Source organism: Schistocerca americana, unplaced genomic scaffold, assembly GCF_021461395.2.
Source record: "Schistocerca americana isolate TAMUIC-IGC-003095 unplaced genomic scaffold, iqSchAmer2.1 HiC_scaffold_17, whole genome shotgun sequence".
NCBI classification, from domain to species: Eukaryota; Metazoa; Arthropoda; class Insecta; order Orthoptera; family Acrididae; genus Schistocerca; species Schistocerca americana.
The window spans coordinates 3,902,725-3,974,813 of NW_025725790.1; positions in this window are offsets into that span (position 1 = coordinate 3,902,725).

Below are 72,089 nucleotides of genomic sequence, written 5' to 3' on the forward strand. Positions count from 1 at the left end.
CCGATGCAATTTCTGTGTTTCATCGTCACAAAGAAAGTCAAAGGGATACAGTAAACCTGAAGTGAAGCATCGTAATCTATAACTAGTGGCACAGGATTGGTCCAAAACATGGACAGTAGGAAGGGTCAGTCTTCTTGAACTTGAGTCGGGATTGTGCCTTCTGTATTTAATTCCGATGCAATTTCTGTGTTTCATTGTCAATAAGAAGGTCTGATGGATACAGTAAACCTGAAGTGAAGCTTCGGAATCTATAACTAGTGTCACAGGAATGGTTCAAAACATAGACAGTAGGAAGAGTCAGTCTTCTTGTACTTGAGTCGGCATTGCGCCTTTTGTATTTAATTCCGATGCAATTTCTGTGTTTCATCGTCAATAAAAAAGTCAGAGGGTTACAGTAAACCTGAAGAGAAGCATCGGAATCTATAACTAGTGTCACAGGAATGGTTCAAAACATAGCCAGTAAGAGGAGTCAGTGTTCTTGTACTTTAATCGGCTTTGTGCCTTTTCTATCTAATTCCGATGCAATTTCTGTGTTTTATCGTCAATAAGAAGGTCAGAGGGATACACTAAACGTGAAGGGAAGCATCGGAATCTATAACTAGTGTCACAGGAATGGTTCAATGCATAGACAGTGTTAAGAGTCATACTTCTTGTACTTAGGTCGGCATTGTGCCTTTTCTATTTAATTCCGATGCAATTTCTGTGTTTCATCGTCAATAAGAAGGTCAGAGGGATACAGTAAACCTGAAGTGAAGCATCGGAATCTACAACTAGTGTAACAGGAATGGTTCAAAACATAGACAGTAGGAAGAGTCAGTCTTCTTGTACTTAAGTCAGCATTGTGCCTTTTCTATTCATTTCCGATGCAATTTCTGTGTTTCATCATCAATAAGAAGGTCAGAGGGATACAGTAAACCTAAAGTGAAGCATCGGAGTCTATAACTAGTGTCACAGGAATGGTTCAATACATAGTCAGTAAGAAGAGTCAGTCTTCTTGTACTTAAGTCGGCATTGTGCCATTTCTATTTAATTCCGATGCAATATCTGTGTTTCATCGTCAATAAGAATGTCCAAGGGATACAGTAAATTTATAGTGAAGCATCGGAATCTGAAACTGGGCTCACAGGAAAGGTTCGAAACATAGAGAGTAAGAAGAGCCAGTCATCTTGTATTTGAGTCGGCATGTACCTTTTGTATTTAATTCCGATGCAAGTTCTGTGTTTCATCGTCAATAAGAAGGTCAGAGGGATACAGTAAACCTGAAGTGAAGCATCGGAATCTATAACTAGTGTCACAGGAATGGTTAAAACGTAGACAGTAAGAAGAGTTAGTCTTCTTGTACTTAAGTCGGCATTGTGCATTATGTATTTAATTCCGATGCAATTTCTGTGTTTCATCGTCAATAAGGAGGTCCAAGGGATACAGTAAACCTAAAGTGATGCATCGGAATCTGTAACTAGTGTCACAGGAATGCTTCAAATCATAGTGAATAAGAAGAGTCAGTCTTCTTGTACTTAAGTCGGCATTGTGCTTTTTTCTATTTAATTCCGATGCAATTTCTGTGTTTTATCGTCAATAAGAAGGTCAGAGGGATACAGTAAACCTGAAGTGAAGCATCGGAATCTATAACTAGTGTCACAGGGATGGTTCAAAACATAGACAGTAGGAAGAGTCAGCATTCTTGTACTGAAGTCGGCATTGTGCCTTTTGTATTTAATTCCGATGCAGTTTCTGTGTTACATCGTCAATAAGAAGGTCAGAGCGATACAGTAAACATGAAGTGAAGTATCAGAATCTATAACTAGTGTCACAGAATTGGTTCAAAACATAGACAGTAAGAAGAGTCAGTCTACTTGTACTTAAGTCGGCATTGTGCCTTTTGCATTTAATTCCGATGCAATTTTTGTGTTTCATCGTCAATAAGAAGGTCAGAGGGATATAGTAAACATGAAGTGAAGTATCAGAATCTATAACTAGTGTCACAGTAACGGTTCAAAACATACACAGTAAGAAGAGTCAGTCTACTTGTGCTTGAGTCGGCATTGAGCCTTATGCATTTAATTCCGATGCAATTTTTGTGTTTCATCGTCAATAAGAAGGTCCAAGGGATACAGTACACCCGACGTGAAGCATCGGAATCTATAACTAGTGTCACTGGAATGGTTCAAAACATAGACAGTAGGAAGAGTCAGTCTTCTGGTACTTAAGTCGGCATTGTGCCTTTTCTATTGAATTCCGATGCAATTTCTGTGTTTTATCGTCAATAAGAAAGTCAGAGGGATACAGTAAACCTGAAGTGAAGCATCGGAATCTGTAACTAGTGTCACAGGAATGCTTCAAATCACAGTCAATAAGAAGAGTCAGGCTTCTTGTACTTAAGTCAACATTGTGCCTTTTGTATTTAATTCCGATGCAATTTCTGTGTTTTATAGTCAATATGAAGGTCAGAGGGATACAGACAACCTGATGTGAAGCATCGGAATCTATAACTAGTGTCACAGCGATGGTTCAAAACATAGACAGTAGGAAGAGTCCGTCTTCTTCTACTTAAGTCGGCATTGTGCCTTTTGTATTTATTTCCGAGGCAATTTCTGTGTTTCATCGTCAATAAGAAGGTCAGAGGCATACAGTAAACATGAAGTGAAGTATCAGAATCTATAACTAGTGTCACAGGTATGGTTCAAAGCATAGACAGTGAGAAGAGTCAGTCTACTTGTACTTAAGTCGGCATTGTGCCTTTTGCATTTAATTCCGATGCGATTTCTGTGTTTCATCGTCAATAAGAGGGTCCAAGGGATACAGTACACCTGAAGTGAAGCATCGGAATCTATAACTAGTGACACAGAATGGTTCAAATCATAGACAGTAAGAGGAGTCAGTCTTCTTGTACTTAACTCCGCGTTGTGCCTTTTCTATTTAATTCCGATGCAATTTCTGTGTTTCATTGTCAATACGAAGGTCAGAGGTATACAGTAAACCTGAAGTGAAGCATCGGAATCTATAAGTAGTGTCACAGGAATGGTTCAAATCATAGACATTAGGAAGAGTCAGTCTTCCTGTACTTGAGTCGGCATTGTGCCTTTTGTATTTAATTCCGATGCAGATTCTGTGTTTCATCGTCAATAAGAAGGTCAGAGGGTTACAGTAAACTTGAGGAGAAGCATCGGAATCTATAACTTGTGTCACAGGAATGGCTCAAAGTATAGACAGTAAGAGGAGTCAGTCTTCTTGTACTTAAGTCGGCATTGTGCCTTTTCTATTTTATTCCGATGCAATTTCTGTGTTTCATTGCCAATAAAAAGGTCAGAGGGATACAGTAAACCTGAAGTGAAGCATCGTAATCTATAACTAGTGTCACAGGATTGGTTCAAAACATGGACAGTAGGAAGAGTCAGTCTTCTTGAACTTGAGTCGGGATTGTGCCTTTTGTATTTAATTCCGATGCAATTTCTGTGTTTCATTGTCAATGAGAAGGTCTGATGGAAACAGTAAACCTGAAGTGAAGCTTCGGAATCTATAACTAGTGTCACAGGAATGGTTCAAAACATAGACAGTAGGAAGAGTCAGTCTTCTTGTACTTGAGTCGGCATTGCGCCTTTTGTATTTAAATCCGATGCAATTTCTGTGTTTCATCGTCAATAAGAAAGTCAGAGGGTTACAGTAAACCTGAAGAGAAGCATCGGAATCTATAACTAGTGTCACAGGAATGGTTCAAAACATAGACAATAGGAAGAGTCTGTCTGCTTGTACTTAAGTCGGCATTGTGCCTTTCCTATTTAATTCCGATGCAATTTCTGTGTTTCATCGTCAATAAGAAGGTACAAGGGATACAGTACACCTAAAGTGAAGCATCGGAATCTATAACTAGTGTCACAGGAATGGTTCAAAACATAGAGAGTAGGAAGAGTCTGTCTCCTTGTACTTGAGTCGGCATTGTGCCTTTTATATTTAATTCCGTTGCGAATTCTGTGTTTCGTCGTCAATAAGAAGGTCAGAGGGTTACAGTAAACCTGATGAGAAGCATCGGAATCTATAACTAGTGTCACAGGAATGGTTCAAAACGTAGTCAGTAAGAAGAATCAGTCTTCTTGTACTTAAGTCGCCATTGTGCCTTTCGTATTTAATTCCGATGCAATTTCTGTGTTTCATCGTCAATGAGAAGGTCCAAGGGATACAGTACACCTAAAGTGAAGCATCGGAATCTATAACTCGTGTCACAGGAATGGTTCAAATCTTAGACAGTAAGAAGAGTCAGTCTTCTTGTACTTAAGTCGGCTTTGTGCCTTTTCTATTTAATTCCGATGCAATTTCTGTGTTTCATTGTCAATAAGATGGTCAGAGGGACACAGTAAACCTGAAGGTAAGCATCGGAATCTATAACTAGTGTCACAGGAATGGTTGAAAACATGGTTAGTAGGAAGAGTCAGTCTTCTTGTACTTGAGCCGGCATTGTGCCTTTTGTGTTTAATTCCGATGCAATATCTGTGTTTCATCGTCAATAAGAAGGTCAGAGGGTTACAGTAAACCTGAAGAGAAGCATCGGAATCTATAACTAGTGTCACTGGAATAATTCAAAACATAGACAGTAGGAAGTGTCAGTCTTCTGGTACTTAAGTCGGCATAGTGCCTTTTCTATTTAATTCCGATGCAATTTCTGTGTTTTATCGTCAATAAGAAGGTCAGAGGGATACAGTAAACCTGAAGTGAAGCATCGGAATCTATAACTAGTGTCACAATGATGGTTCAAAACATAGACAGTGGGAAGAGTCAGTCTTCTTGTACTCAAGTCGGCATTGTGCCTATTGTATTTAATTCCGATGCAATTTCTGTGTTTCATCGTCACAAAGAAAGTCAAAGGGATACAGTACACCTAAAGTAAAGCATCGAAATCTATAATTAGTGTCACAGGAATGGTTCAAAACATAGAGAGTAGGAAGAGTCAGTCTTCTTGTACTTAAGTCGGCATTGTGCCTTTTGTATTTAATTCCGATGCAATTCCTGTGTTTCATCGTCAATAAGAAGGTCAGAGGGATACAGTAAACATGAAGTGAAGTATCAGAATTTATAACTAGTGTCACAGTAACGGTTCAAAACACACACAGTAAGAAGAGTCAGTCTACTTGTGCTTAAGTCGGCATTGTGCCTTTTGCATTTAATTCCGATGCAATTTTTGTGTTTCATCGTCAATAAGAAGGTCCAAGGGATACAGTAAACCTGAAGTGAAGCATCGGAATCTATAACTAGTGTCATAGGAATGGTTCAAAACATAGACATTAGGGAGAGTCAGTCTTCTTGTACTTGAGTCGGCATTGTGCCTCTTGTATTTAATTCCGATGCAATTTCCGTGTTTCATCGTCAATAAGAAGGTCAGAGTGTTACAGTAAACCTGAAGAGAAGCATCGAAATCTAAAACTAGTGTCACAGGAATCGTTCAAAACATAGACAGTAGGAAGAGTCAGTCTTCTTGTACTGAAGTCGGCATTGTGCCTTTTGTATTCATTTCCGATGCAATTTCTGTGTTTCATCGTCAATAAGAAGGTCAGAGGGATACAGTAAACCTGAAGTGAAGCATCGGAATCTATAACTAGTGTCACAGGTTCAGTTCAAAACATAGACAGTAAGAAGAGTCAGTCTTCTTCTACTTAAGTTGGCATTGTGACTTTTCTACTCATTTCCGATGCATTTTCTGTGTTTCATCATCAATAAGAATGTCAGAGGGATACTGTAAACCTGAAGTGAGGCATCGGAGTCTATAACTAGTGTCACAGGAATGGTTCAAACATAGTCAGTAAGAAGAGTCAGTCTTCTTGTACTTAAGTCGGCATTGTGCCTTTTCTATTTAATTCCGATGCAATATCTGTGTATCATCGTCAATAAGAAGGTCCAACGGATACAGTAAAAATATAGTGAAGCATCGGAATCTAAATCTGGTCTCACAGGAAAGGTTCAAAACATAGAGAGTAAGAAGAGCCAGTCTTCTTGTACTTGAGCCGGCATTGTGCCTTTTGTATTTAATTCCGATGCAATATCTGTGTTTCATCGTCAATAAGAAGGTCAGAGGGTTACAGTAAACCTGAAGAGAAGCATCGGAATCTATAACTAGTGTCACTGGAATGGTTCAAAACATAGGCAGTAGGAAGAGTCAGTCTTCTGGTACTTAAGTCGGCATTGTGCCTTTTCTATTTAATTCCTATGCAATTTCTGTGTTTTATCGTCAATAAGAAGGTCAGAGGGATACAGTTAACCTGAAGTGAAGCATCGGAATCTGTAACTAGTGTCACAGGAATGCTTCAAATCACAGTCAATAAGAAGAGTCAGTCTTCTTGTACTTAAGTCAACATTGTGCCTTTTGTATTTAATTCCGATGCAATTTCTGTGTTTTATAGTCAATTTGAAGGTCAGAGGGATACAGACAACCTTATGTGAAGCATGGGAATCTATAACTAGTGTCACAGGAATGGTCCAAAACATAGACAGTAGGAAGAGTCCGTCTTCTTGTACTTAAGTCGGCATTGTGCCTTTTGTATTTATTTCCGAGGCAATTTCTGTGTTTCATCGTCAATAAGAAGGTCAGAGGCATACAGTAAACATGAAGTGAAGTATCAGAATCTATAACTAGTGTCACAGGTATGGTTCAAAGGATAGAGAGTAAGAAGAGTCAGTCTACTTGTACTTAAGTCGGCATTGTGCCTTTTGCATTTAATTCCGATGCGATTTCTGTGTTTCATCGTCAATAAGAAGGTCCAAGGGATACAGTACACCTGAAGTGAAGCATCGGAATCTATAACTAGTGTCACAGAATGGTTCAAATCATAGACAGTGAGAGGATTCAGTCTTCTTGTACTTAACTCCACGTTGTGCCTTTTGTATTGAATTCCGATGCAATTTCTGTGTTTCATTGTCAATACGAAGGTCAGAGGTATACAGTAAACCTGATGTGTAGCATCGGAATCTATAACTAGTGTCACAGGAATGGTTCAAATCATAGACATTAGGAAGAGTCAGTCTTCTTGTACTTGAGTCGGCATTGTGCCTTTTGTATTAAATTCCGATGCAATTTCTGTGTTTCATCGTCAATAAGAAGGTCAGAGGGTTACAGTAAACTTGAAGAGAAGCATCGGAATCTATAACTTGTGTCACAGGAATGGTTCAAAGCATAGACAGTAAGAGGAGTCAGTCTTCTTGTACTTAAGTCGGCATTGTGCATTTTCTATTTTATTCCGATGCAATTTCTGTGTTTCATTGTCAATATAAAGGTCAGTGAGATACAGTAAACCTGAAGTGAAGCATCGTAAACTTTAACTAGTGTCACAGGATTGGTTCAAAACATGGACAGTAGGAAGAGTCAGTCTTCTTGAACTTGAGTCGGGATTGTGCCTTTTGTATTTAATTCCGATGCAATTTCTGTGTTTCATTGTCAATAAGAAGGTCCGATGGATACAGTAAACCTGAAGTGAAGCATCGGAATCTATAACTAGTGTCACAGGAATGGTTCAAAACATAGACAGTTGGAAGAGTCAGTCTTCTTGTACTTGAGTCGGCATTGTGCCTTTTGTATTTAATTCCGATGCAATTACTGTGTTTCATCGTCAATAAGAAAGTCAGAGGGTTACAGTAAACCTGAAGAGAAGCATCGGAATCTATAACTAGTGTCCCAGGAATGGTTCAAAACATAGACAATAGGAAGAGTCAGTCTGCTTGTACTTAAGTCGGCATTGTGCCTTTCCTATTTAATTCCGATGCAATTTCTGTGTTTCATCGTCAATAAGAAGGTCCAAGGGATACAGTACACCTAAAGTGAAGCATCGGAATCTATAACTAGTGTCACAGGAATGGTTAAAAACATAGAGAGTAGGAAGAGTCTGTTTCCTTGTACTTGAGTCCGCATTGTGCCTTTTATATTTAATTCCGATGCGATTTCTGTGTTTCATCGTCAATAAGAAGGTCAGAGGGTTACAGTAAACCTGATGAGTAGCATCGGAATCTATAACTAGTGTCACAGGAATGGTTGAAATCATAGTCAGTAAGAAGAATCAGTCTTCTTGTACTTAAGTCGGCATTGTGCCTTTCGTATTTAATTCCGATGCAATTTCTGTGTTTCATCGTCAATAAGAAGGTCCAAGGGACACAGTACACCTAAAGTGAAGCATCGGAATCTATAACTCGTGTCACAGGAATGGTTCAAATCATAGACAGTAAGAAGAGTCAGTCTTCTTGTACTTAAGTCGGCTTTGTGCCTTTTCTATTTAATTCCGATGCAATTTCTGTGTTTCATTGTCAGTAAGATGGTCAGAGGGACACAGTAAACCTGAAGTGAAGCATCGGAATCTATAACTAGTGTCACAGGAATGGTTGAAAACATAGACAGTAGGAAGAGTCAGTCTTCTTGTACTTGAGCCGGCATTGTGCCTTTTGTATTTAATTCCGATGCAATATCTGTGTTTCATCGTCAATAAGAAGGTCAGAGGGTTACAGTAAACCTGAAGAGAAGCATCGGAATCTATAACTAGTGTCACTGGAATAGTTCAAAACATAGACAGTAGGAAGAGGTAGTCTTCTGGTACTTAAGACGGCATAGTGCCTTTTCTATTTAATTACGATGCAATTTCTGTGTTTTATCGTCAATAAGATGGTCAGAGGGATACAGTAAACCTGAAGTGAAGCATCGGAATCTATAGATAGTGTCACAATGGTGGTTCAAAACATAGACAGTGGGAAGAGTCAGTCTTCTTGTACTCAAGTCAGCATTGTGCCTATTGTATTTAATTCCGATGCAATTTCTGTGTTTCATCGTCACAAAGAAGGTCAAAGGGATACAGTACACCTAAAGTAAAGCATCGGAATCTATGATTAGTGTCACAGGAATGGTTCAAAACATAGTCAATAAGAAGAGTCAGTCCTCTTGTACTTAAGTCGGCATCGTGCTTTTTGTATTTAATTCCGATTCAAATTCTGTGTTTTATCGTCAATAAGAAGGTCAGAGGGATACAGTAAACCTGAAGAGAAGCATCGGAATCTATAACTAGTGTCACAGGGATGGTTCAAAACATAGACAGTAGGAAGAGTCCGTCCTCTTGTACTTAAGTCGGCATTGTGCCTTTTCTATTTAATTCCAATGCAATTTCTGTTTTTCATTGTCAATAAGAAGGTCAGAGGGATACAGTAAACCTGAAGTGAAGCATCGGAATCTATAACTAGTGTCACAGGAATGGTTCAAAACATCGACATTAGGCAGAGACAGTCTTCTTGTACTTGAGTCGGCATTGTGCCTTTTGTATTTAATTCCGATGCAATTTCCGTGTTTCATCGTCAATGAGAAGGTCGGAGTGTTACAGTAAACCTGAAGAGAAGCATCGGAATCTATAACTAGTGTCACAGGAATGGTTCAAAACATAGACAGTAGGAAGAGTCAGTCTTCTTGTACTTAAGTCGGCATTGTGCATTTTGTATTTAATTCCGATGCAATTTCTGTGTTTCTACGTCAGTAAGAAGGTCCAAGGTATACAGTAAACCTGACTTGAAGTACCGGAATCTGTGAGTAGTGTCACAGGAATGGTTCAAAACATAGTCAATAAGAAGAGTCAGTCTTCTTGTACTTAAGTCGGCTTTCTGCCTTTTCTATTTAATTCCGATGCAACTTCTGTGTTTCATCGTCAATAAGAAGGTGAGAGGGATACAGTAAACCTTAAGTGAAGCATCGGAATCTATAACTAGTGTCACAGGTTCAGTTCAAAACATAGACTGTAAGAAGAGTCCGCCTTCTTGTACTTAAGTCGGCATTGTGCCTTTTGTATTCATTTCCGATGCAATTTCTGTGTTTCATCGTCTAAAAGAAGGTCAGAGGGGTACAGTAAACCTGAAGTGAAGCATCGGAGTCTATATCTAGTGTCACAGGAATGGTTCAAACATAGTCAGTAAGAAGAGTCAGTGTTCTTGTACTTAAGTCGGCATTGTGCCTTTTCTATTTAATTCCGATGCAATATCTGTGTATCTTCGTCAGTAAGAAGGTCCAAGGAATACAGTAAACATATAGTGAAGCATCGGAATTTAAAACTGGTCTCACAGGAAAGGTTCAAGACATAGGGAGTAAGAAGAGCCAGTCTTCTAGTACTTGAGCCGGCATTGTGCCTTTTGTATTTAATTCCGATGCAATATCTGTGTTTCATCGACAATAAGAAGGTCAGAGGTTTACAGTAAACCTGAAGAGAAGCATCGGAATCTATAACTAGTGTCACTGGAATGGTTCAAAACATAGACAGTAGGAAGAGTCAGTCTTCTGGTACTTAAGTCGGCATTGTGCCTTTTCTATTTAATTCCGATGCAATTTCTGTGTTTTATCGTCAATAATAAGGTCAGAGGGATACAGAAAACCTGATGTGAAGCATCGGAATCTATAACTAGTGTCACTGGAATGGTTCAAAACATAGGCAGTAGGAAGAGTCCGTCTTCTTGTACTTAAGTCGGCATTGTGCCTTTTGTATTTAATTCCGAGGCAATATCTGTGTTTCATCGTCAATAAGAAGGTCAGAGGGATACAGTAAACATGAAGTGAAGTATCAGAATCTATAACTAGTGTCACATGTGTGGGTCAAAGCATAGACAGTATGAAGAGTCAGTCTACTTGTACTTAAACGGGATTGTGGCTTTTGCATTCAATTCCGATGCGATTTCTGTGTTTCATCGTCAATAAGAAGGTCCAAGGGATACTGTACACCTGAAGTGAAGCATCGGAATCTATAACTAGTGTCACAGAGTGGTTCAAATCATAGACAGTAAGAGGAGTCAGTTTTCTTGTACTTAACTCCTGGGTTGTGCTTTTTCTATTTAATTCCGATGCAATATCTGTGTTTCATTGTCAATAAGATGATCAGAGGGATACAGTAAACCTGAAGTGAAGCATCGGAATCTATAACTAGTGTCACAGGAATGGTTGAAAACATAGACAGTAGGAAGAGTCAGTCTTCTTGTACTTGAGCCGGCATTGTGCCTTTTGTATTTAATTCCGATGCAATATCTGTGTTTCATCGTCAATAAGAAGGTCAGAGGGTTACAGTAAACCTCAAGAGAAGCATCGGAATATATAACTAGTGTCACTGGAATGGTTCAAAACATAGACAGTAGGAAGAGTCAGTCTTCTGGTACTTAAAGCGTCATAGTGCCTTTTCAATTTAATTCCGATGCAATTTCTGTGTTTTATCGTCAGTAAGAAGGTCAGAGGGATACAGTAAACCTGAAGTGAAGCATCGGAATCTATAACTAGTGTCACAATGATGGTTCAAAACATAGACAGTGGGAAGAGTCAGTCTTCTTGTACTCAAGTCGGCATTGTGCTTATTGTATTTAATTCCGATGCAATTTCTGTGTTTCATCGTCAATAAGAGGGTCAGAGGTATACAGTAAACCTGAAGTGAAGTATCAGAATCTATAACTACTGTCACAGGAATGGTTCAAAACATATACAGTAAGAAGAGTCAGTCTTCTTGTACTTAAGTCGGCATTGTGCCTTTTCTATTTAATTCCGATGCAATTTCTGTGTTTCATCGTCACAAAGAAGGTCAAAGGGATACAGTACACCTAAAGTGAAGCATCGGAATCTATAATTAGTGTCACAGGAATGGTTCAAAACATAGAGAGTAGGAAGAGTCTGTCTCCTTGTACTTGAGTCGGCATTGTGCCTTTTGTATTTAATTCCGATGCAATTTCTGTGTTTCATCGTCAATAAGAAGGTCAGAGGGTTACAGTAAACCTGAAGAGAAGCATCGGAATCTATAACTAGTGTCACAGGAATGGTTCAAAACATAGACAGTAGGAAGAGTCAGTCTTCTTGTACTTAAGTCGGCATTGTGCCTTTTCTATTTAATTCCGATGCAATTTCTGTGTTTCATCATCAATAAGAAGGTCAGAGGGATACAGTATACCTGAAGTGAAGCATCGGAGTCTATAACTAGTGTCACATGAATGGTTCAAAACATAGTCAGTAAGAAGAGTCAGTCTTCTTGTACTTAAGTCGGCATTGTGCCTTTTCTATTTAATTCCGATGCAATATCTGTGTATCTTCGTCAATAAGAAGGTCCAAGGGATACAGTAAACATATAGTGAAGCATCGGAATTTAAAACTGGTCTCACAGGAAAGGTTCAAGACATAGAGAGTGTGAAGAGCCAGTCTTCTAGTGCTTGAGCCGGCATTGTGCCTTTTGTATTTAATTCCGATGCAATATCTGTGTTTCATCGACAATAAGAAGGTCAGAGGGTTACAGTAAACCTGAAGAGAAGCATCGGAATCTATAACTAGTGTCACTGGAATGGTTCAAAACATAGACAGTAGGAAGAGTCAGTCTTCTGGTACTTAAGCCGGCATTGTGCCTTTTCTATTTAATTCCGATGCAATTTCTGTGTTTTATCGTCAATAAGAAGGTCAGAGGGATACAGAAAACCTGATGTGAAGCATCGGAATCTATAACTAGTGTCACTGGAATGGTTCAAAACATCGGCAGTAGGAAGAGTCCGTCTTCTTGTACTTAAGTCGGCATTGTGCCTTTTGTATTTAATTCCGAGGCAATATCTGTGTTTCATCGTCAATAAGAAGGTCAGAGGAATACAGTAAACATGAAGCGAAGTATCAGAATCTATAACTAGTGTCACATGTGTGGTTCAAAGCATAGACAGTAAGAAGAGTCAGTCTACTTGTACTTAATCGGGATTGTGCCTTTTGCATTCAATTCCTATGCGATTTCTGTGTTTCATCGTCAATAAGAAGGTCCAAGGGATACTGTACACCTGAAGTGAAGCATCGGAATCTATAACTAGTGTCACAGAATGGTTCAAATCATAGACAGTAAGAGGAGTGAGTCTTCTTGTACTTAACTCCTGGGTTGTGCTTTTTCTATTTAATTCCGATGCAATTTCTGTGTTTCATTGTCAATAAGATGATCAGAGGGATACAGTAAACCTGAAGTGAACCATCGGAATCTATAACTAGTGTCACAGGAATGGTTGCAAACATAGACAGTAGGAAGAGTCAGTCTTCTTGTACTTGAGCCGGCATTGTGCCTTTTGTATTTAATTCCGATGCAATATCTGTGTTTCATCGTCAATAAGAAGGTCAGAGGGTTACAGTAAACCTGAAGAGAAGCATCGGAATCTATAACTAGTGTCACTGGAAAGGTTCAAAACATAGACAGTAGGAAGAGTCAGTCTTCTGGTACTTAAAGCGGCATAGTGCCTTTTCAATTTAATTCCGATGCAATTTCTGTGTTTTATCGTCAATAAGAAGGTCAGAGGGATACAGTAAACCTGAAGTGAAGCATCGGAATCTATAACTAGTGTCACAATGATGGTTCAAAACATAGACAGTGGGAAGAGTCAGTCTTCTTGTACTCAAGTCGGCATTGTGCCTATTGTATTTAATTCCGATGCAATTTCTGTGTTTCATCGTCAATAAGAGGGTCAGAGGTATACAGTAAACCTGAAGTGAAGTATCAGAATCTATAACTACTGTCACAGGAATGGTTCAAAACATAGACAGTAAGAAGAGTCAGTCTTCTTGTACTTAAGTCGGCATTGTGCCTTTTCTATTTAATTCCGATGCAATTTCTGTGTTTCATCGTCACAAAGAAGGTCAAAGGGATACAGTACACCTAAAGAGAAGCATCGGAATCAATAATTAGTGTCACAGGAATGGTTCAAAACATAGAGAGTAGGAAGAGTCTGTCTCCTTGTACTTGAGTCGGCATTGTGCCTTTTGTATTTAATTCCGATGCAATTTCTGTGTTTCATCGTCAATAAGAAGGTCAGAGGGTTACAGTAAACCTGAAGAGAAGCATCGGAATCTATAACTAGTGTCACAGGAATGGTTCAAAACATAGACAGTAGGAAGAGTCAGTCTTCTTGTACTTAAGTCGGCATTGTGCCTTTTCTATTTTATTCCGATGCAATTTCTGTGTTTCATCATCAATAAGAAGGTCAGAGGGATACAGTATACCTGAAGTGAAGCATCGGAGTCTATAACTAGTGTCACATGAATGGTTCAAAACATAGTCAGTAAGAAGAGTCAGTCTTCTTGTACTTAAGTCGGCATTGTGCCTTTTGTATTTAATTCCGATGCAATTTCTGTGTTTCATCGTCAATAAGAAGGTCAGAGGGATACAGTAAACATGAAGTGAAGTATCAGAACCTATAACTACTGTCACGGGAATGGTTCAAAACATATGCAGTAAGAAGAGTCAGTCATCTTGTACTTAAGTCGGCATTGTGCCTTTTCTATTTAATTCCGATGCAATTTCTACGTATCATCATCAATAAGGTCAGAGGGATACAATATACCTGAGGTGAAGCATCGGAGTCTATAACTAGTGTCACAGGAATGGTTCAAAACATAGTCAGTAAGAAGAGTCAGTATTCTTGTAGTTAAGTCGGCATTGTGCCTTTTTTATTTAATTCCGATGCAATATCTGTGTTTCATCGTCAATAAGAAGGTCAGAGGGATACAGTATACCTGAAGTGAGCATCGGAGTCTATAACTAGTGTCACAGGAATGGTTAAAAGCATAGACAGTAAGAAGAGTCAGTCTTCTTGTACTTAAGTCAGCATTGTGCCTTTTGTATTTAATTCCGATGCAATTTCTGTGTTTCATCGTCAATGTGAAGGTCCAAGGGAGACAGTAAACCTAAAGTGAAGCATCGGAATCTGTAAGTAGTGTCACAGGAATGGTTCAAAACATAGTCAATAAGAAGAGTCAGTCTTCTTGTGCTTAAGACGGCATTGTGCCTTTTCTATTTAATTCCGATGCAATTTCTGTGTTTTATCGTCCATAAGAAGGTCAGAGGGATACAGTAAACCTGAAGTGAAGCATCGGAATCTATAACTAGTGTCACAGGGTTGGTTCAAATCATAGACAGTAGGAAGAGGCCGTCTTCTTGTACTTAAGTCGGCATCGTGCCTTTTGTATTTAATTCCGACGCAATTTCTGTGTTTCATCGTCAATAAGAAGGTCAGAGGGATACAGTAAACATGGAGTGAAATATCAGAATCTATAACTAGTGTCACGGGAATGGTTCAAAACATAGACAGTAAGAAGAGTCAGTCTACTTGTACTTAAGTCGGCATTGTGCCTTTTGCATTCAATTCCGATGCAATTTCTGTGTTTCATTGTCAATAAGAAGGTCAGAGGGATACAGTAAACCTGAAGTGAAGCATCGGAATCTATAACCAGTGTCACAGGAATGGTTCAAATCATAGACATTAGGAAGAATCAGTCTTCTTGTACTTGAGTCGGCATTGTGCCTTCTGTATTTAATTCCGATGCAATTTCTGTGTTTCATTGTCAATAAGAAGATCAGAGGGATACAGTAAACCTGAAGTGATGCATCGGAATCTATAACTAGTGTCACAGGATTGGTTCAAAACATGGACAGTAGGAAGAGTCAGTCTTCTTGAACTTGAGTCGGGATTGTGCCTTTTGTCGTTAATTCCGATGCAATTTCTGTGTTTCATTGTCAATAAGAAAGTCAGAGGGATACAGTAAACCTGAAGTGAAGCATCGGAATCTATAACTAGTGTCACAGGAATGGTTCAAAACATAGACAGTAGGAAGAGTCAGTCTTCTTGTACTTGATTCGGCATTGTGCCTTTTGTATTTAATTCCGATGCAATTTCTGTGTTTCATCGTCAATAAGAAAGTCAGAGGGTTACAGTAAACCTGAAGAGAAGCATCGGAATCTATAACTAGTGTCACAGGAATGGTTCAAAACATATACAATAGGAAGAGTCAGTCTCCTTGTACTTAAGTCGGCATTGTGCCTTTTCTATTTAATTCCGATGCAATTTCTGTGTTTCATCGTCAATAAGAAGGTCCAAGGGATACAGTACACCTAAAGTGAAGCATCGGAATCTATAACTCGTATCACAGGAATGGTTCAAATCATAGACAGTAAGAAGAGTCAGTCTTCTTGTACTTAAGTCGGCTTTGTGCCTTTTCTATTTAATTCCGATGCAATTTCTGTGTTTCATTGTCAATAAGATGGTCAGAGGGATACAGTAAACCTGAAGTGAAGCATCGGAATCTATAACTAGTGTCACAGGAATGGTTGTAAACATAGACAGTAGGAAGAGTCGGTCTTCTTGTATTGAGCCGGCATTGTGCCTTTTGTATTTAATTCCGATGCAATATCTGTGTTTCATCGTCAATAAGAAGGTCAGAGGGTTACAGTAAACCTGAAGAGAAGCATCGGAATCTATAACTAGTGTCACTGGAATGGTTCAAATCATAGACAGTAGGAAGAGTCAGTCTTCTGGTACTTAAAGCGGCATAGTGCCTTTTCTATTTAATTCCGATGCAATTTCTGTGTTTTATCGTCAATTAGAAGGTCAGAGGGATACAGTATACCTGAAGTGAAGCATCGGAATCTATAACTAGTGTCACAATGATGGTTCAAAACATAGACAGTGGGAAGAGTCAGTCTTCTTGTACTCAAGTCGGCATTGTGATTATTGTATTTAATTCCGATGCAATTTCTGTGTTTCATTGTCAATAAGATGGTCAGAGGGATACAGTGAACCTGAAGTGAAGCATCAGAATCTATAACTAGTGTCACAGAAATGGTTCAAAACATTGAGAGTAGGAAGAGTCTGTCTCCTTGTACTTGAGTCGGCATTGTGCCTTTTGTATATAATTCCAATGCAATTTCTGTGTTTCATCGTCAATAAGAAGGTCAGAGGGTTACAGTAAACCCGAAGAGAAGCATCGGAATCTATAACAAGTGTCACAGGAATGGTTCAAAACATAGACAGTAGGAAGAGTCAGTCTTCTTGTACTTAAGTCGGCATTGTGCCTTTTCTATTTAATTCCGATGCAATTTCTGTGTTTCATCATCAATAAGAAGGTCAGAGGGATACAGTATACCTGAAGTGAAGCATCGGAGTCTATAACTAGTGTCACATGAATGGTTCAAAACATAGTCAGTAAGAAGAGTCAGTCTTCTTGTACTTAAGTCGGCATTGTGCCTTTTGTATTTAATTCCGATGCAATTTCTGTGTTTCATCGTCAATAAGAAGGTCAGAGGGATACAGTAAACATGAAGTGAAGTATCAGAATCTATAACTACTGTCACAGGAATGGTTCAAAACATATACAGTAAGAAGAGTCAGTCTTCTTGTACTTAAGTCGGCATTGTGCCTTTTCTATTTAATTCCGATGCAATTTCTACGTTTCATCATCAATAAGAAGGTCAGAGGGGTACAGTATACCTGAAGTGAAGCATCGGAGTCTATAACTAGTGTCACAGGAATGGTTCAAAACATAGTCAGTAAGAAGAGTCAGTCTTCTTGTAGTTAAGTCGGCATTGTGCCTTTTTTATTTAATTCCGATGCAATATCTGTGTTTCATCGTCAATAAGAAGGTCGGAGGGATACAGTATACCTGAAGTGAAGCATCGGAGTCTATAACTAGTGTTACAGGAATGGTTACAAGCATAGACAGTAAGAAGAGTCAGTCTTCTTGTACTTAAGTCGGCATTGTGCCTTTTGTATTTAATTCCGATGCAATTTCTGTGTTTCATCGTCAATGTGAAGGTCCAAGGGATACAGTAAACCTAAAGTGTAGCATCGGAATCTGTAAGTAGTGTCACAGGAATGGTTCAAAACATAGTCAATAAGAAGAGTCAGTCTTCTTGTGCTTAAGACGGCATTGTGCCTTTTCTATTTAATTCCGATGCAATTTCTGTGTTTTATCGTCCATAAGAAGGTCAGAGGGATACAGTAACCGTGAAGTGAAATATCAGAATCTATAACTAGTGTCACAGGAATGGTTCAAAACATAGACAGTAAGAAGAGTCAGTCCACTTGTACTTAAGTCGGCATTGTGCCTTTTGTATTTAATTTCGATGCAATTTCTGTGTTTCATTGTCAACAAGATGGTCCAAGGCCTACAGTACACCTGAAGTGAAGCATCGGAATCTATAACTAGTGACACAGGAATGGTTCTAATCATAGGCAGTAAGAAGAGTCAGTCTTCTTGTACTCAAGTCGGCATTGTGATTATTGTATTTAATTCCGATGCAATTTCTGTGTTTCATTGTCAATAAGATGGTCAGAGGGTTACAGTAAACCTGAAGTGAAGCATCGGAATCTATAACTAGTGTCACAGGAATGGTTCAAAACATAGACAGTAGTAAGAGTCAGTCTTCTTGTACTTTAGTCGGCATTGTGCCTTTTGTATTTAATTCCGATGCAATTTCTGTGTTTCATCGTCAATAAGAAGATCAGAGGATTACAGTAAACCAGAAGAGGAGCATCGGAATCTATAACTAGTGTCACAGGAATGGTTCAAATCGTAGACAGTAGGAAGAGTCAGTCTTCTTGTACTTTAGTCGGCATTGTGCCTTTTCTATTTAATTCCGATGCAATATCTGTGTTACATCGTCAATAAGAAGGTCAGAGGGATACAGTAAACCTGAAGTGAAGCATCGGAATATATAACTAGTGTCACAGGAATTGTTGAAAACATAGACATTAGGAAGAGTCAATCTTCTTGTACTTGAGTCGGCATTGTGCCTTTTGTATTTAATTCCGATGCAGATTCTGTGTTTCATCGTCAATAAGAAGGTCAGAGGGTTACAGTAAACTTGAAGAGAAGCATCAGAATCTATAACTTGTGTCACAGGAATGGTTCAAAGCATAGACAGTAAGAGGAGTCAGTCTTCTTGTACTTGAGTCGGCATTGTGCCTTTTCTATTTTATTCCGATGCAATTTCTGTGTTTCATTGTCAATAAGAAGGTCAGAGGGATACGGAAAACCTGAAGTGAAGCATCGGAATCTATAACTAGTGTCACAGGATTGGTTCAAAACATGGACAGTAGGAAGAGTCAGACTTCTTGAACTTGAGTCGGGATTGTGCCTTTTGTATTTAATTCCGGTGCATTTTCTGTGTTTCATCGTCAATAAGAGGGTCCAAGGGATACAGTACACCTAAAGTGAAGCATCGGAATCTATAACTAGTGTCACAGGAATTTTTCAAAACATAGAGAGTAGGAAGAGTCTGTCTCCTTGTACTTGAGTCGGCATTGTGCCTTTTATATTTAATTCCGATGCAATTTCTGTGTTTCATCGTCAATACGAAGGTCAGAGGGTTACAGTAAACCTGATGAGAAGCATCGGAATCTATAACTAGTGTCACAGGAATGGTTCAAACATAGACAGTAGGAAGAGTCAGTCTTCTTGTACTTAAGTCGGCATTGTGCAATTTCTATTTAATTCCGATGCAATTTCTGTGTATCATCGTCAATAAGCAGATGAGAGGGATACAGTATACCTGAAGTGAAGCATCGGAGTCTATAAGTAGTGTCACATGAATGGTTCAAAGCATAGTCAGTAAGAAGAATCAGTCTTCTTGTACTTAAGTCGGCATTGTGCCTTTTGTATTTAATTCCGATGCAATTTCTGTGTTTCATCGTCAATAAGAAGGTCCAAGGAATACAGTACACCTAAAGTGAAGCATCGGGATCTATAACTCGTGTCACACGAATGGTTCAAATCATAGACAGTAAGAAAGGTCAGTCTTCTTGTACTTAAGTCGGCTTTGTGCCTTTTCTATTTATTTCCGATGCAATTTCTGTGTTTCATTGTCAATAAGATGGTCAGAAGGATACAGTAAACCTGAAGTGAAGCATCGGAATCTATAACTAGTGTCACAGAAATGGTAGAAAACATAGACAGTAGGAAGAGTCAGTCTTCTTGTACTTGAGCCGGCATTGTGCCATTTGTATTTAATTCCGATGCAATATCTGTGTTTCATAGTCAATAAGAAGGTCAGAGGGTTACAGTTAACCAGAAGAGAAGCATCGGAATCTATAACTAGTGTCACTGAAATGGTTCAAAACATAGAGAGTAGGAAGAGTCAGTCTTCTGGTATATAAGTCGGCATAGTGCCTTTTCTATTTAATTCCGATGCAATTTCTGTGTTTTATCGTCACTAAGAAGGTCAGAGGGATACAGTAAACCTGAAGTGAAGCATCGGAGTCTATAACTAGTGTCACAGGAATGGTTCAAAACATAGTCAGTAAGAAGAGTCAGTCTTCTTGTAGTTAAGTCGGCATTGTGCCTTTTTTATTTTATTCCGATGCAATATCTGCGTTTCATCGTCAATAAGAAGGTCAGAGGGATACAGTATACCCGAAGTGAAGCATCGGAGTCTATAACTAGTGTCACAGGAATGGTTAATAGCATAGACAGTAAGAAGAGTCAGTCTTCTTGTACTTATGTCGGCATTGTGCCTTTTGTATTTAATTCCGATGCAATTTCTGTGTTTCATCGTCAATGTGAAGGTCCAAGGGATACAGTAAACCTAAAGTGAAGCATCGAAATCTGTAAGTAGTGTCACAGGAATGGTTCAAATCATAGGCAGTAAGAAGAGTCAGGCTTCTTGTACTTAAGTCGGCTTTGTGCATTTTCTATTTATTTCCGATGCAATTTCTGTGTTTCATTGTCAATAAGATGGTCAGAGGGATACAGTAAACCTGAAGTGAAGCATCGGAATCTATAACTAGTCTCACAGGAATGGTTCAAAACATAGACAGTTGGAGGAGTCAGCCTTCTTGTACTTGGGTCGGCATTGTGCCTTTTGTATTTAATTCCGTTGCAATTTCTGTGTTTCATCGTCAATAAGAAGGTCAGAGGGTTACAGTAAACCTGAAGAGAAGCATCGGAATCTATAACTAGTGTCACAGGAATGGTTCAAAACATAGACAGTAGTAAGAGTCAGTCTTCTTGTACTTAAGTCGGCATTGTGCCTTTTCTATTTAATTCCGATGCAATTTCTTTGTTTTATCGTCAATAAGAAGGCCAGAGGGATACAGTAAACCTGAAGTGAAGCATCGGAATCTATAACTAGTGTCACAGGAATGGTTCAAATCGTAGACAGTAGGAAGAGTCAGTCTTCTTGTACTTAAGTCGGCATTGTGCCTTTTCTATTTAATTCCGATGCAATATCTGTGTTTCATCGTCAATAAGAAGGTCAGAGGGATACAGTAAACCTGAAGTGAAGCATCGGAATATATAACTAGTGTCACAGGAATGGTTGAAAACATAGACATTAGGAAGAGTCAGTCTTCTTGTACTTGAGTCGGCATTGTGCCTTTTGTATTTAATTCCGATTCAGATTCTGTGTTTCATCGTCAATAAGAAGGTCAGAGGGTTACAGTAAACTTGAAGAGAAGCATCAGAATCTATAACTTGTGTCACAGGAATGGTTCAAAGCATAGACAGTAAGAGGAGTCAGTCTTCTTGTACTTAAGTCGGCATTGTGCCTTTTCTATTTTATTCCGATGCAATTTCTGTGTTTCATTGTCAATAAGAAGGTCAGAGGGATACGGTAAACCTGAAGTGAAGCATCGGAAACTATAACTAGTGTCACAGGATTGGTTCAAAACATGGACAGTAGGAAGAGTCAGTCTTCTTGAACTTGAGTCGGGATTGTGCCTTTTGTATTTAATTCCGATGCAATTTCTGTGTTTCATTGTCAATAAGAAGGTCAGAGGGATACAGTAAACCTAAAGTGGAGCATCGGAATCTATAACTAGTGTCACAGGAATGGTTCAAAGCATAGACAGTAGGAAGAGTCAGTCTTCTTGTACTTCAGTCGGCATTGTGCCTTTTGTATTTAATTCCGATGCAATTTCTGTGTTTCATCGTCAATAAGAAAGTCAGAGGGTTACAGTAAACCTGAAGAGAAGCATCGGAATCCATAACTAGTGTCACAGGAATGGTTCAAAACATAGACCATAGGATGAGTCAGGCTTCTTGTACTTAAGTCGGCATTGTGCCTTTTCTATTTAAGTCCGGAGCATTTTCTGTGTTTCATCGTCAATAAGAAGGTCCAAGGGATACAGTACACCTAAAGTGAAGCATCGGAATCTATAACTAGTGTCACAGGAATGGTTCAAAACATAGAGAGTAGGAAGAGTCTGTCTCCTTGTACTTGAGTCGGCATTGTGCCTTTTATATTTAATTCCGATGCAATTTCTGTGTTTCATCGTCAATAAGAAGGTCAGAGGGTTACAGTAAACCTGATGAGAAGCATCGGAATCTATAACTAGTGTCACAGGAATGGTTCAAACATAGACAGTAGGAAGAGTCAGTCTTCTTGTACTTAAGTCGGCATTGTGCAATTTCTATTTAATTCCGATGCTATTTCTGTGTTTCATCGTCAATAAGCAGATCAGAGGTATACAGTATACCTGAAGTGAAGCATCGGAGTCTATAAGTAGTGTCACATGAATGGTTCAAAACATAGTCAGTAAGAAGAATCAGTCTTCTTGTACTTAAGTCCGCATTGTGCCTTTTGTATTTAATTCCGATGCAATTTCTGTGTTTCATCGTCATTAAGAAGGTCCAAGGTATACAGTACACCTAAAGTGAAGCATCGGGATCTACAACTCGTGTCACAGGAATGGTTCAAATCATAGACAGTAAGAAGAGTCAGTCTTCTTGTACTTAAGTCGGCTTTGTGCCTTTTCTATTTAATTCCGATGCAATTTCTGTGTTTCATTGTCAAAAAGATGGTCAGAGGGATACAGTAAACCTGAAGTGAAGCATCGGAATCTATAACTAGTGTCACAGAAATGGTAGAAAACATAGACAGTAGGAAGAGTCAGTCTTCTTGTACTTGAGCCGGCATTGTGCCTTTTGTATTTAATTCCGATGCAATGTCTGTGTTTCACCGTAAATAAGAAGGTCAGAGGGTTACAGTAAACCAGAAGAGAAGCATCGGAATCTATAACTAGTGTCACTGGAATGGTTCAAAACATAGACAGTAGGAAGAGTCAGTCTTCTGGTACTTAAGTCGGCATAGTGCCTTTTCTATTTAATTCCGATGCAATTTCTGTGTTTTATCGTCAATAAGAAGGTCAGAGGGATACAGTAAACCTGAAGTGAAGCATCGGAATCTATAACTAGTGTCACAATGATGGTTCAAAACATAGACAGTGGGAAGAGTCAGTCTTCTTGTACTCAAGTCGGCATTGTGCCTATTGTATTTATTTCTGTTGCAATTTCTGTGTTTCATCGTCAATAAGAGGGGCAGAGGGATACATTAAACCTGAAGTGAAGTATCAGAATCTATAACTAGTGTCACAGGAATGGTTCAAAACATAGACAGTGAGAAGCGTCAGTCTACTTGTATTTAAGTCGGCATTGTGCCTTTTGTATTTAATTCCGATGCAATTTCTGTGTTTCATCGTCACAAAGAAAGTCAAAGGGATACAGTACACCTAAAGTGAAGCATCGGAATCTATAATTAGTGTCACAGGAATGGTTCAAATCATAGAGAGTAGGAAGAGTCTGTCTCCTTGTACTTGAGTCGGCGTTGTGCCTTTTGTATTTAAATTCCGATGCAATTTCTGTGTTTCATCGTCAATAAGAAGGTCAGAGGGTTACAATAAACCTGAAGAGAAGCATCGGAATCTATAACTAGTGTCACAGGAATGGTTCAAAACATAGACAGTAGGAAGAGTCAGTCTTCCTGTACTTAAGTCGGCATTGTGCCTTTTCTATTTAATTCCGATGCAATTTCTGTGTTTCATCATCAATAAGAAGGTCAGAGGGATACAGTATACCTGAAGTGAAGCATCGGAGTCTATAACTAGTGTCACATGAATGGTTCAATTCATAGTCAGTAAGAAAAGTCAGTCTTCTTGTACTTAAGTCGGCATTGTGCCTTTTGTATTTAATTCCGATGCAATTTCTGTGTTTCATCATCAATAAGAAGGTCAGAGGGTTACAGTAACCATGAAGTGAAGTATCAGAATCTATAACTACTGTCACAGGAATGGTTCAAACATATACAGTAAGAAGAGTCAGTCTTCTTGTACTTAAGTCGGCATTGTGCCTTTTCTATTTCATTCCGATGCATTTTCTACGTTTCATCATCAATAAGAAGGTCAGAGGGATACAGTATACCTGAAGTGAAGCATCGGAGTCTGTAACTAGTGTCACAGGAATGGTTCAAAACATAGTCAGTAAAAAGAGTCAGTCTTCTTGTAGTTAAGTCAGCATTGTGCCTTTTTTATTTAATTCCGATGCAATATCTGTGTTTCATCGTCAATAAGAAGGTCAGAGCTATACAGTATACCTGAAGTGAAGCATCGGAGTCTATAACTAGTGTCACAGGAATGGTTAAAAGCATAGACAGTAAGAAGAGTCAGTCTTCTTGTACTTAAGTCGGCATTGTGCCTTTTGTATTTAATTCCGATGCAATTTCTGTGTTTCATCGTCAATGTGAAGGTCCAAGGGATACAGTAAACCTAAAGTGAAGCATCGGAATCTGTAAGTAGTGTCACAGGAATGGTTCAAATCATAGGCAGTAAGAAGAGTCAGGCTTCTTGTACTTAAGTCGGCTTTGTGCATTTTCTATTTAATTCCGATGCAATTTCTGTGTTTCATTGTCAATAAGATGGTCAGAGGGATACAGTAAACCTGAAGTGAAGCATCGGAATCTATAACTAGTGTCACAGGAATGGTTCAAAACATAGACAGTAGGAGGAGTCAGCCTTCTTGTACTTGGGACGGCATTGTGCCTTTTGTATTTAATTCCGTTGCAATTTCTGTGTTTCATCGTCAATAAGAAGGTCAGAGGGTTACAGTAAACCTGAAGGGAAGCATCGGAATCTATAACTAGTGTCACAGGAATGGTTCAAAACATAGACAGTAGTAAGAGTCAGTCTTCTTGTACTTAAGTCGGCATTGTGCCTTTTCTATTTAATTCCGATGCAATTTCTTTGTTTTATCGTCAATAAGAAGGTCAGAGGGATACAGTAAACCTGAAGTGAAGCATCGGAATATATAACTAGTGTCACAGGGATGGTTCAAAACATAGACAGCAGGAAGAGTCAGTCTTGTTGTACTTAGGTCGGCATTTTGCCTTTTGTATTTAATTCCGATGCAATTTCTGTGTTTCATCATCAATAAGAGGGTCAGAGGTATACAGTAAACCTGAAGTGAAGCATCGGAATCTGTTACTAGTGTCACAGGAATGGTTCAAAAACATAGAGAGTTGGAAGAGTCAGTCTTCTTGTACTTGAGTCGGCATTGTGCCTTTTGTATTTAATTCCGATGCAATTTCTGTGTTTCATCGTCAATAAGAATGTCAGAGGATTACAGTAAACCAGAAGAGAAGCATCGGAATCTATAACTAGTGTCACAGGAATGGTTCAAATCGTAGACAGTAGGAAGAGTCAGTCTTCTTGTACTTAAGTCGGCATTGTGCCGTTTCTATTTAATTCCGATGCAATATCTGTGTTTCATCGTCAATAAGAAGGTCAGAGGGATACAGTAAACCTGAAGTGAAGCATCGGAATGTATAACTAGTGTCACAGGAATGGTTCAAAACATAGACAGTAGGAAGAGTGAGGCTTCTTGTACTTAAGTCGGCATTGTGAATTTTCTATTTAATTCCGCAGCAATTTCTGTGTTTCATCATCAATAAGTAGGTCCAAGGGTTACAGTAAACCTGAAAAGAGGCATCGGAATCTATAAGTAGTCTCACAGGAATGGTTCAAAACATAGTCAGTAAAAAGAGTCAGTCTTCTTGTACTTAAGTCGGCATTGTGCCTTTTGTATTTAATTCCGACGCAATTTCAGTGTTTCATCGTCAATAAGAAGGTCAGAGGTATACAGTAAACCTGAAGTGAAGCGTCGGAATCTATTACTAGTGTCACAGGAATGGTTAAAAACATAGACAGTAAGAAGAGTCAGTCTTCATGTTCTTAAGTCGGCATTGTGCCTTTCGTATTCGATTCCGACGCAATTTCGGTGTTTCGTCGTCAATAAGAAGGTCCAAGGGATACGGTAATCCTGAAGTGAAGCATCGGAATCTATAACTAATATCACAGGATCGGTTCAATACATATACAGTAAGAAGAGTCAGTCTTCTTGTACTTAAGTCGGCATTGTGCCTTTTCTATTTAATTCCGATGCAATTTCTGTGTTTCATTATCAATAAGAAGTCGGCATTGTGCCTTTTCTATTTAATTCCGATGCAATTTCTGTGTTTCATTATCAATAAGAAACCTAAAGAGAATCATCGGAATCTGTAAGTAGTGTCACAGGAATGGTTCAAAACATAGACAGTAGGAAGAGTCAGTCTTCTTGTACTTCAGGCGGCATTGTGCCTTTTGTATTTAATTCCACCGCAATTTCTGTGTTTCATCGTCAATAAGAAGGTCAGAGGGATACAGTAAACATGAAGTGCAATATCAGAATCTATAACTAGTGTCACAGGAATGGTTCAATACATAGACAGTAAGAAGAGTCAGTCTACTTGTAATTAAGTCGGCATTGTGCCTTTCGTATTTAATTCCGATGCAATTTCTGTGATTATTCGTCAATAAGATGGTCCAAGGCCTACAGTACACCTGAAGTGAGGCATCGGAATCTATAACTAGTGTCACAGGAATGGTTTAAATCATAGGCAGTAAGAAGAGTCAGTCTTCCTGTACTTAAGTCTGCTTTTTGCATTTTCTACTTAATTCCGATGCAATATCTGTGTTTCATTGACAATAAGATGGTCAGAGGGATACAGTAAAACTGAAGTGAAGCATCGGAATCTATAACTAGTGTCACAGGGATGGTTCAAAACATAGACAGTAGGTAGATTCGGTCTTCTTGTACTTAAGTCGGCTTTGTGCCTTTTGTATTTAATTCCGATGCAATTTCTGTGTTTCATCGTCAATAAGAAGGTCCAAGTGATACAGTAAACCTGAAGTGGGACATCGGAATCCATAACTAGTGTCACAGGAATGGTTCAAAACATAGACAGTAAGAAGAGTCAGTCTTCTTGTACTTAAGTCGGCATTGTTCCTTTTCTATTTAATTACAATGCAATTTCTGTGTTTAATCGTCAATAAGAGCGTCAGAGGGATACAGTAAAACCGAAGTGAAGCATTGGATTCAATATGTGGTGTCACAGGAATGGTTAAAAACATAGTCAGTAAGTAGAGTCAGTCTTCTGGTACTTAAGTCGGCATTGTGCCTTTTCTATTTAATTCCGATGCAATCTCTGTGTTTTATCGTCCATAAGAAGGTCAGAGGGATACAGTAAACCTGAAGTGAAGCATCGAAATCAATAACTAGTGTCACAGGGATGGTTCAAATCATAGACCGTTGGAAGAGTCCGTGTTCTTGTACTTAAGTCGACATCGTGCCTTTTATATTTAATTCCGACGCAATTTCTGTGTTTCATCGTCAATAAGAAGGTCAGAGGGATACAGTAAACATGAAGAGAAATATCAGATTCTATAACTAGTGTCACAGGAATGGTTCAAAACATAGACAGTAAGAAGAGTCAGTCAACTTGTACATAAGTCGGCATTGTGCCTTTTGTATTTAATTCCGATGCAATTTCTGTGTTTCATCGTCAATATGAAGGTCCAATTGATACAGTACACTTGAAGTGAAGCATCGGAATCTATAACTAGCGTCACAGGAATGGTTCAAAACATAAACAGTAGGAAGGGTTAGCCCTCTTGTACTTAAGTCGGCGTTGTGCCATTTCTATTTAATTCCGATGCAATTTTCGTCAATAAGGAGGTCAGAAGGATACAGTAAACCTGAAGTGAAGCATCGGAGTCTATAATTAGTGTCACAGGAACGGTTCAAAACATAGTCAGTAAGGAGAGTCAGTCCTCTTGTACTTAAGTCGTCATTGTGCCTTTTCTGTTTAATTCCTATGCAATATCTGTGTTTCATCGTCAATAAGAAGGTCAGAGGGATACAGTAAACCTGCAGTGAAGCATCGGAATCTATAACTAGTTTCACAGGAATGGTCCAAAAGACAGACAGTGGGAAGAGTCAGTCTTCTTGTACTTAAGTCGGTATTGTGCATTTTGTATTTAATTCCGATGCAATATCTGTGTTTCATCGTCAATAAGAAGGTCCAAGGGATACAGTAAACTTAAAGTGAAGTATCGGAATCTGTAAGTAGTGTCACAGGAATGGTTCAAAACATAGTCAATACGAAGAGTCGGTCTCCTTGTACTTAAGTCGGCATTGTGCCTTTTCTATTTAATTCCGATGCAATTTCTGTGTTTTATCGTCAATAAGAAAGTCAGAGGGATACAGTAAACCTGAAGTGAAGCATCGGAATCTATAACTAGTGTCACAGGGATGGTTCAAATCATAGACAGTAGGAAGAGTCCGTCTTCTTGTACTTAAGTCAGCATCGTGCCTTTTGTATTTAATTCCGATGCAATTTCTGTGTTTCATCGTCAATAAGAAGGTCAGAGGGATACAGTAAACATGAAGAGAAATATCAGATTCTATAACTAGTGTAACAGGAATGGTTCAAAACATAGACAGTAAGAAGAGTCAGTCAACTTGTACTTAAGTCGGCATTGTGCCTTTTGTATTTAATTCCGATGCAATTTCTGTGTTTCATCGTCAATATGAAGGTCCAATTGATACAGTACACTTGAAGTGAAGCATCGGAATCTATAACTAGTGTCACAGGAATGGTTCAAATCATAGACAGAAAGAAGAGTCAGTCTTCTTGTACTTAAGTCGGCTTTGTGCATTTTCTATTTAATTCCGATGCAGTTTCTGTGTTTCATTGTCAATAAGATGGTCAGAGGGATACAGTAAACCTGGAGGGAAGCATCGGAATCTATAACTAGTGTCACAGGAATGGTTCACAACATAGGCAGTAGGAAGTGTCAGTCTTCTTGTACTTGAGTCAGCATTGTGCCTTTTGTATTTAATTCCGTTGCAATTTCTGTGTTTCATCGTCAATAAGAAGGTCAGAGGGTTACAGTAAACCTGAAGAGAAGCATCTGAATCTATAACTAGTGTCACAGGAATGGTTCAAAACATAGACAGTAGGAGGAGTCAGTGTTCTGGTACTTATGTCGGCATTGTGCCTTTTCTATTTTATTCCGATGCAATTTCTTTGTTTTATCGTCAATAAGAAGGTCAGAGGGATACAGTACACCTGAAGTGAAGCATCGGAATCTATAACTAGTGTCACAGGAATGGTTCACATCATAGACGGTAAGAAGAGACAGTCTTCTTGTACTTAAATCGACATTGTGCCTTTTCTATATAATTCCGATGCAATTTCTGTGTTTCATCGTCAATAAGAAGGTCAGAGGGATACAGTAAACCTGAAGTGAATAATCGGAATCTATAACTAGTGTCACAGGAATGGTTCAAAACATAGACAGTAGGAAGAGTCAGTCTACTTGTACTTGAGTCGACATTGTGCCTTTTCTATTTAATTCCGATGCAATTTCTGTGTTTTATCGTCAATAAGAAGGTCAGAGAGATACAGTACACCTGAAGTGAAGCATCGTAATCTATAACTAGTGTCACAGGTTCGGTTCAAAACTTAGACAGTAGAAAGAGTCAGTCTTCTTGTACTTAAGTCGGCATTGTGCCTTTTATATTTAATTCCGATGCAATTTCTGTGTTTCATAGTGAATAAGAAGGTCAGAGGGATACAGTACACCTGAAGTGAAGCATCGGAATCAATATCTAGTGTCACAGGAATGGTTCAAATCATAGACAGTAAGAAGAGTCAGTCTTCTTGACTTAAGTCGGCATTGTGCCTTTTCTATATAATCCGATGCAATTTCTGTGTTTCATCGTCAATAAGAAGGTCAGAGGGATACAGTAAACCTGAAGTGAAGCATCGGAATCTATAACTAGTGTCACAGGAACGGTTCAAAGCATAGACAGCAGGAAGAGTCAGTCTTCTTGTACTTGAGTCGGCATTGTGCCTTTTGTATTTAACTCCGATGAAATTGCTGTGTTTTATCGTCAATAAGAAGGTTAGAGGGATACAGAAAACCTGAAGTGAAGCATCTGAATCTATAACTAGTGTCACAGGAATGCTTCAAAACATAGCCAGTAGGAAGAGTCGGTCTTCTTGTACTTAAGTCGGCATTGAGCTTTTTGTATTTAATTCCGATGCAATTTCTGTGTTTCATCGTCAATAAGAAGATCCAAGTGATACAGTAAACCTGAAGTGAGACATCGGAATCCATAACTAGTGTCACAGGAATGGTTCAATACTTAGACAGTAAGAAGAGTCAGTCTTCTTGTACTTAAGTCGGCATTGTGCCTTTTCTATTTAATTTCGATGCAATTTCTGTGTTTCATCATCAATAAGAAGGTCAGAGGGATACAGTATACTTGAAGTGAAGCTTCGGAGTCTATAACTAGTTTCACAGGAATGGTTCAAAACGTAGTCAGTAAGAAGAGTCTGTCCTCTTGTACTTAAGACGTCATTGTGCTTTTTCTATTTAATTCCTATGCTATATCTGTGTTTCATGGTCAATAAGAAGGTCAGAGGGATACAGTATACCTGAAGTGAAGCATCGGAATCTATAACTAGTGTCACAGGAATGGTTCAAAACATAGACAGTAGGAAGAGTCAGTCTTCTTGTACTTAAGTCGGCATTGTGCCTTTTGTATTTAATTCCGATGCAATTTCTGTGTTTCATCGTCAATAAGAAGGTCCAAGGGATACAGTAAACCTAAAGTGAAGTATCGGAATCTGTAAGTAGTGTCACAGGAATGGTTCAAAACATAGTCAATAAGAAGAGTCAGTCTCCTTGTACTTAAGTCGCCATTGTGCCTTTTCTATTTAATTCCGATGCAATTTCCGTGTTTTTTCGTCAATAAGAAAGTCAGAGGGATACAGTAAACCTGAAGTGAAGCATCTGAATCTATAACTAGTGTCACAGGGATGGTTCAAATCATAGATAGTGGGAATAGTCCGTCTTCTTGTACTTAAGTCAGCATCGTGCCTTTTGTATTTAATTCCGATGCAATTTCTGTGTTTCATCGTCAATAAGAAGGTCAGAGGGATACAGTAAACATGAAGAGAAGTATCAGAATCTATAACTAGTTTCACAGGAATGGTTCAAAACATAGACAGTAAGAAGAGTCAGTCAACTTGTTCTTAAGTCGGCATTGTGCTTTCTGTATTTAATTCCGATGCAATTTCTGTGTTTCATCGTCAATAAGAAGGTCCAAGGGATACAGTACACTTGAAGTGAAGCATCGGAATCTATATCTAGTGTCACAGGAATGGTTCAAATCATAGGCAGAAAGAAGAGTCAGTCTTCTTGTACCTAAGTCGGCTTTGTGCAGTTTCTATTTAATTCCGATGCATTTTCTGTGTTTCATTGTCAATATGATGGTCAGAGGGATACAGTAAACCTGAAGGGAAGCATCGGAATCTATAACTAGTGTCACAGGAATGGTTCACAACATAGACAGTAGGAAGTGTCAGTCTTCTTGTACTTGAGTCGGCATTGTGCCTTTTGTATGTAATTCCGTTGCAATTTCCGTGTTTCATCGTCAATAAGAAGGTCAGAGGTTTACAGTAAACCTGAAGAGAAGCATCGGAATATATAACTAGTGTCACAGGAATGGTTCAAAACATAGACAGTAGGAAGAGTCAGTCTTCTGGTACTTAAGTCGGCATTGTGCCTTTTCTATTTAATTCCGATGCAATTTCTTTGTTTTATCGTCAATAAGGAGGTCAGAGGGATACAGTAAACCTGAAGTGAAGCTTCGGAATCTATAACTAGTGTCACAGGGATGGTTCAAAACATAGACAGTAGGAAGAGTCAGTTTTCTTGTACTTATGTCGGCATTGTGCCTTTTGTATTTAATTCCGATGCAATTTCTGTGTTTCATCGTCAATACGAGGGTCAGAGCGATACAGTAAACATGAAGTGAAGTATCAGAATCTATAACTAGTGTCACAGGAATGGTTCACAACATAGACAGTAGGAAGTGTCAGTCTTCTTGTACTTGAGTCGGCATTGTGCCTTTTGCACTTCATTCCGATGCAATTTCTGTGTTTCACCGTCAATAAAAAGGTCCAAGGGATACAGTAAACCTAAAGTGAAGCATCGGAATCTATAACTAGTGTCACAGGAATGGTTCAAAACATAGTCAGTAAGAAGCGTCAGTCTTCTTGTACTTAAGTCGGCATTGTTCCTTTTCTATTTAATTCCGATGCAATTTCTGTGTTTTAACGTCAATAAGAAGGTCAGAGAGATACAGTACACCTGAAGTGAAGTATCGTAATCTATAACTAGTGTCACACGTTCGGTTCAAAACTTAGACAGTAGAAAGAGTCAGTCTTCTTGTACTTAAGTCGGCTTTGTGCCTTTTATATTTAATTCCGATGCAATTTCTGTGTTTCATAGTCAATAAGAAGGTTAGAGGGATACAGTAAACCTGAAGTGAAGCATCGGAATCTATAACTAGTGTCACAGGAATGGTTCAAACATAGTCAGTAAGAAGCGTCAGTCTTCTTGTACTTAAGTCGGCATTGTGCCTTTTCTATTTAATTCCGATGCAATTTCTGTGTTTTAACGTCAATAAGAAGGTCAGAGAGATACAGTACACCTGAAGTGAAGTATCGTTATCTATAACTAGTGTCACAGGTTCGGTTCAAAACTTAGACAGTAGAAAGAGTCAGTCTTCTTGTACTTAAGTCGGCTTTGTGCCTTTTATATTTAATTCCGATGCAATTTCTGTGTTTCATCGTGAATAAGAAGGTCAGAGGGATACAGTACACCTGAAGTGAAGCATCGGAATCAATAACTAGTGTCACAGGAATGGTTCAAATCATAGACAGTAAGAAGAGTCAGTCTTCTTGCACTTAAGTCGGCATTGTGCCTTTTCTATATAATCCGATGCAATTTCTGTGTTTCATCGACAATAAGAAGGTCAGAGGGATACAGTAAACCTGAAGTGAAGCATCGGAATCTATAACTAGTGTCACAGGAATGGTTCAAATCATAGACAGTAGGAAGAGTCAGTCTTCTTGTACTTGAGTCGGCATTGTGCCTTTTGTATTTAATTCCGATGCAATTTCTGTGTTTCATCGCCAATAAGAAAGTCAGAAGGTTACAGTAAACCTGAAGAGAAGCATCGGAATCTATATCTAGTGTCACAGGAATGGTTCAAAACATAGCCAGTAGGAAGAGTCAGTCTCCTTGTACTTAAGTCGGCTTTGTGCCTTTTGTATTTAATTCCGATGTAATTTCTGTGTGTCATCGTCAATAAGAAGGTCAAAGGTATACAGTAAACTTGAAGTGAAGCATCGGAATCTATAACTAGTGTCACAGGGATGGTTCAAAACATAGACAGTAGGAAGAGTCGGTCTTCTTGTACTTAAGTCGGCATTGTGCCTTTTGTATTTAATTCCGATGCAATTTCTGTGTTTCATCGTCAATAAGAAGGTCCAAGTGATACAGTGAACCTGAAGTTAGACATCGGGATCCGTAACTAGTGTCACATTAACGGTTCAAAACATAGACAGTCAGAAGAGTCAGTCTTCTTGTACTTAAGTCGGCATTGTGCCTTTTCTATTTAATTACAATGCTATTTCTGTGTTTCATCGTCAATAAGAGCGTCAGAGGGATACAGTAAAACCGAAGTGAAGCATTGGAATCAATAAGTGGTGTCACAGGAATGGTTCAAAACATAGTCAGTAAGAAGAGTCAGTCTTCTTGTACTTAATCGGCATTGTGCCTTTCGTATTCAATTCCGATGCAATTATGGTGTTTCATCGTCAATAAGAAGGTCCAAGGGATACAGTAATCCTGAAGTGAAGCATCGGAATCTATAACTAGTGTCACAGGAATGGTTCAAATCATAGAAAGAAAGAAGAGTCAGTCTTCTTGTACTTAAGTCGGCTTTGTGCATTTTCTATTTAATTCCGATGCAGTTTCTGTGTTTCATTGTCAATAAGATGGTCAGAGGGTTACAGTAAACCTGAAGAGAAGAATCGGAATCTATAACTAGTGTCACAGGAATGGTTCACAACATAGACAGTGGGAAGTGTCAGTCTTCTTGTACTTCAGTCGGCTTTGTGCCTTTTGTATTTAATTCCGTTGCAATTTCTGTGTTTCATCGTCAATAAGAAGGTCAGAGGGTGACAGTAAACCTGAATAGAAGCATCGGAATCTATAACTAGTGTCACAGGAATGGTTCAAAACATAGACAGTAGGAAGAGTCAGTCTTCTGGTACTTAAGTCGGCATTGTGCCTTTTGTATTTAATTCCGATTAAATTGCTGTGTTTCATCGTCAATAAGAATGATAGAGGGATACAGTATACCTGAAGTGAAGCAACTGAAACTATAACTAGTGTCACAGGAATGGTTCAAAACATAGCCAGTAGGAAGAGTCAGTCTCCTTGTACTTAAGTCGGCTTTGTGCCTTTTGTATTTAATTCCGATGTAATTTCTGTGTTTTATCGTCAATAAGAAGGTCAAAGGGATACAGTAAACTTGAAGTGAAGCATCGGAATCTATAACTAGTGTCACAGGGATGGTTCAAAACATAGACAGTAGGAAGAGTCGGTCTTCTTGTACTTAAGTCGGCATTGTGCATTTTGTATTTAATTCCGATGTAATTTCTGTGTTTCATCGGTAATACGAGGGTCAGAGGGATACAGTAAACATGAAGTGAAGTATCAGAATCTATAACTAGTGTCACAGGAATGGTTCACAACATAGACAGTAGGAAGTGTCAGTCTTCTTGTACTTGAGTCGGCATTGTGCCTTTTGTACTTAATTCCGATGCAATTTCTGTGTTTCATCGTCAATAAGAAGGTCCAAGGGATACAGTAAACCTAAAGTGAAGCATCGGAATCTATAACTAGTGTCAAAGGAATGGTTCAAAACATAGTCAGTAAGAAGCGTCAGTCTTCTTGTACTGAAGTCGGCATTGTGCCTTTTCTATTTTAATTCCGATGCAATTTCTGTGTTTTAACGTCAATAAGAAGGTCAGAGAGACACAGTAAACCTGAAGTGAAGCATCGGAATCTATAACTAGTGTCACAGGTTCGGTTCAAAACATAGACAGTAGGAAGAGTCAGTCTTTTTGTACTTAAGTCGGCATTGTGCCTTTTATATTTAATTCCGATGCAATTTCTTTGTTTCAAAGTCAATAAGAAGGTTAGAGGGATACAGTAAACCTGAAGTGAAGCATCGGAATCCATAACTAGTGTCACAGGAATGGTTCAAACATAGTCAGTAAGAATCGTCATTCTTCTTGTACTTAAGTCGGCATTGTGCCTTTTCTATTTAATTCCGATGCACTTTCTGTGTTTTAACGTCAATAAGAAGGTCAGAGAGATACAGTACACCTGAAGTGAAGCATCGTAATCTATAACTAGTGTCACAGGTTCGGTTCAAGACTTAGACAGTAGAAAGAGTCAGTCTTCTTGTACTTAAGTCGGCATTGTGCCTTTTGTATTTAATTCCGATGAAATTGCTGTGTTTCATCGTCAATAAGAATGTTAGAGGGATACAGTATACCTGAAGTGAAGCAACTGAAACTATAACTAGTGTCACAGGAATGGTTCAAAACATAGCCAGTAGGAAGAGTCAGTCTCCTTGTACTTAAGTCGTCTTTGTGCATTTTGTATTTAATTCCGATGTAATTTCTGTGTTTTATCGTCAATAAGAAGGTCAGAGGGATACAGTACACCTGAAGTGAAACATCGGAATCAATAACTAGTGTCACAGGAATGGTTCAAATCATAGACAGTAAGAAGAGTCAGTCTTCTTGGACTTAAGTCGGCATTGTGCCTTTTCTATATAATCCGATGCAATTTCTGTGTTTCATCGACAATAAGAAGGTCAGAGGGATACAGTAAACCTGAAGTGAAGCATCGGAATCTATAACTAGTGTCACAGGAATGGTTCAAAACATAGACAGTAGGAAGAGTCAGTCTTCTTGTACTTGAGTCGGCATTGTGCCTTTTGTATTTAATTCCGATGCAATTTCTGTGTTTCATCGTCAATAAGAAAGTCAGAGGGTTACAGTAAACCTGAAGAGAAGCATCGGAATCTATATCTAGTGTCACAGGAATGGTTCAAAACATAGCCAGTAGAAAGAGTCAGTCTCCTTGTACTTAGGTCGGCTTTGTGCCTTTTGTATTTAATTCCGATGTAATTTCTGTGTTTTATCGTCAATAAGAAGGTCAAAGGGATACAGTAAACCTGAAGTGAAGCATCGGAATCTATAACTAGTGTCACAGGGATGGTTCAAAACATAGACAGTAGGAAGAGTCGATCTTCTTGTACTTAAGTCGGCATTGTGCCTTTTGTATTTAATTCCGATGCAATTTCAGTGTTTCATCGTCAATAAGGAGGTCCAAGGGATACAGTAAACCTAAAGTGAAGCATCGGAATCTATAACCAGTGTCAAAGGAATGGTTCAAAACATAGTCAGTAAGAGGCGTCAGTCTTCTTGTACTGAAGTCGGCATTGTGCCTTTTCTATTTTAATTCCGATGCAATTTCTATGTTTTAACGTCAATAAGAAGGTCAGAGAGACACAGTAAACCTGAAGTGAAGCATCGGAATCTATAACTAGTGTCACAGGTTCGGTTCAAAACATAGACAGTAGGAAGAGTCAGTCTTTTTGTACTTAAGTCGGCATTGTGCCTTTTATATTTAATTCCGATGCAATTTCTTTGTTTCATAGTCAATAAGAAGGTTAGAGGGATACAGTAAACCTGAAGTGAAGCATCGGAATCCATAACTAGTGTCACAGGAATGGTTCAAACATAGTCAGTAAGAATCGTCAGTCTTCTTGTACTTAAGTCGGCATTGTTCCTTTTCTATTTAATTCCGATGCAATTTCTGTGTTTTAACGTCAATAAGAAGGTCAGAGAGATGCAGTACACCTGAAGTGAAGCATCGTAATCTATAACTAGTGTCACAGGGATGGTTCAAATCATAGACAGTAGGAAGAGTCCGTCTTCTTGTACTTAAGTCACCATCGTGCCTTTTGTATTTAATTCCGATGGAATTTCTGTGTTTCATCGTCAGTAAGAAGGTCAGAGGGATACAGTAAACATGAAGAGAAATATCAGAATCTATAACTAGTGTCACAGGAATGGTTCAAAACATAGACAGTAAGAAGAGTCAGTCAACTTGTACTTAAGTCGGCATTGTGCTTTTTGTATTTAATTCCGATGCAATTTCTGTGTTTCATCGTCAATAAGAATGTCCAAAGGATACAGTACACTTGAAGTGAAGCATCGGAATCTATAACTAGTGTCACAGGAATGGTTCAAATCATAGAAAGAAAGAAGAGTCAGTCTTCTTGTACTTAAGTCGGCTTTGTGCATTTTCTATTTAATTCCGATGCAGTTTCTGTGTTTCATTGTCAATAAGATGGTCAGACGGTTACAGAAAACCTGAAGAGAAGCATCGGAATCTATAACTAGTGTCACAGGAATGGTTCACAACGTAGACAGTAGGAAGTGTCAGTCTTCTTGTACTTGAGTCGGCATTGTGCCTTTTGTATTTAATTCCGTTGCAATTTCTGTGTTTCATCGTCAATAAGAAGGTCAGAGGGTTACAGTAAACCTGAAGAGAAGCATCGGAATCTATAACTAGTGTCACAGGAATGGTTCAAAACATAGACAGTAGGTAGAGTCAGTCTTCTGGTACTTAAGTCGGCATTGTGCCTTTTCTATTTAAATCCGATGCAATATCTTTGTTTTATCGTCAATAAGAAGGTCAGAGGGATACAGTAAACCTGAAGTGAAGCATCGGAATCTATAACTAGTGTCACAGGAATGGTTCAAATCATAGACAGTAAGAAGAGTCAGTCTTCTTGGACTTAAGTCGGCATTGTGCCTTTTCTATATAATCCGATGCAATTTCTGTGTTTCATCGACAATAAGAAGGTCAGAGGGATACAGTAAACCTGAAGTGAAGCATCGGAATCTATAACTAGTGTCACAGGAATGGTTCAAAACATAGACAGTAGGAAGAGTCAGTCTTCTTGTACTTGAGTCGGCATTGTGCCTTTTGTATTTAATTCCGATGCAATTTCTGTGTTTCATCGTCAATAAGAAAGTCAGAGGGTTACAGTAAACCTGAAGAGAAGCATCGGAATCTATATCTAGTGTCACAGGAATGGTTCAAAACATAGCCAGTAGAAAGAGTCAGTCTCCTTGTACTTAGGTCGGCTTTGTGCCTTTTGTATTTAATTCCGATGTAATTTCTGTGTTTTATCGTCAATAAGAAGGTCAAAGGGATACAGTAAACCTGAAGTGAAGCATCGGAATCTATAACTAGTGTCACAGGGATGGTTCAAAACATAGACAGTAGGAAGAGTCGATCTTCTTGTACTTAAGTCGGCATTGTGCCTTTTGTATTTAATTCCGATGCAATTTCAGTGTTTCATCGTCAATAAGGAGGTCCAAGGGATACAGTAAACCTAAAGTGAAGCATCGGAATCTATAACTAGTGTCAAAGGAATGGTTCAAAACATAGTCATTATGAGGCGTCAGTCTTCTTGTACTGAAGTCGGCATTGTGCCTTTTCTATTTTAATTCCGATGCAATTTCTATGTTTTAACGTCAATAAGAAGGTCAGAGAGACACAGTAAACCTGAAGTGAAGCATCGGAATCTATAACTAGTGTCACAGGTTCGGTTCAAAACATAGACAGTAGGAAGAGTCAGTCTTTTTTTACTTAAGTCGGCATTGTGCCTTTTATATTTAATTCCGATGCAATTTCTTTGTTTCATAGTCAATAAGAAGGTTAGAGGGATACAGTAAACCTGAAGTGAAGCATCGGAATCCATAACTAGTGTCACAGGAATGGTTCAAACATAGTCAGTAAGAATCGTCAGTCTTCTTGTACTTAAGTCGGCATTGTGCCTTTTCTATTTAATTCCGATGCAATTTCTGTGTTTTAACGTCAATAAGAAGGTCAGAGAGATGCAGTACACCTGAAGTGAAGCATCGTAATCTGTAAATAGTGTCACAGGTTCGGTTCAAGACTTAGACAGTGGAAAGAGTCAGTCTTCTTGTACTTAAGTCGGCATTGTGCCTTTTGTATTTAATTCCGATGAAATTGCTGTGTTTCATCGTCAATAAGAATGTTAGAGGGATACAGTATACCTGAAGTGAAGCAACTGAAACTATAACTAGTGTCACAGGAATGGTTCAAAACATAGCCAGTAGGAAGAGTCAGACTCCTTGTACTTAAGTCGGCTTTGTGCCTTTTGTATTTAATTCCAATGTAATTTCTGTGTTTTATTGTCAATAAGAAGGTCAAAGGGATACAGTAAACCTGAAGTGAAGCAGCGGAATCTATAACTAGTGTCACAGGGATGGTTCAAAACATAGACAGTAGGAAGAGTCGGTCTTCTTGTATTTAAGTCGGCATTGTGCCTTTTGTATTTAATTCCGATGCAATTTCTGTGTTTCATCGTCAATACGAGGGTCAGAGGGATACAGTAAACATGAAGTGAAGTATCAGAATCTATAACTAGTGTCACAGGAATGGTTCACAACATAGACAGTAGGAAGTGTCAGTCTTCTTGTACTTGAGTCGGCATTGTGCCTTTTGTACTTAATTCCGATGCTATTTCTGTGTTGCATCGTCAATAAAAAGGTCCAAGGGATACAGTAAACCTAAAGTGAGTCATCGGAATCTATAACTAGTGTCACAGGATTGGTTCAAAACATAGTCAGTAAGAAGCGTCAGTCAACTTGTACTTAAGTCGGCATTGTGCTTTTTGTATTTAATTCCGATGCAATTTCTGTGTTTCATCGTCAATAAGAATGTCCAAAGGACACAGTACACTTGAAGTGAAGCATCGGAATCTATAACTAGTGTCACAGGAATGGTTCAAATCATAGAAAGGAAGAAGAGTCAGTCTTCTTGTACTTAAGTCGGCTTTGTGCATTTTCTATTTAATTCCGATGCAGTTTCTGTGTTTCATTGTCAATAAGAAGGTCAGAGGGTTACAGTAAACCTGAAGAGAAGCATCGGAATCTATAACTAGTGTCACAGGAATGGTTCAAAACATAGACAGTAGGTAGAGTCAGTCTTCTGGTACTTAAGTCGGCATTGTGCCTTTTCTATTTAAATCCGATGCAATTTCTTTGTTTTATCGTCAATAAGAAGGTCAGAGGGATACAGTAAACCTGAAGTGAAGCTTCGGAATCTATAACTAGTGTCACAGGGATGGTTCAAAACATAGACAGTAGGAAGAGTCAGTTTTCTTGTACTTAAGTCGGCATTGTGCCTTTTGTATTTCATTCCGATGCAATTTCTGTGTTTCATCGTCAATAAGAAGGTCCAAGGGATACAGTAAACCTAAAGTGAAGCATCGCAATCTATAACTAGTGTCAAAGGAATGGTTCAAAACATAGTCAGTAAGAAGCGTCAGTCTTCTTGTACTTAAGTCGGCATTGTGCCTTTTCTATTTTAATTCCGATGCAAATTCTGTGTTTTAACGTCAATAAGAAGGTCAGAGAGACACGGTAAACCTGAAGTGAAGCATCGTACTCTAAAACTAGTGTCACAGATTCGGTTCAAAACATAGACAGTAGGAAGAGTCAGTCTTTTTGTACTTAATTCGGCATTGTGCCTTTTATATTTAATTCCGATGCAATTTCTTTGTTTCATAGTCAATAAGAAGGTTAGAGGGATACAGTAAACCTGAAGTGAAGCATCGGAATCTATAACTAGTGTCACAGGAATGGTTCAAACATAGTCAGTAAGAAGCGTCAGTCTTCTTGTACTTAAGTCGGCATTGTGCCTTTTCTATTTAATTCCGATGCAATTTCTGTGTTTTAACGTCAATAAGAAGGTCAGAGAGATACAGTACACCTGAAGTGAAGCATCGTAATCTATAACTAGTGTCACAGGTTCGGTTCAAAACTTAGACAGTAGAAAGAGTCAGTCTTCTTGTACTTAAGTCGGCATTGTGCCTTTTGTATTTAATTCCGATGAAATTGCTGTGTTTCATCGTCAATAAAAATGTTAGAGGGATACAGTATACCTGAAGTGAAGCAACTGAAACTATAACTAGTGTCACAGGAACGGTTCAAAACATAGCCAGTAGGAAGAGTCAGTCTCCTTGTACTTAAGTCGGCTTTGTGCCTTTTGTATTTAATTCCGATGTAATTTCTGTGTTTTATCGTCAATAAGAAGGTCAAAGGGATACAGTGAACCTGAAGTGAAGCATCGGAATCTATAACTAGTGTCACAGGGATGGTTCAAAACATAGACAGTAAGAAGTGTCGGTCTTCTTGTACTTAAGTCGGCATTGTGCCTATTGTATTTATTTCCGATGCAATTTCTTTGTTTCATCGTCAATAAGAAATTCCAAGTGATACAGTAAACCTGAAGTGAGACATCGGAATCCATAACTAGTGTCACAGGAATGGTTCAAAACATAGACAGTAAGAAGAGTCAGTCTTCTGGTACTTAAGTCGGCATTGTGCCTTTTCTACTTAATTACAATGCAATTTCTGTGTTTCATCGTCAATAAGAGCGTCAGAGGGATACAGTAAAACCGAAGTGAAGCATTGGAATCAATAAGTGGTGTCACAGGAATGGTTCAAAACATAGTCAGTAAGAAGAGTCAGTCTTCTTGTACTTAAGTCGGCATTGTGCCTTTCGTATTCAATTCCGACGCAATTTCGGAGTTTCATCGTCAATAAGAAGGTCCAAGGGATACAGTAATCCTGTAGTGAAGCATCGGAATCTATAACTAGTGTCACAGCATCGGTTCAATACTTAGACAGTAAGAAGAGTCAGTCTTCTTGTACTTATGTCGGCTTTGTGCCTTTTCTATTTAATTCCGATGCAATTTCTGTGTTTCATCATCAATAAGAAGGTCAGAGGGATACAGTAAACCAGAAGTGAAGCATCGGAGTGTATTACTAGTGTGACAGGAATGGATCAAACATAGTCAGTAAGGAGAGTCAGTCTTCTTGTACTTAAATCGGCATTGTGATTTTTCTATTTAATTCCGATGCAATATCTGTGTTTCGTCGTCAATAAGAAGGTACAAGTAATACAGTAAACCTGAAGTGAGGCATCGGAATCTAAAACCGGTCTCACAGGAAAGGTTCAAAGCATAGAGAGTAGGAAGAGTCAGTCTTCTTGTACTTGAGTCGGCATTGTGCCTTTTGTATTTAATTCCGATGCAATTTCTGTGTTTCATCGTCAATAAGAAGGTCAGAGGGTTACAGTAAACCTGAAGAGAAGCATCGGAATCCATAACTAGTGTCACAGGAATGGTTCAAAACATAGACAGTAGGAAGAGTCAGTCCTCTTGTACTTAAGTCGGCATTGTGCCTTTTCTATTCAATTCCGATGCAATTTCTGTGTTTCATCATCAATAAGTAGGTCAGAGGGATACAGTATACCTGAAGTGAAGCATCGGAGTCTATAACTAGTATCACATTAATGGTTCAAAACATAGTCAGTAAGAAGAGTCAGTCTTCTTGTACTTCAGTCGGCATTGTGCCTTTTGTATTTAATTCCGATGCAATTTCTGTGCTCCATCGTCAATTCGAAGGTCAGAGGGTTACAGTAAACCTGAAGAGAAGCATCGGAATCTGTAACTAGTGTCACAGGAATGGTTCAAAACATAAACACTAGGAAGAGTCAGTCTTCTTGTACTTAAGTCGGCATTGTGCCATTTCTGTTTAATTCCGATGCAATTTCTGTGTTTTATCGTCAATAAGAACGACAGAAGGATACAGTAAACTTGAAGTGAAGCATCGGAATCTATAACTAGTGTCACAGGAATGGTTCAAAACGTAAAAATTGGGAAGAGTCAGTCTTATTGTACTTGAGTAAGCATTGTGCCTTTTGCATTTAATTCCGATGCAATTTCTGTGTTTCATCGTCAATAAGAAGGTCAGAGGGTAACAGTAAACCTGAAGAGAAGCATCGGAATCCATAACTAGTGTCACAGGAATGGTTCAAAACATAGACAGTACGAAGAGTCAGTCTTCTTTTACTTAAGTCGGCATTGTGCCTTTTCTATTCAATTCCGATGCAATATCTGTGTTTCATCATCAATAAGTAGGTCAGAGGGATACAGTATACCTGAAGTGAAGCATCGGAGTCTATAACTAGTGTCACATGAATGGTTCAGAACATAGTCAGTAAGAAGAGTCAGTCTTGTTGTACTTAAGTCGGCATTGTACCTTTTGTATTTAATTCCGATGCAATATCTGTGCTCACTCGTCAATTCGAAGGCCAGAGGGTTACAGTAAACCTGAAGAGAGGCGTCGGAATCTATAACTAGTGTCAAAGGACTGGTTCAAAACATAGACAGTGGGAAGAGTCAGTCATCTTGTACTTAAGTCGGCATTGTGCCTTTTCTATTTAATTCCGATGCAATTTCTACGTTTCATCATCAATAAGAAGGTCAGAGGGATACAGTATACCTGAAGTGAAGCTTCGGAGTCCATAACTAGTGTCACAGGAGTGGTACAAAACATAGTCAGTAAGAAGAGTCAGTCCTCTTGTACTTAAGTCGGCATTGTGCCTTTTGTATTTAATTCTGATGCAATTTCTGTGTTTCGTCGTCAATAAGAAGATCCAAGGGATACAGTAAACCTAAAGTGAAGCATCGGAATCTGTAAGTAGTGTCACAGGAATGGTTCAAAACAGTCAATAAGAAGAGTCAGTCTCCTTGTACTTATGTCGGCATAGTGCCTTTTCTATTTAATTCCGATGCAATTTCTGTGTTTTATCGTCAATAAGAAAGTCAGAGGGTTACAGTAAACCTGAAGTGAAGCATCGGTATCTATAACTAGTGACACAGGGATGGTTCAAATCATAGACAGTAAGAAAAGTCTGTCTTCTTGCACTTAAGTCGGCATTGTGCCTTTTCTATACAATCCGATGCAATTTCTGTGTTTCATCGTCAATAAGAAGGTCAGAGGGATACAGTAAACCTGAAGTGAAGCATCGGAATCTATAACTAGTGTCACAGGAATGGTTCAAAGCATAGACAGTAGGAAGAGTCAGTCTTCTTGTACTTGAGTCGGCATTGTGCCTTTTGTATTTAATTCCGATGAAATTGCTGTGTTTCATCGTCAATAAGAATGTTACAGGGATACAGTATACCTGAAGTGAAGCATCTGAAACTATAAGTAGTGTCACAGGAATGGTTCAAAACATAGCCAGTGGGAAGAGTCAGTCTCCTTGTACTTAAGTCGGCTTTGTGCCTTTTGTATTTAATTCCGATGTAATTTCTGTGTTTATCGTCAATAAGAAGGTCAAAGGGATACAGTAAACCTGAAGTGAAGCATCGGAATCTATAACTAGTGTCACAGGGATGGTTCAAAACATAGACAGTAGGAAGAGTCGGTCTTCTTGTACTTATGTCGGCACTGTGCCTTTTGTATTTAATTCCGATGCAATTTCTGTGTTTCATCGTCAATAAGAAGGTCCAAGTGGTACAGTATACCTGAAGTGAGTCATCGGAATCCATAACTAGTGTCACAGGAATGGTTCAAAGCATAGACAGTAAGAAGAGTCAGTCTTCTAGTACTTATGTCGGCATTGTGCCTTTTCTATTTAATTACAATGCAATTTCTGTGTTTCATCGTCAATAAGAGCGTCAGAGGGATACAGTAAAACCGAAGTGAAGCATTGGAATCAATAAGTGGTGTCACAGTAATGGTTCAAAACATAGTCAGTAAGAAGAGTCAGTCTTCTTGTACTTAAGTCGGCATTGTGCCTTTCGTATTCACTTCCGACGCAATTTCGGTGTTACATCGTCAATAAGAAGGTCCAAGGGATACAGTAATCCTGAAGTGAAGCATCGGAATCTATAACTAGTGTCACAGGAATGGTTCAAAACATAGACAGTAAGAAGAGTCAGTCTTCTGGTACTTAAGTCGGCATTGTGCCTTTTCTACTTAATTACAATGCAATTTCTGTGTTTCATCGTCAATAAGAGCGTCAGAGGGATACAGTAAAACCGAAGTGAAGCATTGGAATCAATAAGTGGTGTCACAGGAATGGTTCAAAACATAGTCAGTAAGAAGAGTCAGTCTTCTTGTACTTAAGTCGGCATTGTGCCTTTCGTATTCAATTCGGACGCAATTTCGGAGTTTCATCGTCAATAAGAAGGTCCAAGGGATACAGTAATCCTGTATTGAAGCATCGGAATCTATAACTAGTGTCACAGCATCGGTTCAATACTTAGACAGTAAGAAGAGTCAGTCTTCTTGTACTTATGTCGGCTTTGTGCCTTTTCTATTTAATTCCGATGCAATTTCTGTGTTTCATCATCAATAAGAAGGTCAGAGGGATACAGTAAACCAGAAGTGAAGCATCGGAGTCTATTACTAGTGTCACAGGAATGGATCAAACATAGTCAGTAAGAAGAGTCAGTCTTCTTGTACTTAAATCGGCATTGTGATTTTTCTATTTAATTCCGATGCAATATCTGTGTTTTGTCGTCAATAAGAAGGAACAAGTAATACAGTAAACCTGAAGTGAAGCATCGGAATCTAAAACCGGTCTCACAGGAAAGGTTCAAAGCATAGAGAGTAGGAAGAGTCAGTCTTCTTCTACTTGAGTCGGCATTGTGCCTTTTGTATTTAATTCCGATGCAATTTCTGTGTTTCATCGTCAATAAGAAGGTCAGAGGGTTACAGTAAACCTGAAGAGAAGCATCGGAATCCATAACTAGTGTCACAGGAATGGTTCAAAACATAGACAGTAGGAAGAGTCAGTCCTCTTGTACTTAAGTCGGCATTGTGCCTTTTCTATTCAATTCCGATGCAATTTCTGTGTTTCATCATCAATAAGTAGGTCAGAGGGATACAGTATACCTGAAGTGAAGCATCGGAGTCTATAACTAGTATCACATTAATGGTTCAAAACATAGTCAGTAAGAAGAGTCAGTCTTCTTGTACTTCAGTCGGCATTGTGCCTTTTGTATTTAATTCCGATGCAATTTCTGTGCTCCATCGTCAATTCGAATGTCAGAGGGTTACAGTAAACCTGAAGAGAAGCATCGGAATCTGTAACTAGTGTCACACGAATGGTTCAAAACATAAACACTAGGAAGAGTCAGTCTTCTTGTACTTAAGTCGGCATTGTGCCATTTCTGTTTAATTCCGATGCAATTTCTGTGTTTTATCGTCAATAAGAACGACAGAAGGATACAGTAAACTTGAAGTGAAGCATCGGAATCTATAACTAGTGTCACAGGAATGGATCAAAACGCAGAAATTGGGAAGAGTCAGTCTTATTGTACTTGAGTAAGCATTGTGCCTTTTGTATTTAATTCCGATGCAATTTCTGTGTTTCATCGTCAATAAGACGGTCAGAGGGTTACAGTAAACCTGAAGAGAAGCATCGGAATCCATAACTGGTGTCACAGGAATGGTTCAAAACATAGACAGTAGGAAGAGTCAGTCTTCTTGTACTTAAGTCGGCATTGTGCCTTTTCTATTCAATTCCGATGCAATATCTGTGTTTCATCATCAATAAGTAGGTCAGAGGGATACAGTATACCTGAAGTGAAGCATCGGAGTCTATAACTAGTGTCACATGAATGGTTCAAAACATAGTCAGTAAGAAGAGTCAGTCTTGTTGTACTTAAGTCGGCATTGTGCCTTTTGTATTTAATTCCGATGCAATATCTGTGCTCACTCGTCAATTCGAAGGTCAGAGGGTTACAGTAAACCTGAAGAGAGACGTCGGAATCTATAACTAGTGTCACAGGACTGGTTCAAAACATAGACAGTGGGAAGAGTCAGTCATCTTGTACTTAAGTCGGCATTGTGCCTTTTCTATTTAATTCCGATGCAATTTCTACGTTTCATCATCAATACGAAGGTCAGAGGGATACAGTATACCTGAAGTGAAGCTTCGGAGTCTATAACTAGTGTCACAGGAGTGGTTCAAAACATAGTCAGTAAGAAGAGTCAGTCCTCTCGTACTTAAGTCGGCATTGTGCCTTTTCTATTTCATTCCTATGCAATATCTGTGTTTCATCGTCAATAAGAAGGTCAGAGGGATACCGTAAACCTGAAGTGAAGCATCGGAATCTATAACTAGTGTCACAGGAATGGTTCAAAGCATAGACAGTAGGAAGAGTCAGTCTTCTTGTACTTGAGTCGGCATTGTGCCTTTTGTATTTAATTCCGATGAAATTGCTGTGTTTCATCGTCAATAAGAATGTTAGAGGGATACAGTTTACCTGAAGTGAAGCATCTGAAACTATAAGTAGTGTCACAGGAATGGTTCAAAACATAGCCAGTGGGAAGAGTCAGTCTCCTTGTACTTAAGTCGGCTTTGTGCCTTTTGTATTTAATTCCGATGTAATTTCTGTGTTTATCGTCAATAAGAAGGTCAAAGGGATACAGTAAACCTGAAGTGAAGCATCGGAATCTATAACTAGTGTCACAGGAATGGTTCAAAACATAGACAGTAAGAAGAGTCAGTCTTCTAGTACTTATGTCGGCATTGTGCCTTTTCTATTTAATTACAATGCAATTTCTGTGTTTCATCGTCAATAAGAGCGTCAGAGGGATACAGTAAAACCGAAGTGAAGCATTGGAATCAATAAGTGGTGTCACAGTAATGGTTCAAAACATAGTCAGTAAGAAGAGTCAGTCTTCTTGTACTTAAGTCGGCATTGTGCCTTTCGTATTCACTTCCGACGCAATTTCGGTGTTTCATCGTCAATAAGAAGGTCCAAGGGATACAGTAATCCTGAAGTGAAGCATCGGAATCTATAACTAGTGTCACAGGAATGGTTCAAAACATAGACAGTAAGAAGAGTCAGTCTTCTGGTACTTAAGTCGGCATTGTGCCTTTTCTACTTAATTACAATGCAATTTCTGTGTTTCATCGTCAATAAGAGCGTCAGAGGGATACAGTAAAACCGAAGTGAAGCATTGGAATCAATAAGTGGTGTCACAGGAATGGTTCAAAACATAGTCAGTAAGAAGAGTCAGTCTTCTTGTACTTAAGTCGGCATTGTGCCTTTCGTATTCAATTCGGACGCAATTTCGGAGTTTCATCGTCAATAAGAAGGTCCAAGGGATACAGTAATCCTGTATTGAAGCATCGGAATCTATAACTAGTGTCACAGCATCGGTTCAATACTTAGACAGTAAGAAGAGTCAGTCTTCTTGTACTTATGTCGGCTTTGTGCCTTTTCTATTTAATTCCGATGCAATTTCTGTGTTTCATCATCAATAAGAAGGTCAGAGGGATACAGTAAACCAGAAGTGAAGCATCGGAGTCTATTACTAGTGTCACAGGAATGGATCAAACATAGTCAGTAAGAAGAGTCAGTCTTCTTGTACTTAAATCGGCATTGTGATTTTTCTATTTAATTCCGATGCAATATCTGTGTTTTGTCGTCAATAAGAAGGTACAAGTAATACAGTAAACCTGAAGTGAAGCATCGGAATCTAAAACCGGTCTCACAGGAAAGGTTCAAAGCATAGAGAGTAGGAAGAGTCAGTCTTCTTGTACTTGAGTCGGCATTGTGCCTTTTGTATTTAATTCCGATGCAATTTCTGTGTTTCATCGTCAATAAGAAGGTCAGAGGGTTACAGTAAACCTGAAGAGAAGCATCGGAATCCATAACTAGTGTCACAGGAATGGTTCAAAACATAGACAGTAGGAAGAGTCAGTCTTCGTGTACTTAAGTCGGCATTGTGCCTTTTCTATTCAATTCCGATGCAATTTCTGTGTTTCATCATCAATAAGTAGGTCAGAGGGATACAGTATACCTGAAGTGAAGCATCGGAGTCTATAACTAGTATCACATTAATGGTTCAAAACATAGTCAGTAAGAAGAGTCAGTCTTCTTGTACTTCAGTCGGCATTGTGCCTTTTGTATTTAATTCCGATGCAATTTCTGTGCTCCATCGTCAATTCGAATGTCAGAGGGTTACAGTAAACCTGAAGAGAAGCATCGGAATCTGTAACTAGTGTCACAGGAGTGGTTCAAAACATAAACACTAGGAAGAGTCAGTCTTCTTGTACTTAAGTCGGCATTGTGCCATTTCTGTTTAATTCCGATGCAATTTCTGTGTTTTATCGTCAATAAGAACGACAGAAGGATACAGTAAACTTGAAGTGAAGCATCGGAATCTATAACTAGTGTCACAGGAATGGATCAAAACGCAGAAATTGGGAAGAGTCAGTCTTATTGTACTTGAGTAAGCATTGTGCCTTTTGTATTTAATTCCGATGCAATTTCTGTGTTTCATCGTCAATAAGACGGTCAGAGGGTTACAGTAAACCTGAAGAGAAGCATCGGAATCCATAACTGGTGTCACAGGAATGGTTCAAAACATAGACAGTAGGAAGAGTCAGTCTTCTTGTACTTAAGTCGGCATTGTGCCTTTTCTATTCAATTCCGATGCAATATCTGTGTTTCATCATCAATAAGTAGGTCAGAGGGATACAGTATACCTGAAGTGAAGCATCGGAGTCTATAACTAGTGTCACATGAATGGTTCAAAACATAGTCAGTAAGAAGAGTCAGTCTTGTTGTACTTAAGTCGGCATTGTGCCTTTTGTATTTAATTCCGATGCAATATCTGTGCTCACTCGTCAATTCGAAGGTCAGAGGGTTACAGTAAACCTGAAGAGAGACGTCGGAATCTATAACTAGTGTCACAGGACTGGTTCAAAACATAGACAGTGGGAAGAGTCAGTCATCTTGTACTTAAGTCGGCATTGTGCCTTTTCTATTTAATTCCGATGCAATTTCTACGTTTCATCATCAATACGAAGGTCAGAGGGATACAGTATACCTGAAGTGAAGCTTCGGAGTCTATAACTAGTGTCACAGGAGTGGTTCAAAACATAGTCAGTAAGAAGAGTCAGTCCTCTCGTACTTAAGTCGGCATTGTGCCTTTTCTATTTCATTCCTATGCAATATCTGTGTTTCATCGTCAATAAGAAGGTCAGAGGGATACCGTAAACCTGAAGTGAAGCATCGGAATCTATAACTAGTGTCACAGGAATGGTTCAAATCATAGACAGTAGGAAGAGTCAGTCTTCTTGTACTTAAGTCGGCATTGTGCCTTTTGTATTTAATTCTGATGCAATTTCTGTGTTTCGTCGTCAATAGGAAGATCCAAGGGATACAGTAAACCTAAAGTGAAGCATCGGAATCTGTAAGTAGTGTCACAGGAATGGTTCAAAACAGTCAATAAGAAGAGTCAGTCTCCTTGTACTTATGTCGGCATAGTGCCTTTTCTATTTAATTCCGATGCAATTTCTGTGTTTTATCGTCAATAAGAAAGTCAGAGGGATACAGTAAACCTGAAGTGAAGCATCGGTATCTATAACTAGTGACACAGGGATGGTTCAAATCATAGACAGTAAGAAAAGTCTGTCTTCTTGCACTTAAGTCGGCATTGTGCCTTTTCTATACAATCCGATGCAATTTCTGTGTTTCATCGTCAATAAGAAGGTCAGAGGGATACAGTAAACCTGAAGTGAAGCATCGGAATCTATAACTAGTGTCACAGGAATGGTTCAAAGCATAGACAGTAGGAAGAGTCAGTCTTCTTGTACTTGAGTCGGCATTGTGCCTTTTGTATTTAATTCCGATGAAATTGCTGTGTTTCATCGTCAATAAGAATGTTAGAGGGATACAGTATACCTGAAGTGAAGCATCTGAAACTATAAGTAGTGTCACAGGAATGGTTCAAAACATAGCCAGTGGGAAGAGTCAGTCTCCTTGTACTTAAGTCGGCTTTGTGCCTTTTGTATTTAATTCCGATGTAATTTCTGTGTTTATCGTCAATAAGAAGGTCAAAGGGATACAGTAAACCTGAAGTGAAGCATCGGAATCTATAACTAGTGTCACAGGGATGGTTCAAAACATAGACAGTAGGAAGAGTCGGTCTTCTTGTACTTAAGTCGGCATTGTGCCTTTTGTATTTAATTCCGATGCAATTTCTGTGTTTCATCGTCAATAAGAAGGTCCAAGTGATACAGTATACCTGAAGTGAGTCATCGGAATCCATAACTAGTGTCACAGGAATGGTTCAAAACATAGACAGTAAGAAGAGTCAGTCTTCTAGTACTTATGTCGGCATTGTGCCTTTTCTATTTAATTACAATGCAATTTCTGTGTTTCATCGTCAATAAGAGCGTCAGAGGGATACAGTAAAACCGAAGTGAAGCATTGGAATCAATAAGTGGTGTCACAGTAATGGTTCAAAACATAGTCAGTAAGAAGAGTCAGTCTTCTTGTACTTAAGTCGGCATTGTGCCTTTCGTATTCACTTCCGACGCAATTTCGGTGTTTCATCGTCAATAAGAAGGTCCAAGGGATACAGTAATCCTGAAGTGAAGCATCGGAATCTATAACTAGTGTCACAGGAATGGTTCAAAACATAGACAGTAAGAAGAGTCAGTCTTCTGGTACTTAAGTCGGCATTGTGCCTTTTCTACTTAATTACAATGCAATTTCTGTGTTTCATCGTCAATAAGAGCGTCAGAGGGATACAGTAAAACCGAAGTGAAGCATTGGAATCAATAAGTGGTGTCACAGGAATGGTTCAAAACATAGTCAGTAAGAAGAGTCAGTCTTCTTGTACTTAAGTCGGCATTGTGCCTTTCGTATTCAATTCGGACGCAATTTCGGAGTTTCATCGTCAATAAGAAGGTCCAAGGGATACAGTAATCCTGTATTGAAGCATCGGAATCTATAACTAGTGTCACAGCATCGGTTCAATACTTAGACAGTAAGAAGAGTCAGTCTTCTTGTACTTATGTCGGCTTTGTGCCTTTTCTATTTAATTCCGATGCAATTTCTGTGTTTCATCATCAATAAGAAGGTCAGAGGGATACAGTAAACCAGAAGTGAAGCATCGGAGTCTATTACTAGTGTCACAGGAATGGATCAAACATAGTCAGTAAGAAGAGTCAGTCTTCTTGTACTTAAATCGGCATTGTGATTTTTCTATTTAATTCCGATGCAATATCTGTGTTTTGTCGTCAATAAGAAGGTACAAGTAATACAGTAAACCTGAAGTGAAGCATCGGAATCTAAAACCGGTCTCACAGGAAAGGTTCAAAGCATAGAGAGTAGGAAGAGTCAGTCTTCTTGCACTTGAGTCGGCATTGTGCCTTTTGTATTTAATTCCGATGCAATTTCTGTGTTTCATCGTCAATAAGAAGGTCAGAGGGTTACAGTAAACCTAAAGAGAAGCATCGGAATCCATAACTAGTGTCACAGGAATGGTTCAAAACATAGACAGTAGGAAGAGTCAGTCTTCGTGTACTTCAGTCGGCATTGTGCCTTTTCTATTCAATTCCGATGCAATTTCTGTGTTTCATCATCAATAAGTAGGTCAGAGGGATACAGTATACCTGAAGTGAAGCATCGGAGTCTATAACTAGTATCACATTAATGGTTCAAAACATAGTCAGTAAGAAGAGTCAGTCTTCTTGTACTTCAGTCGGCATTGTGCCTTTTGTATTTAATTCCGATGCAATTTCTGTGCTCCATCGTCAATTCGAATGTCAGAGGGTTACAGTAAACCTGAAGAGAAGCATCGGAATCTGTAACTAGTGTCACAGGAATGGTTCAAAACATAAACACTAGGAAGAGTCAGTCTTCTTGTACTTAAGTCGGCATTGTGCCATTTCTGTTTAATTCCGATGCAATTTCTGTGTTTTATCGTCAATAAGAACGACAGAAGGATACAGTAAACTTGAAGTGAAGCATCGGAATCTATAACTAGTGTCACAGGAATGGATCAAAACGCAGAAATTGGGAAGAGTCAGTCTTATTGTACTTGAGTAAGCATTGTGCCTTTTGTATTTAATTCCGATGCAATTTCTGTGTTTCATCGTCAATAAGACGGTCAGAGGGTTACAGTAAACCTGAAGAGAAGCATCGGAATCCATAACTGGTGTCACAGGAATGGTTCAAAACATAGACAGTAGGAAGAGTCAGTCTTCTTGTACTTAAGTCGGCATTGTGCCTTTTGTATTTAATTCCGATGCAATATCTGTGCTCACTCGTCAATTCGAAGGTCAGAGGGTTACAGTAAACCTGAAGAGAGACGTCGGAATCTATAACTAGTGTCACAGGACTGGTTCAAAACATAGACAGTGGGAAGAGTCAGTCATCTTGTACTTAAGTCGGCATTGTGCCTTTTCTATTTAATTCCGATGCAATTTCTACGTTTCATCATCAATACGAAGGTCAGAGGGATACAGTATACCTGAAGTGAAGCTTCGGAGTCTATAACTAGTGTCACAGGAGTGGTTCAAAACATAGTCAGTAAGAAGAGTCAGTCCTCTCGTACTTAAGTCGACATTGTGCCTTTTCTATTTCATTCCTATGCAATATCTGTGTTTCATCGTCAATAAGAAGGTCAGAGGTATACCGTAAACCTGAAGTGAAGCATCGGAATCTATAACTAGTGTCACAGGAATGGTTCAAATCATAGACAGTAGGAAGAGTCAGTCTTCTTGTACTTAAGTCGGCATTGTGCCTTTTGTATTTAATTCTGATGCAATTTCTGTGTTTCGTCGTCAATAAGAAGATCCAAGGGATACAGTAAACCTAAAGTGAAGCATCGGAATCTGTAAGTAGTGTCACAGGAATGGTTCAAAACAGTCAATAAGAAGAGTCAGTCTCCTTGTACTTATGTCGGCATAGTGCCTTTTCTATTTAATTCCGATGCAATTTCTGTGTTTTATCGTCAATAAGAAAGTCAGAGGGATACAGTAAACCTGAAGTGAAGCATCGTTATCTATAACTAGTGACACAGGGATGGTTCAAATCATAGACAGTAAGAAAAATCTGTCTTCAAGCACTTAAGTCGGCATTGTGCCTTTTCTATACAATCCGATGCAATTTCTGTGTTTCATCGTCAATAAGAAGGTCAGAGGGATACAGTAAACCTGAAGTGAAGCATCGGAATCTATAACTAGTGTCACAGGAATGGTTCAAAGCATAGACAGTAGGAAGAGTCAGTCTTCTTGTACTTGAGTCGGCATTGTGCCTTTTGTATTTAATTCCGATGAAATTGCTGTGTTTCATCGTCAATAAGAATGTTAGAGGGATACAGTATACCTGAAGTGAAGCATCTGAAACTATAAGTAGTGTCACAGGAATGGTTCAAAACATAGCCAGTAGGAAGAGTCAGTCTCCTTGTACTTAAGTCGGCTTTGTGCCTTTTGTATTTAATTCCGATGTAATTTCTGTGTTTATCGTCAATAAGAAGGTCAAAGGGATACAGTAAACCTGAAGTGAAGCATCGGAATCTATAACTAGTGTCACAGGGATGGTTCAAAACATAGACAGTAGGAAGAGTCGGTCTTCTTGTACTTAAGTCGGCATTGTGCCTTTTGTATTTAATTCCGATGCAATTTCTGTGTTTCATCGTCAATAAGAAGGTCCAAGTGATACAGTATACCTGAAGTGAGTCATCGGAATCCATAACTAGTGTCACAGGAATGGTTCAAAACATAGACAGTAAGAAGAGTCAGTCTTCTCGTACTTAAGTCGGCATTGTGCCTTTTCTATTTAATTACAATGCAATTTCTGTGTTTCATCGTCAATAAGAGCGTCAGAGGGATACAGTAAAACCGAAGTGAAGCATTGGAATCAATAAGTGGTGTCACAGTAATGGTTCAAAACATAGTCAGTAAGAAGAGTCAGTCTTCTTGTACTTAAGTCGGCATTGTGCCTTTCGTATTCACTTCCGACGCAATTTCGGTGTTTCATCGTCAATAAGAATGTCCAAGGGATACAGTAATCCTGAAGTGAAGCATCGGAATCTATAACTAGTGTCACAGGATCGGTTCAATACTTAGACAGTAAGAAGAATCAGTCTTCTTGTACTAATGTCGGCATTGTGCCTATTCTATTTTAAATCCGATGCAATTTCTGTTTTTTAACGTCAATAAGAAGGTCAGAGAGACACAGTAAACCTGAAGTGAAGCATCGTACTCTATAACTAGTGTCACAGGTTCGGTTCAAAACATAGACAGTAGGAAGAGTCAGTCTTTTTGTACTTAAGTCGGCATTGTGCCTTTTATATTTAATTCCGATGCAATTTCTTTGTTTCATAGTCAATATGAAGGTTAGAGGGATACAGTAAACCTGAAGTGAAGCATCGGAATCTATAACTAGTGTCACAGGAATGGTTCAAACATAGTCAGTAAGAAGCGTCAGTCTTCTTGTACTTAAGTCGGCATTGTGCCTTTTCTATTTAATTCCGATGCAATTTCTGTGTTTTAACGTCAATAAGAAGGTCAGAGAGATACAGTACACCTGAAGTGAAGCATCGTAATCTATAACTAGTGTCACAGGTTCGGTTCCAAACTTAGACAGTAGAAAGAGTCAGTCTTCTTGTACTTAAGTCGGCATTGTGCCTTTTGTATTTAATTCCGATGAAATTGCTGTGTTTCATCGTCAATAAGAATGTTAGAGGGATACAGTATACCTAAAGTGAAGCAACTGAAACTATAACTAGTGTCACAGGAATGGTTCAAATCATAGCCAGTAGGAAGAGTCAGTCTCCTTGTACTTAAGTCGGCTTTGTGCCTTTTGTATTTAATTCCGATGCTATTTCTGTGTTTCATCGTCAATAAGAAATTCCAAGTGATACAGTAAACCTGAAGTGAGACATCGGAATCCATAACTAGTGTCACAGGAATGGTTCAAAACATGGACAGTAAGAAGAGTCAGTCTTCTAGTACTTAAGCCGGCATTGTGCCTTTTCTATTTAATTACAATGCAATTTCTGTGTTTCATCGTCAATAAGAGCGTCAGAGGGATACAGTAAAACCGAAGTGAAGCATTGGCATCAATAAGTGGTGTCACAGGAATGGTTCAAAACATAGTCAGTAAGAAGAGTCAGTCTTCTTGTACTTAAGTCGGCATTGTGCCTTTCGTATTCAATTCCGACGCAATTTCGGTGTTTCATCGTCAATAAGAAGGTCCAAGGGATACAGTAAACCTGAAGTGAGACATCGGCATCCATAACTAGTGTCACAGGAATGGTTCAAAACATAGACAGTAAGAAGAGTCAGTCTTCCAGTACTTAAGTCGGCATTGTGCCTTTTCTATTTAATTCCGATGCAATTTCTGTGTTTCATCGTCAATAAGAAGGTCAGAGGGATACAGTAAACCAGAAGTGAAGCATCGGAGTCTATTACTAGTGTCACAGGAATGGATCAAACATAGTCAGTAAGAAGAGTCAGTCTTCTTGTACTTAAATCGGCATTGTGATTTTTCTATTTAATTCCGATGCAATATCTGTGTTTTGTCGTCAATAAGAAGGTACAAGTAATACAGTAAACCTGAAGTGAAGCATCGGAATCTAAAACCGGTCTCACAGGAAAGGTTCAAAGCATAGAGAGTAGGAAGAGTCAGTCTTCTTGTTCTTGAGTCGGCATTGTGCCTTTTGTATTTAATTCCGATGCAATCTCTGTGTTTCATCGTCAATAAGAAGGTCAGAGGGTTACAGTAAACCTGAAGAGAAGCATCGGAATCCATAACTAGTGTCACAGGAATGGTTCAAAACATAGACAGTAGGAAGAGTCAGTCTTCTTGTACTTAAGTCGGCATTGTGCCTTTTCTATTCAATTCCGATGCAATTTCCGTGTTTCATCATCAATAAGTAGGTCAGAGGGATACAGTATACCTGAAGTGAGGCATCGGAGTCTATAACTAGTATCACATTAATGGTTCAAAACATAGTCAGTAAGAAGAGTCAGTCTTCTTGTACTTCAGTCGGCATTGTGCCTTTTGTATTTAATTCCGATGCAATTTCTGTGCTCCATCGTCAATTCGAAGGTCAGAGGGTTACAGTAAACCTGAAGAGAAGCATCGGAATCTGTAACTAGTGTCACAGGAATGGTTCAAAACATAAACACTAGGAAGAGTCAGTCTTCTTGTACTTAAGTCGGCATTGTGCCATTTCTGTTTAATTCTGATGCAATTTCTGTGTTTTATCGTCAATAAGAACGACAGAAGGATACAGTAAACTTGAAGTGAAGCATCGGAATCTATAACTAGTGTCACAGGAATGGTTCAAAACGCAGAAATTGGGAAGAGTCAGTCTTATTGTACTTGAGTAAGCATTGTGCCTTTTGTATTTAATTCCGATGCAATTTCTGTGTTTCATCGTCAATAAGAAGGTCAGAGGGTTACAGTAAACCTGAAGAGAAGCATCGGAATCCATAACTAGTGTCACAGGAATGGTTCAAAACATAGACAGTAGGAAGAGTCAGTCTTCTTGTACTTAAGTCGGCATTGTGCTATTTCTATTCAATTCCGATGCAATATCTGTGTTTCATCATCAATAAGTAGGTCAGAGGGATACAGTATACCTGAAGTGAAGCATCGGAGTCTATAACTAGTGTCACATGAATGGTTCAAAACATAGTCAGTAAGAAGAGTCAGTCTTGTTGTACTTAAGTCGGCATTGTGCCTTTTGTATTTAATTCCGATGCAATATCTGTGCTCACTCGTCAATTCGAAGGTCAGAGGGTTACAGTAAACCTAAAGAGAGGCGTCGGAATCTATACCTAGTGTCACAGGACTGGTTCAAAACATAGACAGTGGGAAGAGTCAGTCATCTTGTACTTAAGTCGGCATTGTGCCTTTTCTATTTAATTCCGATGCAATTTCTACGTTTCATCATCAATAAGAAGGTCAGAGGGATGCAGTATACCTGAAGTGAAGCTTCGGAGTCTATAACTAGTGTCACAGGAGTGGTTCAAAACATAGTCAGTAAGAAGAGTCAGTCCTCTTGTACTTAAGTCGGCATTGTGCCTTTTCTATTTCATTCCTATGCAATATCTGTGTTTCATCGTCAATAAGAAGGTCAGAGGGATACCGTAAACCTGAAGTGAAGCATCGGAATCTATAACTAGTGTCACAGGAATGGTTCAAATCATAGACAGTGGGAAGAGTCAGTCTTCTTGTACTTAAGTCGGCATTGTGCCTTTTGTATTTATTTCTGATGCAATTTCTGTGTTTCGTCGTCAATAAGAAGATCCAAGGGATACAGTAAACCTAAAGTGAAGCATCGGAATCTGTAAGTAGTGTCACAGGAATGGTTCAAAACAGTCAATAAGAAGAGTCAGTCTCCTTGTACTTATGTCGGCATAGTGCCTTTTCTATTTAATTCCGATGCAATTTCTGTGTTTTATCGTCAATAAGAAAGTCAGAGGGATACAGTAAACCTGAAGTGAAGCATCGGTATCTATAACTAGTGACACAGGGATGGTTCAAATCATAGACAGTAATAAAAGTCTGTCTTCTAGCACTTAAGTCGGCATTGTGCCTTTTCTATACAATCCGATGCAATTTCTGTGTTTCATCGTCAATAAGAAGGTCAGAGGGATACAGTAAACCTGAAGTGAAGCATCGGAATCTATAACTAGTGTCACAGGAATGGTTCAAAGCATAGACAGTAGGAAGAGTCAGTCTTCTTGTACTTGAGTCGGCATTGTGCCTTTTGTATTTAATTCCGATGAAATTGCTGTGTTTCATCGTCAATAAGAATGTTAGAGGGATACAGTATACCTGAAGTGAAGCATCTGAAACTATAAGTAGTGTCACAGGAATGGTTCAAAACATAGCCAGTAGGAAGAGTCAGTCTCCTTGTACTTAAGTCGGCTTTGTGCCTTTTGTATTTAATTCCGATGTAATTTCTGTGTTTATCGTCAATAAGAAGGTCAAAGGGATACAGTAAACCTGAAGTGAAGCATCGGAATCTATAACTAGTGTCACAGGGATGGCTCAAAACATAGACAGTAGGAAGAGTCGGTCTTCTTGTACTTAAGTCGGCATTGTGCCTTTTGTATTTAATTCCGATGCAATTTCTGTGTTTCATCGTCAATAAGAAGGTCCAAGTGATACAGTATACCTGAAGTGAGTCATCGGAATCCATAACTAGTGTCACAGGAATGGTTCAAAACATAGACAGTAAGAAGAGTCAGTCTTCTCGTACTTAAGTCGGCATTGTGCCTTTTCTATTTAATTACAATGCAATTTCTGTGTTTCATCGTCAATAAGAGCGTCAGAGGGATACAGTAAAACCGAAGTGAAGCATTGGCATCAATAAGTGGTGTCACAGGAATGGTTCAAAACATAGTCAGTAAGAAGAGTCAGTCTTCTTGTACTTAAGTCGGCATTGTGCCTTTCGTATTCACTTCGGACGCAATTTCGGTGTTTCATCGTCAATAAGAAGGTGCAAGGGATACAGTAATCCTGAAGTGAAGCATCGGAATCTATAACAAGTGTCACAGGATCGGTTCAATACTTAGACAGTAAGAAGAGTCAGTCTTCTTGTACTAATGTCGGCATTGTGCCTATTCTATTTTAAATCCGATGCAATTTCTGTGTTTTAACGTCAATAAGAAGGTCAGAGAGACACAGTAAACCTGAAGTGAAGCATCGTACTCTATGACTAGTGTCACAGGTTCGGTTCAAAACATAGACAGTAGGAAGAGTCAGTCTTTTTGTACTTAAGTCGGCATTGTGCCTTTTATATTTAATTCAGATGCAATTTCTTTGTTTCATAGTCAATATGAAGGTTAGAGGGATACAGTAAACCTGAAGTGAAGCATCGGAATCTATAACTAGTGTCACAGGATTGGTTCAAACATAGTCAGTAAGAAGCGTCAGTCTTCTTGTACTTAAGTCGGCATTGTGCCTTTTGCATTTAATTCCGATGAAATTGCTGTGTTTCATCGTCAATAAGAATGTTAGAGGGATACAGTATACCTGAAGTGAAGCAACTGAAACTATAACTAGTGTCACAGGAATGGTTCAAATCATAGCCAGTAGGAAGAGTCAGTCTCCTTGTACTTAAGTCGGCTTTGTGCTTTTTGTATTTAATTCCGATGGTATTTCTGTGTTTCATCGTCAATAAGAAATTCCAAGTGATACAGTAAACCTGAAGTGAGACATCGGAATCCATAACTAGTGTCACAGGAATGGTTCAAAACATGGACAGTAAGAAGAGTCAGTCTACTAGTACTTAAGTCGGCATTGTGCCTTTTCTATTTAATTACAATGCAATTTCTGTGTTTCATCGTCAATAAGAGCGTCAGAGGGATACAGTAAAACCGAAGTGAAGCATTGGCATCAATAAGTGGTGTCACAGGAATGGTTCAAAACATAGTCAGTAAGAAGAGTCAGTCTTCTTGTACTTAAGTCGGCATTGTGCCTTTCGTATTCAATTCCGACGCAATTTCGGTGTTTCATCGTCAATAAGAAGGTCCAAGGGATACAGTAAACCTGAAGTGAGACATCGGCATCCATAACTAGTGTCACAGGAATGGTTCAAAACATAGACAGTAAGAAGAGTCAGTCTTCTAGTACTTAAGTCGGCATTGTGCCTTTTCTATTTAATTCCGATGCAATTTCTGTGTTTCATCATCAATAGGAAGGTCAGAGGGATACAGTAAACCAGAAGTGAAGCATCGGAGTCTATAACTAGTGTCACAGGATTGGATCAAACATAGTCAGTAAGAAGAGTCAGTCTTCTTGTACTTAAATCGGCATTGTGATTTTTCTATTTAATTCCGATGCAATATCTGTGTTTCGTCGTCAATAAGAAGGTACAAGTAATACAGTAAACCTGAAGTGAAGCATCGGAATCTAAAACCGGTCTCACAGGAAAGGTTCAAAACATAGAGAGTAAGAAGAGTCAGTCTTCTTGTACTTGAGTCGGCATTGTGCCTTTTGTATTTAATTCCGATGCAATTTCTGTGTTTCATCGTCAATAAGAAGGTCAGAGGGTTACAGTAAACCTGAAGAGAAGCATCGGAATCCATAACTAGTGTCACAGGAATGGTTCAAAACAAAGACAGTAGGAAGAGTCAGTCTTCTTGTACTTAAGTCGGCATTGTGCCTTTTCTATTCAATTCCGATGCAATTTCTGTGTTTCATCATCAATAAGTAGGTCAGAGGGATACAGTATACCTGAAGTGAAGCATCGGAGTCTATAACTAGTATCACATGAATGGTTCAAAACATAGTCAGTAAGAAGAGTCAGTCTTCTTGTACTTCAGTCGGCATTGTGCCTTTTGTATTTAATTCCGATGCAATTTCTGTGCTCCATCGTCAATTCGAAGGTCAGAGGGTTACAGTAAACCTGAAGAGAAGCATCGGAATCTGTAACTAGTGTCACAGGAATGGTTCAAAACATAAACACTAGGAAGAGTCAGTCTTCTTGTTCTTAAGTCGGCATTGTGCCATTTCTGTTTAATTCCGATGCAATTTCTGTGTTTTATCGTCAATAAGAACGTCAGAAGGATACAGTAATCTTGAAGTGAAGCATTGGAATCTATAACTAGTGTCACAGGAATGGTTCAAAACACAGAAATTGGGAAGAGTCAGTCATCTTGTACTTAAGTCGGCATTGTGCCTTTTCTATTTAATTCCGATGCCATTTCTACGTTTCATCATCAATAAGAAGGTCAGAGGGATACAGTATACCTGAAGTGATGCTTCGGAGTCTATAACGAGTGTCACAGGAGTGGTTCAAAACATAGTCAGTAAGAAGAGTCAGTCCTCTTGTACTTAAGTCGGCATTGTGCCTTTTCTATTTCATTCCTATGCAATATCTGTGTTTCATCGTCAATAAGAAGGTCAGAGGGATACAGTAAACCTGAAGTGAAGCATCGGAATCTATAACTAGTGTCACAGGAATGGTTCAAATCATAGACAGTAGGAAGAGTCAGTCTTCTTGTACTTAAGTCGGCATTGTGCCTTTTGTATCTAATTCCGATGCAATTTCTGTGTTTCGTTGTCAATAAGAACATCCAAGGGATACAGTAAACCTAAAGTGAAGCATCGGAATCTGTAAGTAGTGTCACAGGAATGGTTCAAAACATAGTCAATAAGAAGAGTCAGTCTCCTTGTACTTATGTCGGCATAGTGCCTTTTCTATTTAATTCCGATGCAATTTCTGTGTTTTATCGTCAATAAGAAAGTCAGAGGGATACAGTAAACCTGAAGTGAAGCATCGGAATTTATAACTAGTGTCACAGGGATGGTTCAAATCATAGACAGTAAGAAAAGTCAGTCTTCTTGCACTTAGGTCTGCATTGTGCATTTTCTATACAATCCGATGCAATTTCTGTGTTTCATCGTCAATAAGAAGGTCAGAGGGATACAGTAAACCTGAAGTGAAGCATCGGAATCTATAACTAGTGTCACAGGAATGGTTCAAAACATAGACAGAAGGAAGAGTCAGTCTTCTTGTACTTGAGTCGGCATTGTGCCTTTTGTATTTAATTCCGATGAAATTGCTGTGTTTCATCGTCAATAAGAATGTTAGAGGGATACAGTATACCTGAAGTGAAGCATCTGAAACTATAACTAGTGTCACAGGAATGGTTCAACACATAGCCAGTAGGAAGAGTCAGTCTCCTAGTACTTAATTCGGCTTTGAGCCTTTTGTATTTAATTCCGATGTAATTTCTGTGTTTATCGTCAATAAGAAGGTCAAAGGGATACAGTAAACCTGAAGGGAAGCATCGGAATCTATAACTAGTGTCACAGGGATGGTTCAAAACATAGACAGTAGGAAGAGTCGGTCTTCTTGTACTTAAGTCGGCATTGTGCCTTTTGTTTTTAATTCCGATGCAATTTCTGTGTTTCATCGTCAATAAGAAGGTCCAAGTGATACAGTAAACCTGAAGTGAGACATCGGCATCCATAACTAGTGTCACAGGAATGGTTCAAAACATAGACAGTAAGAAGAGTCAGTCTTCTAGTACTTAAGTCGGCAATGTGCCTTTTCCATTTAATTACAATGCAATTTCTGTGTTTCATCGTCAATAAGAGCGTCAGAGGGATACAGTAAAACCGAAGTGAAGCATTGGAATCAATAAGTGGTGTCACAGTAATGGTTCAAACATAGTCAGTAAGAAGAGTCAGTCTTCTGGTACTTACGTCGGCATTGTGCCTTTCGTATTCACTTCCGACGCAATTTCGGTGTTTCATCGTCAATAAGAAGGTCCAAGGGATACAGTAATACCGAAGTGAAGCATCGGAATCTATAACTAGTGTCACAGGATCGGTTCAATACTTAGACAGTAAGAAGAGTCAGTCTTCTTGTACTAATGTCGGCATTGTGTATTTTCTATTTAATTCCGATGCAATTTCTGTGTTTCATCATCAATAAGAAAGTCAGAGGGATACAGTAAACCAGAAGTGAAGCATCGGAGTCTATAACTAGTGTCACAGAAATGGATCAAACATTGTCAGTAAGAAGAGTCAGTCTTCTTGTACTTAAATCGGCATTGTGATTTTTCTATTTTATTCCGATGCAATATCTGTGTTTTGTCGTCCATAAGAAGGTACAAGTAATACAGTAAACCTGAAGTGAAGCATCGGAATCTAAAACCGGTCTCACAGGAAAGGTTCAAAACATAGAGAGTAGGAAGAGTCAGTCTTCTTGTACTTGAGTCGGCATTGTGCCTTTTGTATTTAATTCCGATGCAATTTCTGTGTTTCATCGTCAATAAGAAGGTCAGAGGGTTACAGTAAACCTGAAGAGAAGCATCGGAATCCATAACTAGTGTTACAGGAATGGTTCAAAACATAGACAGTAGGAAGTGTCAGTCTTCTTGTACTTAAGTCGACATTGAGCCTTTTCTATTCAATTCCGATGCAATTTCTGTGTTTCATCATCAATAAGAAGGTCAGAGGGATAAAGTATACCTGAAGTGAAGCATCGGAGTCTATAACTAGTGTCACATGAATGGTTCAAAACATAGTCAGTAAGAAGTGTCAGTCTTCTTGTACTTAAGTCGGCATTGTGCCTTTTGTATTTAATTCCGATGCAATTTCTGTGCCCCATCGTCAATTCGAAGGTCAAAGGGTTACAGTAAACCTGAAGAGAAGCATCGGAATTTGTAACTAGTGTCACAGGAATGGTTCAAAACATAAACACTAGGAATAGTAAGTCTACTTGTACTTAAGTCGGCATTGTGCCATTTCTATTTAATTACGATGCAATTTCTGTGTTTTATCGTCAATAAGAACGTCAGAAGGATACAGTAAACTTGAAGCGAAGCATCGGAATCCATAACTAGTGTCACAGGAATGGTTCAAAACATGGAAAGTGGGAAGAGTCAGTTTTCTTGTACTTGAGTCGGCATTGTGCTTTTTGTATTTAATTCCGATGCAATTTCTGTGTTTCATCGTCAATAAGAAGGTCAGAGGGTTACAGTAAACGTGAAGAGAGGCGTCGGAATCTATAACTAGTGTCACAGGAATGGTTCAAAACATAGACAGTAGGAAGAGTCAGTCATCTTGTACTTAAGTCGGTATTGTGCCTTTTCTATTTAATTCCTATGCAATATCTGTGTTTCATCGTCAATAAGAAGGTCAGAGGGATACAGTAAACCTGAAGTGAAGCATCGGAATCTATAACTAGTGTCACAGGAATGGTTCAAAACATAGACAGTAGGAAGAGTCAGTCTTCTTGTACTTAAGTCGGCATTGTGCCTTTTGTATTTAATTCCGATGCAATTTCTGTGTTTCATCGTCAATAAGAAGATCCAAGGGATACAGTAAACCTAAAGTGAAGCATCGGAATCTGTAAGTAGTGTCACAGGAATGGCTCAGAACATAGTCAATAAGAAGAGTCAGTCTCCTTGTACTTATGTCGGCATTGTGCCTTTTCTATTTAATTCCGATGCAATTTCTGTGTTTTATCGTCAATAAGAAAGTCAGAGGGATACTGTAAACCTGAAGTGAAGCATCGGAATCTATAACTAGTGTCACAGGGATGGTTCAAATCATAGAAAGTAGGAAGAGTCCGTCTTCTTGTACTTAAGTCAGCATTGTAACTTTTGTATTAAATTCCGATGCAATTTCTGTGTTTCATCGTCAATAAGAAGGCCAGAGGGAAACAGTAAACATGAAGAGAAATATCAGAATCTATAACTAGTGTCACAGGAATGGTTCAAAACATAGACAGTAAGAAGAGTCAGTCAACTTGTACATAAGTCGGCATTGTGCCGTTTGTATTTAATTCCGATGCAATTACTGTGCTTTATCGTCAATAAGAAGGTCCAAGGGATACAGTACACCTGAAGTGAAGCATCGGAATCTATAACTAGTGTCACATGAATGGTTCAAATCATAGACAGAAAGAAGAGTCAGTCTTCTTGTACTTAAGTCGGCATTGTGCATTTTCTATTTGATTCCGATGCAGTTTCTGTGTATCATTGTCAATGAGATGGTCAGAGGGATACAGTAAAAGTGAAGGGAAGCATCGGAATCTATATCTAGTGTCACAGGAATGGTTCACAACATAGACAGTAGGAAGAGTAAGTCTTCTTGTACTTGAGTCTTCATTGTGCCATTTGTATTTAATTCCGATGCAATTTCTGTGTTCCATCGTCAATAAGAGGGTCAGAGGGATACAGTAAACATGAAGTGAAATATCAGAATCTATAACTAGTGTCACAGGAATGGTTCCAAACATAGACAGTAAGAAGGGTCAGTCTACTTGTACTTAAGTCGGCATTGTGAATTTTGTATTTAATTCCGATGCAATTTCTGTGTTTCATCGTCAATAAGAAGGTCCAAGGGATACAGTACAACTGAAGTGAAGCATCGGAATCTGTAACTAGTGTCACAGGAATGGTTCAAATCATAGACAGTAAGAAGAGTCAGTCTTCCTGTACTTAAGTCGGCATTGTGCCTTTTCTATTTAATTCCGATGTAATTTCTGTGTTTCATTGTCAATAAGAAGGTCAGAGGGATACAGTAAACCTGATGTGAAGCATCGGAATCTATAACTAGTGTCTTAAGATTGGTTCAAAACATAGAGAGTTGGAAGAGTCAGTCTTCTTGTACTTGAGTCGGCATTGTGTCTACTGTATTTAAATCCGATGCAGTTTCTGTGTTTCATCGTCAACAAGAAGGTCAGAGGATTACAGTAAACCTGAAGAGAAGCATCGGAATCTATAACTAGTGTCACAGGAATGGTTCAAATCATAGACAGTAAGAAGAGTCAGTCTTCTTGTACTTAAGTCGGCATTGAGCCTTTTCTATATAATTCCGATGCAATTTCTGTGTTTCATCGTCAATAAGAAGGTCCAAGGGATACAGTAAACCTAAAGTGAAGCATCGGAATCTATAACTAGTGTCACAGGAATGGTTCAAAACATAGTCAGTAAGAAGCGTCAGTCTTCTTGTACTTAAGTCGGCATTGTGCCTTTTCTGATTAATACCGATGCAATTTCTGTGTTTTAACGTCAATAAGGAGGTCAGAGAGATTCAGTAAACCTGAAGTGAAGCATCGTACTCTATAACTAGTGTCACGGATTCGGTTCAAAACATAGACAGTAGGAAGAGTCAGTCTTTTTGTACTTAAGTCGGCATTGTGCCTTTTATATGTAATTCCGATGCAATTTCTGTGTTTCATCGTGAATAAGAAGGTCAGAGGGATACAGTACACCTGAAGTGAAGCATCGGAATCTATAACTAGTGTCACAGGAATGGTTCAAATCATAGACGGTAAGAAGAGACAGTCCTCTTGTACTTAAATCGGCATTGTGCCTTTTCTATATAATTCCGATGCAATTTCTGTGTTTCATCGTCAATAAGAAGGTCCAAAGTGATACAGTAAACCTGAAGTAAGACATCGGAATCCATAACTAGTGTCACAGGAATGGTTCAAAACGTAGACAGTAAGAAGAGTCGGTCTTCTTGTACTTAAGTCGGCATTGTGCGTTTTCTATTTAATTACGATGCAATTTCTGTGTGTCGTCGTCAATAAGAAGGTCCAAGGGATACAGTAAACCTGAAGTGAAGCATCGGAATCTATAACTAGTGTCACAGGAATGTTTCAAATCATAGACAGTAAGAAGAGTCAGTCCTCTTGTACTTAAGTAGGCATTGTGCTTTTTGTATCTAATTCCGATGCAATTCCTGTGTTTCATCGTCAATAAGAAGTTCAGAGGGATATAGTAAACCTGAAGTGAAGCATCGGAATGTATAACTAGTGTCACAGGAATGGTTCAAAACATAGACAGTAAGATGAGACAGTCTACAAGTACATAAGTCGGCATTGTGCCTTTTCTATTTAATTCCGATGCAATTTCTGTGATTCATCGTCAATAAGAAGATCCAAGGGATACAGTAAACCTGACGTGAAGCATCGGAATCTATAACTAGTGTCACAGGAATGGTTGAAAACATAGACAATAGAAAGTGTCAGTCTTCTAGTACATAAGTCGGCATTGTCCATTTTGTATTTAATTCCGATGCAATTTCTGTGTTTTAACGTCAATAAGAAGGTCAGAGAGATACAGTAAACCTGAAGTTAAGCATCGGAATATATAATAAGTGTCACAGGGATGGTTCAAAACATAGACAGTAGGAAGAGTCGGTCTTCTTGCACTTAAGTCGGCATTGTGCGTTTTCTATTAAATTACGATGCAATTTCTGTGTTTCATCGTCAATAAGAACGTCAGAGGGATACAGTAAAACCGAAGTGAACCATTGGAATCAATAAGTGGTGTCACAGGAATGGTTCAAAACATAGACAGTAAGAAGAGTCAGTCTCCTTGTACTTAAATCGGCATTGTGCCTTTCGTATTCAATTCCGACGCAATTTCGGTGTTTCATCGTCAATAAGAAGGTCCAAGGGATACAGTAATCCTGAAGTGAAGCATCGGAATCTATAACTAGTGTCGCAGGAATGCTTCAAATCATAGACAGTAAGAAGAGTCAGTCTATTTGTACTTAAGTCAGCATTGTGCCTTTTTATTTAATTCCGATGCAATTTCTGTGTTTCATCATCGATAAAAAGGTCCGAGGGATACAGTATACCTGAAGTGAAGCATCGGAATCTACTACTAGTGTCACAGGATCGGTTCAAAGCATAGGCATTAAGAAGAGTCAGTCTTCTTGTACTTAAGTCGGCATTGTCGTTTAGTATTTAATTCCGATGCAATTTCTGAGATTCATCGTCAATATTAAGGCCAGAGGGATACAGTAAACCTGAAGTGAAGCATCGGAATCTATAAGTAGTGTCACAGTAATGGTTAAAAAATAGACAGTAAGAAGACCCAGTCTTCTTGTACTTATGTCGGCATTGTGCCTTTTGTATTTAATTCCGATGGAATTTCTGTGTTTCATCGTCAATAAGACGGTCCAAGGGATACAGTAAACATATAGTGAAGCATCGGAATCTAAAACTGGTCTCACAGGAAATGTTCACAATATAGTCAGTAAGAAGAGTCAGTCTTCTGGTACTTAAGTCTGCATTGTGCCTTTTGTATATAATACCGATGCAATTTCTGTGTTTCATCGTCAGTAAGAAGGTCAGAAGGATACAGTAAACCTGAAGTGAAGCATTGGAATCTATAACTAGTGTCACAGGAATGGTTCAAAACATAGACAGTAAAAAGAGTCAGACTAATTGTACTTAAGTCTGCATTGTGCCTTTTCTATTTAATTCCGATTCAATTTCTGTGTTTCGTCGTCAATAAGAAGGTCCAAGGTATACAGTAAGTCTGAAGTGAAGCATCGGAATCTATAACTAGTGTCGCAGGAATGCTTCAAATCATAGACAGTAAGAAGAGTCAGTCTATTTGTACTTAAGTCAGCATTGTGCCTTTTTATTTAATTCCGATGCAATTTCTGTGTTTCATCGTCGATAAAAAGGTCCGAGGGATACAGTATACCTGAAGTGAAGCATCGGAATCTATAACTAGTGTCACAGGAATGTTTCAAAACATAGACAGTACGATGAGTCAGTCTACATGTACATAAGTCGGCATTGTGCCTTTTCTATTTAATTCCGATGCAATTTCTGTGTTTCATCGTCAATAAGAAGGTCCCAGGGAAACAGTAAACCTGAAGTGAAGCATCGGAATCTATAACTAGTGTCACAGGAATGGTTCAAAACATAGACTGTAATAAGAGTCAGACTCCTTGTACTTAAGTCGGCATTGCGCCTTTTGTATTTTATTCCTGATGCAATTTCTGTATTTCATCGTCAATAAGAAAGTCAGAGGGATACAGTAAACCTGAGGGGAAGCATCGGAATCTATAACTAGTGTCACAGGAATGGTTCAAAACATAGAGAGTAGGAAGAGCAGTCTTCTTGTACTTAAGTCGTCATTGTGCCTTTTGTATTTAATTCCGATGCAATTTCTGTGTTTTATCGTCAATAAGAAGGTCCAAGGGATACAGTAAACCTGAAGTGAAGCATCGGAATCTATAACTAGTGTCACAGAAATGGTTCAAAGCATAATCAGTAACAAGAGTCAGTCTTCTGGTACTTAAGTCGGCATTGTGGCTTTTGGATTTAATTCCGATGCAATTTCTGTGTTTTAACGTCAATAAGATGGTCAGAGAGATACAGTAAACCTGAAGTGAAGCATCAGAATCTATAACTAGTGTCTCAGGGATGGTTCAAAACATAGACAGTAGGAAGAGTCGGTCTTCTTGTACTTAAGTAGGCATTGTGCCTTTTGTATTTAATTCCGATGCAATTTCTGTGTTTCATGGTCAATTAGAAGGTCCAAGTGATACAGTATACCTGAAGTGAGACATCGGAATCCATAACTAGTGTCACAGGAATGGTTCAAAACATAGACAGTAAGAAGAGTCAGCCTTCTTGTACTTAAGTCGGCATTGTGCCTTTTCTATTTAATAACGATGCAGTTTCTGTGTTTCATCGTCAATAAGAACGTCAGAGGGATACAGTAAAACCGAAGTGAAACATTGGAATCAATAAGTGGTGTCACAGGAATGGTTCAAAACATAGTCAGTAAGAAGAGTCAGTCTTCTTGTACTTAAGTCCGCATTGTGCCTTTCGTATTCAATTCCGATGCAATTTCTGTGATTCATCGTCAATAAGAAGATCCAAGGGATACAGTAAACTTAAAGTGAAGCATCGGAATCTGTAAGTAGTGTCACAGGAATGGTGCAAAACATAGTCAATAAGAAGAGTCAAACTCCTTGTACTTATGTCGGCATTGTGCCTTTTCCATTTAATTCCGATGCAATTTTTTGTTTTTTATCGTCAATACGAAAGTCAGAGGGATACAGTAAACCTGAAGTTAAGCATCGGAATCTATAACTAGTGTCACAGGGATGGTTCAAATCATAGACAGTAGGAAGAGTCCGTCTTCTTGTGCTTAAGTCAGCATTGTAACTTTTGTATTTAATTCCGATGCAATTTCTGTGTTTCATCGTCAATAAGAAGGTCAGAGGGATACAGTAAACATGAAGAGAAATATTAGAATCTATAACTAGTGTCACAGGAATGGTTCAAAACATAGACAGTAAGTAGAGTCAGTCAACTTGTACTTAAGTCGGCATTGTGCCTTTTGTATTTCATTCCGATGCAATTTCTGTGTTTCATCGTCAATAAGAAGGTCCAAGGGATACAGTACACCTGAAGTGAAGCATCGGAATCTATAACTAGTGTCACATGAATGGTTCAAATCATAGACAGAAAGAAGAGTCAGTCTTCTTGTACTTAAGTCGGCTTTGTGCATTTTTCATTTAATTCCGATGCAGTTTCTGTGTTTCATTGTCAATGAGATGGTCAGAGGGATACAGTACACCTGAAGTGAAGCATCGGAAACTATAGCTAGTGTCACAGGAATGGTTCAAATCATAGACAGTAACAAGAGTCAGTCTTCCTGTACTTAAGTCGGCATTGTGCCTTTTCTATTTAATTTTAAATGTAATTTCTGTGTTTCATTGTCAGTAAGAAGGTCAGAGGGATACAGTAAACCTGATGTGAAGCATCGGAATCTATAACTAGTGTCATAAGAATGGTTCAAAACATAGAGAGTTGGAAGAGTCAGTCTCCTTGTACTTAAATCGGCATTGTGCCTTTCGTATTCAATTCCGACGCAATTTCGGTGTTTCATCGTCAATAAGAAGGTCCAAGGGATACAGTAATCCTGAAGTGAAGCATCGGTATCAATAACTAGTGTCACAGGATCGGTTCAAAGCATAGACATTAAGAAGAGTCAGTCTTCTTGTACATAAGTCGGCATTGTGCGTTTAGTATTTAATTCCGATGCAATTTCTGAGATTCATTGTCAATATTAAGGTCAGAGGGATACAGTAAACCTGAAGTGAAGCATCGGAATCTATAAGTAGTGTCACTGTAATGGTTAAAAAATAGACAGTAAGAAGACACAGTCTTCTTGTACTTATGTCGGCATTGTGCCTTTTGTATTTAATTCCGATGGAATTTCTGTGTTTCATCGTCAATAAGACGGTCCAAGGGATACAGTAAACATATAGTGAAGCATCGGAATCTAAAACTGGTCTCACAGGAAATGTTCACAATATAGTCAGTAAGAAGAGTCAATCTTCTTGTACTTAAGTCTGCATTGTGCCTTTTGTATATAATACCGATGCAATTTCTGTGTTTCATCGTCAGTAAGAAGGTCAGAAGGATACAGTAAACCTGAAGTGAAGCATTGGAATCTATAACTAGTGTCACAGGAATGGTTCAAAACATAGACAGTAAAAAGAGTCAGACTACTTGTACTTAAGACTGCATTGTGCCTTTTCTATTTAATTCCGATTCAATTTCTGTGTTTCGTCGTCAATAAGAAGGTCCAAGGTATACAGTAAATCTGAAGTGAAGCATCGGAATCTATAACTAGTGTCGCAGTAATGCTTCAAATCATAGACAGTAAGAAGAGTCAGTCTATTTGTACTTAAGTCAGCATTGTGCCTTTTTATTTAATTCCGATGCAATTTCTGTGTTTCATCGTCGATAAAAAGGTCCGAGGGATACAGTATACCTGAAGTGAAGCATCGGAATCTATAACTAGTGTCACAGGAATGTTTCCAAACATAGACAGTACGATGAGTCAGTCTACATGTACATAAGTCGGCATTGTGCCTTTTCTATTTAATTCCGATGCAATTTCTGTGTTTCATCGTCAATAAGAAGGTCCAAGGGAAACAGTAAACCTGAAGTGAAGCATCGGAATCTATAACTAGTGTCACAGGAATGGTTCAAAACATAGACAGTAATAAGAGTCAGACTCCTTGTACTTAAGTCGGCATTGCGCCTTTTGTATTTTATTCCTGATGCAATTTCTGTATTTCATCGTCAATAAGAAAGTCAGAGGGATACAGTAAACCTGAGGGGAAGCATCGGAATCTATAACTAGTGTCACAGGAATGGTTCAAAAAATAGAGAGTAGGAAGAGCAGTCTTCTTGTACTTAAGTCGTCATTGTGCCTTTTGTATTTAATTCCGATGCAATTTCTGTGTTTCATCGTCAATAAGGAGG